The 72,089-nt window shown below is 46.4% G+C and overlaps 1 protein-coding gene across 1 annotated transcript; it reads left to right on the top strand.

Moving 5' to 3' along the window:
- Positions 1-28,693: 28,693 nt before the first annotated feature.
- Positions 28,694-48,131, top strand: MEX3C (mex-3 RNA binding family member C; the record flags this gene model as incomplete). The annotated part of the gene is made up of 2 exons (XM_081097592.1): positions 28,694-29,408; positions 45,119-48,131. The coding sequence occupies 2 exons, from the start codon at positions 28,694-28,696 to the stop codon at positions 46,339-46,341; spliced, it is 1,938 nt and encodes a 645-aa protein (XP_080953718.1). The 3' UTR covers positions 46,342-48,131.
- Between the last annotated feature and the right edge of the window lie 23,958 nt (positions 48,132-72,089).

The following is a 72,089-nucleotide window of genomic DNA, read 5'->3' as shown; positions in this document are numbered from 1 at the left end:
GAGCAGAACAGGGACACACACACGCACACACACACACACACACACACACACGCGCGCGCGCGCACACACACACACGCCCACACAGGCAGAGCCAACTGCGGGCAGCTGCCGCGCGTGATGCAAAGGCCGCCAGAGACCAGGGCCCTGACTCCCACTCTCCAGTGAAAATGAGCATAGGCAGCACACAAGAACTTCCTGGGTGTCGTTCTGTCAGCTACAAAACAAGGTATTTATAGCTTTCGGATTGTGTAAGCACTCAAGAAAGAAAAGGCATAGTTCAGGAGTCGTTGTTGTTGTTGTTGTTGTGTTCAATGTGGCAACATAAAAAACATTAAGCTGAAACTCCAGCAAATGAAATTGACTATTTCAAAGGAAGTGAGAGGGGAATCGCAGTGATGTTCTCTGAATTTTCCAGTTCATGGAAACTTGGTTAAAAAGAATGAATGGTGTCAGATGACTTGTTCTTGATAATTTCCTGAAATAATTAACTCAAGCTTAATTTTGAATGCGTAAATGAAGGACAATAGAACTGCATTTACAAAATAGTAAGCATAGCAAAATAAAAAATGTGATTACACTCATGAGAATGCATGAGCAACTGTACTTCAAAGAAAAAATAGTCAGTACTACTCGCAGAGCATTTAAAAAAGTAGGCAAGGGAATTCTAAATTATTTCTTGAAGCTAGCACAATGTCATAACAAAGCCAAACAAAGATGTCATGACAAACTTCGCACCAATCTCACTTTCAGTATCAATTCAAAAACCAAAATATAATAGCAAACAAAATCAGGCAACTCAGAAAAGAATAATACACCATGATTAAGTGAGTTTAATTTCAGAAATGCAAGAATTTTTCACTATTAGGAAATTTAATATATAACTTACCTTGTCTGGTAATAAAAAGAGAAAATAGTTATATGATTACTTCCATGGATGCTGAAAATATATTTGATAAAAATGTAATTTCTACTCTTTTTTTTTAATATATTTTATTGATTTTTTACAGAGAGGAAGGGAGAGAGATAGAGAGTTAGAAACATTGATAAGAGAGAAACATCGATCAGCTGCCTCCTGCACATCTCCCACTGGGGATGTGCCCGCAACCCAGGTACATGCCCTTGACCGGAATCGAACCTGGGACCCTTGAGTCCGCAGGCCGACGCTCTATCCACTGAGCCAAACCGGTTTTGGCGTAATTTCTACTCTTAATAAAATCTCTTACTAGATAAATACTTCCTTTAATTTAAATCCAGTTAAACAAATATTTATTGAACAATTACTATATGCTAGGCACAGTTCTAGGCACTTGGGATATGGCAGTGAATAAAATAGACAGTAATCTCTGCCCTCTTGAAGCTTACATATTAGTGGTGGAGACAGACAATAAATAATAAATGTAATGATTAATGATTAAGTAAATGTAATGAGTAATGATTAAGTAAATTACCTAGTATGTTAGAAGGCGGTAAGTGGTATGGAAAATAAAGTAGAACAGGATAAGGAAAATTAGGAGCTGGGAGTTGAGGCAATAGCAATTATAAGTAAAGTGGTCAGGACAGACTCAATGAGATGGTGACATTTGTGCAAATTCTTAAAGGAGGTGAGGGAGCAAGTTCTGCAGCTATCTGGGTGGGGGGAGTATTCTGAGCAGAGAGAACCTGCCAGGTGAATTGAAAAAACAGCAAGGAGTCCAGTGTGCTGGAATACAGGTGTGAGGTTAGGTGTGGTATTGGAAGGTGTGACCACGACACGCTAACAGAATCACATCCAAAAGGAGGAAAGGATAGTGTCTCCTACCATATTTCTTTTTTTTTCCTTTTTCATTAATTTCAGAGAGGAAGGGAGAGGGAGCGATAGATAAAACATCAATGATGAGGGAGAATCAGTGATCAGCTGCCTCCTTCAGGCCCCACACCCAGGCATGTGCCCTGACCTGGAATCAAACTGTGACTTCCTGGTTCATGGATCGATGCTCAACCACTGAGCCACACTGGCTGGGCATACCATGTTTCTTTTTATCAAGGAGGAACTTATGTCCTGAAGTTCTATAGCATACTTCATGAACACTGTTAAATCTCCCTTAGATAATATGTCAATGTAACACAATCCCATTTTTAAAAACCAACATAATTTTTTAATGTGCAAGCTGATTCTCAAGTTCATACAGAAAGTAAAAAAAAAGCAAGAATAAATACAAAAATTCTAAAAGATAAGCACAAATAAGGAAAATATACCTTACTAGCCAGTAAAATAAAGTCCAGATTGATCAAAGAGGGAGGAAGCTAAGTGATTAGAGACAGTAATAGAGGGGAGACTGAATTTTCACTGTAAATAACTTTGTCTTTACATTTTGTAGTGCATACACTGCATATTTAAAATTAATTCATGGTATTCCAAATATACTCCGGTTCTTACATAAGCGATGTAGTACAGTAGCAAGACCACAGGCCTAAGAATATGGCAGTCCTGATTTTGAGTCCTGATTTTGCATTAATTAACTTGTAACTTTGGGCAACTCCTTTTTTGGGGGGGGCGGGGGGGTGGGGGAGCAACTCCTTTTATTTACACTTCATCTCTAAAGTGTAGATATTAGATCCTTCTTATTTACTCTTACCCTTTGAAACAGCATAGAGGGACCTGGAGAGTATTATGTTGTGAAATAAGCCAGTCAGAGAAAGGCAAGTATCCCATGATCACTCATGTGTGGAATCTAATGAACAAAACAAACTGATGAACAAAATAGATCCAGAGACATAGAAGCAAGGAACAGACTCCAATCTTAGAGGGAAGACGTGGGTGGGTCGGTGGGTAGGTGGGAAGAGATCAACCAATGGGAAGAGATCAACCAAAGAACTTGCATGCATATATGTATAATCCATTGACACAGACAATAGGATGGTGAAGGCCTGGGGTGGGGGGCAGGGCAGGCTAGAAGAGGTCAATGGGGAAAGGATGGGGGCATATGTAATACTTTCAACAGTAAAGATTTTTTAAAAATAAGTAAATAAAGTGTTAATATTAGATCGGGTGGATTTCAGTCTCTGTTAACTCTAGAACTCTACAAACACTAAGTTTAAGCTTCTAAACTGACCCAAAAGTACTTTTGCCCCTGACACCTACTTCTGACAGCTCCCCTAGTAAACAGCAGGTGGTGTGCTGTGGAATTTAGCATCCGCCATTATTCAGCGCCCACTGCATTCACGCCATTGCAATTGAATGAAGAAGTTATGCAAAGTGCACATTAGGGCTCAGCCAGGAGTTTCCGGGCTGTTAGTCATGGAGGTGGTTGGTTCTCCCACATACCAGACAAATAGATAAGGGAAGGATGGCCCCACGGGATTGGACGCCTGGGATGGCGAGGCCTGTGACTCATACCAGAAGGCACCGAATGGACTCCACAGTCCACAGCCAATCGGTGGCCTCTGATTCACAGGCTGATTGTCCCTTTTGGGGCTTATTTAGATCTTTGACCTTTTCTGTGACCCACCTTTTGGCCATCGTACAAAATACCTCCACCAAAAAAAGAAGGAAAGAAAGGAAGGAAGGAAGGAAGGGAAGAGGGAGGAAGGAGGAAGGAAGGAAGGAAGGAAGGAAAGAAGGAAGGAAGGAAGGAAGAAAGGAAGGAAGGAAGGAAGGAAGGAAGGAAGGAAGGAAGGGAAAAAACATAAATCAGTTTACTTTTAACAACTTTACTCAATAATCTTAACCAATAAGGAAATCATTTTATGTGTTTCAAGGAATTTAATAGCTGAAAGGCATCTTAGCCACCATCTAGTCTAAACCACACATCTTACAGATGAGAAAAGTGAGGCTTAGAGGGATCAAAATGACTTGCTTGGAGTACACAGAGAGCTCCTGACAAACGCGATATAAAACTTCAAGCTTCCAGGCTCTTGGCTTGAAGCTGTTTCTGTCATTTTGTCCTTAAATTATCTCCCAAACTGTGCTGTGATTCACCAGCTGCCACAGTGTGTTTAGTTCTAATAATGGTTTGCCTTTTGCTACTCCGTCTAGACCCTGACACTCTGCAGCCCTGTGACCGCAGGAGTAGAGACTCGGAACAGGACACAGAGGGAGGAGACCAAACAGACATGGAAGTTCCAGTCCAGGTCTGTCCTTGAGAAACTACTTCTTACCCAACCCTCCCTCCACCATCAGTCTCCAATCACTTCCCAGGAACCTTGTCATGTGACACTTGTTAAAAATCTTCTACCCCTTCACTTCCACTTCCACTCCCAGCCAGAATGATTCTTAGAGCTCATCAGCTTCTCTCAGACACATGCCCCATCTCATTCCACCAAGGATACAGCGGTCAGCAAATTTCCTTGGGGGTTTGTATCTCCCTTTCATTTAGTAGGTCATTGCCCTAAAGGAAGTGTAAAGATGGGGTGAATGACTGAAAATAAGTGGGGGCTGGATTTGGCCTGTTGAAATCTAAAAAAAGTGCCGGGAGATGGGCAGTCACAGGGCAGGGCCAGCCACGGAAGTCCCCCTGAGCCTCCCGGTGACTCAGACCTCACAGCATTACTACTCAGACAGGCACGGTGAGCATCCGAGGGCCCTTAATCAGAGAGACGAGAAGTCACTGTCTTGCCTGTGTCTATATGCATTTCTTCTCATAGAGAGAAAGGTTCAACAGAGGACAGGAGCTCAGCAACCTGGGAGGATGCCATTTTCCAAGTTGATAAGAAGTGTTTGGGGTTAAAAAGATGGAGATGTGTGACCTGAGATGCCGATGTCTTATTAACACAAAATCCAGCGATCTGGTTGGATCCAATGTCACTCCAGCCAAGCTGCCCCATCTCCTTGGAAGAGCCCATGCTGGGAAGCAGAGGTCTGCTGTCCACAAAACAAGCATCTCCAGGTGGGTGCAGGGTCTTGGGTGGAGGACAGCCGTGGGGTTAGGCTGGGTGAAACCAGAGGGAAATGGCCAGGAGGACCTTGCTGGGGAAAAGGATGGGCAGGGCGTGGCCCTGGTTTATTCTGACACATGAGGTGCCCGGAGACTTTCTGGCACAGCGAGCACTCACCTTCTTCTCTTGAAACCACCTCACAGCCTGCTTCCTGCCAAGTGCGCCCTACCCCATCACCAGATAAGGCCTGGTTGCTGTTGCTAAGACATGGCCACTACACCTACCAGGCTGGAGGCATCTTAACTTCCAGGAGATAGAAACATACTGGAACCTCATTAAGCTTATAGGCTTTATCATTGTTGCCCCTAAAAGTTTGACTCTTAGTGTATATAGTGAGGCAGAGTAGAAATCTGTGGGCACTCCAGGTGAAGAGCTCCCTACAGCTACTCTGCACTGTTGGAGTACCCACTGTTCCACTGAGTCCCCCATGAATTAAATATTTGTGGAGCATCTACTGAGAAGCCTCAGACAATGTGCCAAGGGATACAAGATTGAGAAAAACTGCCCTCTTGGTGCATAGCTTTAGTATGAAGAACTTACCAAGAGAAATAACAGTGTGAGCTGCACGTGTAATTCTAAATTCTCTAGTAGTCATGTTTACAACAGGTAAAATAAAGGGGGGGGGATTGATTCTAAAAATATATTTTATCTAACTCAATAGATTCAAAACATTATCACTTCAACATGTAATTAACATTCTAAAATTATTAAAAACATATTTTACATTCTTTTTTGTACTGAGTCTTTGCAGTCCCATGCATATTTTACACTTTACAGCCCATTTCTATTCAAACGCTAAATTCATCAGAATGTTTTCTCTGTATTTCATTTTCATAAATTGTACAGTTGATAGATTCACACGCCCAAGGTGTTCCAAACATACTTAAAAGTTCCCTGCTAACTTTATTAGTTCTTCAATGTAAATTAATTAGAATGAAATAAAATTTAAAATACCATTAGCCAGTTAAGCTAGCCACATTGAGAGTGCTCCATAGCCACGTGTGGCTCGTGGCTACTATATAGGATAATGCAGCTCTAGGAGGAAAGATAAACAATAATCAAATGAACTCATACACACTACGAAACTATCATGATCAGGGATGTGAAGTATAGGTATGTAGTGTTATGAGGCTGTGTAATACTTGACTTTGTCTAGGGCAGTGGTCGGCAAACTCATTAGTCAACAGAGCCAAATATCAAGAGTACTTATTCAAAATAGACTCGCCCAGGCCGAAAACCGACTTCTGCGCATGGGCCACAAAGTTTCAATTGCACTGTACGTGCGCGCCCGCCTGTGGTATTTTGTGGAAGAGCCACACTCAGGGGGCCAAAGAGCCACATGTGGCTCGCGAGCCGCAGTTTGCCGACCACGGGTCTAGGGGAAGGAAAGACTTACTTGAGGAAGTGCTATTTAAGAATCTGAGGATTAATATAGGAATGGAGCACAGATCAGAAAAGGGGCTTTCTTGGCAAAGACAGCAGCATGTCCCAAGGCCCTGAGGCAGAAGGAAAATAATGACATCTGTATTAGTCAGCATCCTGTGGGGAAGCAGATGACCCTTTCAATCTGGGTAGTTTTAGGAGTGTTTAATAGAAAGACTGTTTAACAAGATGAGGCCAGGGCATGGAGAAAATAGTACAGAATAGTGCAATACCCTAGGCTAGCAACAGTAGGGAGACATCAACCAACACCACCGCCACTACTGGCACCCCAGCTTCACGAGGCAGGGGAATGAAGCAGTTATTAGAACCCGGAACAGGTAACTGTATGGTAGGACCATCTGACAAGAGCTGTGGTCTTCACTAGAAGGAGTGCAACCAGCCAACAGAGATCCAGGTGGGTGGTAGTAGAGGAAATAAATAGCCCAGCTTCACTTGCCTTCTGCCTTCCAAGCTCCTGTGTGTACCTCCCTTTGACCAAGCTCCATCCAGACCAGAAATAAGAGAGTTCGTTGAAGCAAACACACAGATTAGCCTAGGGCCATAGACAGCATAAAAGGTGGAGAATAAATCTGGACAAATACACTGAATTCAGCTCAATGGTGCATGTATTAGTTTGCTATTGGTGCTGAAACAAATTATCACAAATTTAGTGACTTAAAACAAAACAAAGGTATTATCTTACAGTTCTGAAGTCCTAAAATGGAGGTATTGCTGAGGCTGCATTCCTTTCTGGATGCTCAGAAGAGGCTGTTTCCTTGCCCTTTCCAGCTACTAGTGGTTGCCTGCATAACTCAAAGACCCCTCCTCACCTCACTCTGACCTCCACTTCTATCATCACATCTTCTTCTCTGCCTTTGACACGCTTGCTTTGCTCTTCTTATAAGAATCCTCATGATTATATTGGAATTTCCTGGATAATCCAGGAAAATATCCTCATCTCAAGATCCCTAATTTAATCACATCTGCAAAGGCCGTCTGGCCATGCAAGGTAACACTCAGAGGTTTTGGTGGTTAGGACGGGGATATCGTTGTAGGGATGCATTATTCTTTCTACCATAATGTGTCAAGAAAATGAAAGGAGGCCACTGTGGTGGATGTGAAGGGCAAGAAGGGAAGATAAAGAGTTACAGTGGGGAGCTATATCAGCAAAGTTTTGAAGATTATGGTAGGGATTTTATTCTGTTTTTGTTTTGTGTTTTTTTAAGACCAATGGAGTCACTGAATTTATATTTTGAAAAATTGCACTCTAACTACAAAATTTAAAAAATGGATTGAAAGAAGGCAAAAACAGCCCTAGCCGGTCTGGCTCAGTGGATAGAGCGTTGGCTTTCAGACTGAAGGGTCCCAGGTTAGGTTCGATTCTGGTCAAGGGGACATGCCTAGGTTGCGGGCTTGATCAATGATTCTCTCTCATCATTGATGTTTCTATTTCTCCCTCTCCCTTCCTCTGTGAAATCAATAAAAATATATATTTTTAAAAGCACTTGTATTTAAAATAAAGAAGGCAAAAACATATTGAAAATAAGTTGAGAAGGTGTGTAGTAATTAGATGATTGAAAATAGTGGCTTGTATTTTAGAAAAAAGGTCTGGCTGGTGTGGTTCAGTGGTTGAGTATCGACCTATGAACCAGAAAGTCATGGTTTGATTCCTGGTCAGGGCACAAGTCCGGGTTGTGGGCTCCATCCCCAGTGTGGGCTTGCAGGAGGTAGCTGATCAATGATTCTCTCTCATCATTGATAATTCTATCTATCTCTCCCTCTCCCTTCCTCTCTAAAACCAATACAAATATATACTAAAGAAAATAGTGACCTGCACTAAGAAGGTGGCTGTAAGTTGGAGAGAAATGGAAGGATTTGCGAGATATTGGGGAAGTAAATTTTTTAGAACTTGGCAACATACCAGCTAAGAATGAGGAGGATGAGGGCCATGCTGAAGGTGGCTCTTGGGTTTCCGACTTGCTAAACTAAATAGATAATGGTTCAATTCACTGCAACAGAAATCACTGCTCAGAACAGGTTTATTTGGGGGTAGGGGTTTCTGCAGGGTTACAGAGGAAATTTCAAATCCTGGGATTTTTTTAGGTGGTCATTAAAGCATCACGTGTGAATGGAGGAACCTAGAACAGAGGCCAGTTACAAGAGGGCCTAGGACCTATCCTTGAGAGACTCGAACATTTAAAGACCAAGAAAGGAGGTCATGGCCAGATAAGAGAAGGACCAAGAGCCTGCGGCCAAGAAGATATCTTACCAAAAGAGGATGTAGTCAACATGTTTGGTTACTCCTGAGAGTTCACTCAGTGGATTTCTGAAAGATCAATTCCAATTCACCCACACTTTTAATCCATGAGAGTCTGGTGAGGCCAGACTCCCTACCAGACTTAAGTAAATCATGGCCATGCTGATTGTTTCGGGGTGGGCACAGACCACCAAGAGCCAATGAGATCCGCTGGCTAGGACTTCTAGGAAAGACAGCATCAATCTTGCTTGGTGTCTTGAAACTTAAGAAGAGATGGGGCTGCTCCAGGTGAAGAGCACCCTACAGCTACTCTGCACTGTTAGAGTACACACTGTTCCACTGATTCCCTCATGAATTAAATATTCGTGGAGCATCTACTAAGAAGCATCAGACAATGTGCTAAGGATCCAAGGATGAGATACAGGACTAAAGGCAACAGTTGCCAAAAGAGAAAGATGATGAGAATCTATTTATGACATCTTTTCACCTCTAATCCTAGTTGTGCCTGAAGCTTAATCTAGCTGCACATACACTTTTAACTTAGATGGGCCAATAAATTCCTTTTCTGAATAAATCAAGTAAGTACAAATGTCATTTGCGATGAAAACAATACTAAATTCTATGGGAGGATAAATGAAATGTATCCCATGTCTAAGAACTTTAGAAGAAAAATGCCTTCTATAACGAGATGATCAGGGTGTTGACTAAAATTCTCCTTGTAATCACAAGAGCTTATGAAAACAGATAAAAAGAATCTTGAGAGAGAAAAATTAAAATGGAAATACCAGGAGAATTTCTATGTCCATGAGCTCCAATTTAAGGTGAAATACTAAAAAGTAAATGGAAATATACATAGAGAATTAAAAAGTATAGTCCCAGACTGTTTTAAAGTAACTTCTTTATTGTGACTAGAAATCTGGTTCCAAGGTTTTCTTGTTCTCCTTTGTCTTGAGCTTGTATATTTCATGAGCCCTAAAATGGCAATTTTACAGATGCATGAATTATAATATGCACGATTTCCATGGCATTATAAATGTACTCAGTAATTATAATTTTAATTGACACAAAAGTTACAGGCTCCTGGGACTTACTCAATGGAATTTAAGATTGTTGCTATGCACCTCACAAAAGTGATTATCCCCTTTGTGGGAACTGAGGAATCTGACCTTAAAAAACTTTACAGCCCTAACCGGTTTGGCTCAGTGGATAGAGCATTGGCCTGTGGACTCAAGGGTCCCAGGTTCGATTCCGGTCAAGGGCATGTACCTTAGTTGCGGGCACATCCCCAGTGGGGGGGTGTGCAGAAGACAGCTGATCGATGTTTCTCTCTCATCGATGTTTCTAACTCTCTATCCTTCTCCCTTCCTCTCTGTAAAAAATCAATAAAATACACTAAAAAAATACTTTTACATTAGGAAGTTAAGATGTACTGGCCTTGTCTTCTCTGAACCCGTTTATTAAAAACTCCCAAAAATGTGGGTCTGCCAGGACTCAAGAGAAGAGAATGGGGCCAGTGGAAGAAAACCCACCAACCTCCACTGAATACCCACCATCTACAAGGCAACATGCTGGACACATGCAGAGGCCTGAGGCATCGTCCTTGTCCTCACAGACCTTGGAACTTGTGGTAGAGATAGGACATACTCATGAAGACTCAAATATCGATATAAAGCAGCATGCAATCAGTGATTTAATATAAGAGTTGTTCAAATGATCAGAATTTAGATGCTAGAAGAGCAATAACTCAGTGTGGGGTGGAATGCCTTGAGGGTAAGTACAAGTGAATGGGAAAAAAAATAAGTGAAGGGCTCTGAGGGCAGAGAGATCTGTGTAAAAAACATTCAGTGGGGAAGACATTTGTGGGTAACTGTAGTATGGGATAATCTGGCTGAAACTATGATTCTGACATAATTGTGGGGGGTGAAAAGGTAGGCAGGGCATTAAATGACAACCTACAAAACTTGGGCTTTATCTTGTAGGAAATGAAATGCTGAAGACTGTTGAAGATCAAGTCAATGGAAACAGACCACCTCTCATCCTAAGTATCAAAGCCATCATAACTACCGACACTCAGCCTGGACGTGGTTTGTGTGTGAAATAATAAGCTATTTGTTGATCAATGCAGTGTAAAAATGAAAGGTGTCATGTGCAGAAACTGGAGAGGGTCATGGGAAACATAGGCATTGTATTGGTAAGGCTAGGTTTGCATTATAGCTGCTATGTGGAGGATGGATTTAAGAAGAATGAACCTGGAAGAAACCCAGGTAGAAGAAGGCCATTGCAAAACCCCAGGCAAGCGCTCATGAAGGTCTGTCCTAAGGTAATGATGATAAAAATGGGGAGGAGGAAATGGGTTTAAGGAATATTTAGGGGAACATCATGAAGACTTGCTGATTATCGTGGACTGTCAGGGGTGATGGGAAGGAAGGAGTCTAGAATAACTCCCAGATTTTTGACCTGAGGGGACAAACTGATGAGCAAAGTAGGGTTTACAAAGACTTCATGACTACAGTCTCAAATCATCAGGACTTCCTCTCTGTCCTGCCCCGTCTCTTTCCCCCTTCATGCTCTCCTTTTCCACTGGGCTACTGACTGTCGTTAGGGCTCACTCTCTCAGGGCACTCCAGGAGGCAAAGGACATGTCTGCCAGCAGTTCTGGAATCTAAGAAAAAAGAGCTACACCTTCCTTCTGCTACCACTTTGAAAAATTCCAAAAAAGAGGTCCCAAGGAATAAAATAAAATGAATGAGAGATTCTAAGTCCCTTTCATTATAAAAGCATAAAAACCTGAGGCCATCTCCAGTACCTCCAGCGGGCTGACAATCTAGGCACATAATAAGAGTTCAATAAATATTTGTTAAATCAAAGGATAATTAATGGGCACTTTACATGAGTAAGATCACTTGACATCTAAGATCATTTGAAGCACTTTGGTTGCATACATTTTTGCCCATTATATAGACTAGAGCACGGAAGTCCTCCATCCCCACCCCTAACTCATGCCAAAATGTAACATATTGGCTGAATTTTTTTTTTTTTTAGAAGAGCCAATTTCTGCAGCCACACTCCACTCCCAATGCCTGGGAGGGCTTCTTCTGGCTATAAGAGTCAATGGTTTGTGCCTCTCATCAAAAATTCCTTCCTATCCACCACCACCACCACCACCAATCGCGATCGTCACCATTGAGGTTTTGCCAGCCACTCATCCTCCTCGCTATTCCCCACCACACCCTCAGTGAGGGGAGAAGGCTCAGGTCACTAGCAGGCCACTTTTAAAGGCCACAAAATAAACATCACACGGTCACAGTAAAGGCTGGTTTTTCTTCGTAATTCCATTGAGTTCCTCTGAAGGCAAGGACTGAATGGACACCCTCAACAGTTATAATAATAAACAACAGGGCTAAGCTCAGCTTCCAAATCTTACACAGGGCGTCTCCCATACTGCAGCGCGTGATACTTGCTTGCCTTTTGTCTATACCTCAATATGTTTATTTTGTTTTATTCCATTTTGTTTAACTTTATTTGCTGAGGCTGTCAGTGACATTTATTCAGAGCTCCTTTATTATGCATGATGCTGTAGTAAACGCCAAGGGATGTAAAAAAGCAGCCTCGTTTCCCCAGGACAAAGCAATAATTATTTAATGAATCTAGATCGGACCCCTCCATCACAATCTCTGCAGCCCATTGCCCCAGAACCTCTTTCTCTTCCCATAGGACCCCACACAGATTCATAAATGGCTGTGACCATTCTTTCTCCTACTTCATGGTGGCTTCCAGCCTTTCGTCATTTCAAAAGGGATCTTGCTTTCCCTGCTGCTACTGTCGCGCCTCCTGTTATCACCAGGTCAGTGTGGCCTTGGCGATAGCTACACATTTATTTTGTTCCAACTGAGCAGTGGAATCCCACACACACACACATTGGTGATGTTCTCTATTTTTAGGCCACAAGATAACTCTACCCCTGGCTTCCATTTCATAGAGAACTCGAAATATACAGTTCTTTGTTCCACTTGCTTTTTATCACAGCCCTCCTGCCAACGACTCTGGCACAAGTCTACAGAAACTAGCTTAACAATATAACACCGTTAAAATCTCTAGGGCCTGGGCCAACAGACCTTCTGCAAACCTTCAACCCTACCACCCCTGAGCCCCTCTTTCTGCCCAGGCCACCGTCCTTGCACCCAATTCCTGTGCACTCTCTCCCCGCTCGGTCTGTTATTTCCCTCGTGTGTGCTCACTCTATGGGCGCTCCTGGTTTCTCCAATAGCTCAGAAGTCTGGGGCCTGGAGTTGGTGTATTGTGGGCCGAGCCCTACAAAGGTACCCACACCTTTCTGGATTCTCAGCAAAGAATTTAGACCTATTCCCTGGAGGCTCCCTCCACACAAAGAATGTATGGTTAACTGATGACAACTCGGAGCCATTTTCCTAAGGAAACCATCTTAAAATGAGTAGGTAGGTGCCCCAAAGAACTCACACAAATCCATTGGACTCACCTACCTGACCTGAAGTTCTAAATGTGCTCTAGAACCTGCCTAACAATCCACCGTGGCTTCTACGGTGGGGAAACGAGTTCTGAGTTCCAGCCGCGAGCATACCTCTGCCTCTGCCATCAGCAGGAGCAGCCCGCTTGCACCTCTGAGGCCTGCCAACCCCATGGTAGGGAAACGCCCGAGCCTAGAGTTATATATTTAAGAAAAGGGTGTGGGAGGGGGAAGGGTGTGACTCTGGGAGGTGAAACCAGGCTGACGAGTCAGAGGGGTTGGGGCTGGAAGAGCCCAGTTGCCTCTGGGTTTCAGGGCCTTCCAGAGACACAGACAGGCTGGTCTACACTACAGCTTTGCTGCTGCCAAGAACAATAGAGTTGGGGGTTGCAGTGAAAGAGGGGGTGGGGGTTAAAGAAAAGGTGTTGGTGGGTTTCTATGCGAAGTGAAGTAAGGAGTTAAAAAAAAAAAACTTTCAAAAACTAAACCGTGATCAGTACTGTGCTCAGTACTGGGTTTGCTAATGAGGTCAAATCAAATGCAACGCACTCTATCGTGGCCTTCGGACAAACACCGCTCACAGAACTCTTTCGTGTTTGTCAGTCCCATTGGACATGGTCCTTCTGTAGACGTGAGAGGATGCTTGACCTTTGACTATGTCCAATCTCTCTCATTTGCATTTTAATTCTTGGCTTGTGCGGAGTCAGGGTATTTTTACTTACAAATAAAAAAAATCTGTGACGAAAACAAGTATGAGCCTCTGTTTTATTTCCTGGGATCTGTTCAGAAAGGTCAAGGAAAAAAAAGTGTTCCCAGGTGGTGGGAGTAGGGAGAAGGTTGAAAATGGTTTATTTTTAATAACACTTGTTCGGAAGCTCAAAAGTAATGTTTAAATGACAGAAATGTGGAAGTGTTTCTTTGCATTGCACATTCGATTGGATTTAAATACGGGCTGTTTTCTTTTATCTACATTTTAGATATGATGATGTCAAATTACTGTCATATGACCATATATCATAGGTGAAAAGAGAGAAAAGATTATTTAGAAAGTGTGCCAGAATCCAGAAAGGAACCAATGGCTATTTTAAGTGCCAGAATCCTAGTAGTTTTAGTAATGAATTAACAGACTAAGTAGTTTCATGATAACTACTTAAATTTGACAATATTTTCTGAGACTATTATGTACTAAGCAATGTAGTATGCGGCAATGGGGGTAAACATACAAAAGTACACTGCGTGTGCCATCACTCATGGAGTTTGCAAGTCTGTATTCAATTTACATGTATGAAACAGGAGAGAATTCTGACATGTAACCAACTCCCAAGCCAAGTGCTTCTTTTTATCTGAAATTAGTGAAGGGGCGGGAATCAAGGTGAACTCCAAGAAACGCTTATAGTTTGAAGAGACTGAAAGGTTGCTTTGGATGTTGGAAATTAGCAAGAGCACAAGTAGGGTTCAACTTAGTCCTTTGAAGCCACTGAAGAAACTGGCCTGCTCCAAGCTGGGGCGTTGTTTGGGACAGTTGGGAAGCAATGAAAAGGTCAGGAGAGAACAGATTTGGGGGAGACAATCCTATCAGGGGTGTGGTGGTTCATAGGAGAAAAATATATCAATTATGAGTTCCCTGCAGTCTCCCGTGAGGGAGGTGGCAGGGTCAGCAGTAGTGTGGTGTCATGAAAATGAAAAGGCATTTCAACAGAAATACAAATATACTGTGCAGCTCATTAGACTACATAGGGGATGATTCCTTTTAAATGTTGATCTTGATTCTTTCTCTTGATCCATTCTTTCCTCTCCATCTTTCTTTATTTAAAAAATATTTTTATTGATTTCGGAGAGGAAGAGACAGATAGAAACATCAATGATGAGAGGGAATCATTGATTGGCTGCCTCCTGCATGCCCCCTACTGGGGACTGAGCCTACAACCCAGGCATGTGCCCTTGACTGGAATCGAGCCCAGGACCCTTCAGTCTGTAGACCGATGCTCCATCCACTGAGCCAAACCAGCTAGGGCTCCCCTCCATCTTCCTTTTTTGTCTTTCTAAAACTTTATTTGGAAATTTTGAAAAATACAAATAAATGTAATAAAGAAGACACGAAAAGGCACCACTCAGGGATGACTTCAGATAACATTTGATGTATTTTTCCCCAACACGATCGATGCATTTAGGAGTGACTATGAAACAGGATGGATAGGTAGAATGCAAAGATGAGGCAGCTTGACTTTCCCCCGCCACTGCCTTCAAGCTTCATCAGGTCTCCATTCTCGGCCCTTAGCCATGATCCAGGCAGAACCATGGCTTTCCTGTCCCATTCGGAGAGTGGACCCACTTCAGGAGCAGTCATTAAAAGTCCAGTTTGATCCAGAGCAAGTCAGTGCTTCTCTCTCCCGTAAGCCCAGGCCTTTCTATAACTCAGGGACGTGGGGAGGAGCAGGTGGCAATGGTCTGGTCTTCTATTCTCCTTGCCCCACCCCAATCACTGCAAGGAAAATCCACATACCTTTACCCAAATGGGAAAGTGAGGCCTGTGCCCACTGTTGCCTTTGTCTGCCATTGCACTGTGGACTGCTCCAGCATCAGGCACCAAGGTATAGGCCAGTGGTTCTCAACCTGTGGGTCGCGACCCCTTTGGCGGTTGAACGACTCTTTGACGGGTCGCCTAAGACCATCCTGCATATCAGATATTTACATTATGATTCATAATAGTAGCAACATTACAGTTATGAAGTAGCAACGAAAATAATTTTATGGGTGGGTCCCAACATGAGGAACTGTATTGAAAGGGCCAGAAGGTTGAGAACCACTGGTCTAGGCCAAAAAGCACAGATACCCCTATAAATCCTCTTTACATAATCCTGTCTGAGAAATGTCTTCATAGACTGTTCCTGGTGGTAATGGTGATAACTAGGTTCCTTGTCTATTTTTCTTTTTGCCCCACAGTAAATATTGTGGGACAATGTCTTAAACTCTGCATTGAAAATGGCTGTAAGGATACTTGTTATCAATTATCCTCAGCTTTGGGCTTTGGCCAAAAGTTCAAGGCAATAGAAAAAGTCCCATTTCACATTCTAATGCATATATACATACACACACACACACACACATAAAATAATAATTGGGACCATATCACCAAGCCAGATAAAAGACATGTCATCAAAGAGAGCAGCTAATCCAAAGGAAAGAGTGGGTTACACTGACAGGCGACAAAGCAAAACAAAACAAAACAAAAAACCAATGTTCATTAGAGGATTTTGCTTCGTACTTTCTTCTACTAATTTGACGCTTTTTTCTTCATCCTGAAATCCATAAATTTTTCTTCCAGATTTCATCCCCTACATTTGGCTCTGTGTTCACCAAATCCCTCCGTCCCTCCCTCCTGAATTCATCACTTCTATAGGCTTGGCCATAGCCCCAGTGGTTAACTCAGGCCCCTGCGTCTTTGTGTGTGGTCACCCCCAACACACTCATGCTCTCCTTTCTCGATTCATCCTGTACACCATCACAAATTAATATTCCCGAGACACCATATCCATCCCTTTAAATGATGTCATTTTCCTCTTCACAAGCCCTTCCTGTAGCCTCCGGCACCCGCACATTTACGAGAGAGGAGATGACAGCTAATGGGACAAGGAAAATGTTATTTCGTGCAGCCCTCAAAACTCTGCTTGGTTGATAGAATCTCTGTTGGATAGAAGGGAAACTGAGGCTTAAAGATATTAAATCACTGGACAACATATTGTTCATAGGTGGTAGAGCTGGGATTTAATTTCTGTGTGACCTGAGTCTCTGTACACAAGAAACCAACCTCCCAACAGTAAATAATAGAATCTAAATGGCCTTTTTCGCTTTTCTTCCTCTTATTACCATATATCCATCTTTCACTTTAATCAAACGTATCTGCTCACCTCCAATTCTACCACTACTCCAAAGCCAGCTTCTCTTTTGCCTTGGGGTGTTTCTCACCAATGTACTGCCTTCCCCCTTCTTTTCGCCTCCCCTACATCTTCACCTCATTTCACTTCCTCCATGAAGTCTTTCCTGATTAACTCACAAAATATTTCCTATCAAAACACCGAAAATGAGCATCTTATTTTTATTTTTATTGATTTCAGAGAGGTGGGGAGAGGGAGAGAGAGATGGAAACATCAATGATGTGAGAAACATTAATTGGCTGCCTCCTGCATGCCCCCTACTGAGGATTGAGCCAGGCATGTGCCTTTGACTGAAATCAAACCCAGGGCCCTTCAGTCCACAGGCCAACACCCTATCCACTAAGCCAAACCAGCTAGGGCAGGAGACATAATTCTTAAAGAATTTCCCCCTCTTGGCAAAATGTGAGTTCAATGTTAAGACTTTCAATTCTTTGAACTTTCCTATTATGATCAGTGACTTTCATGAGTGAGATAATATCAATTGCAAAATTTGGAGACTGTAGATAAATACATTGGGAAATTTTCACTAGCATGTATATATCTTACCTTCTAGTAAACATGCAGAGGGAACTTATTACTATATTCCGACATATAGGAAGTGTTATTGATATGCTTTAATAATCGTTCGTAGCATCTAAAGAAACAGGAAATCCATTTTAGAGGGCATTACATTAAACTTTTATCCATTATTGTTCACTGTCTAGTAGATTTTACAATATTATTTGACATAATAAATAGAAGTTACTAGGAGACAAATGTTTGTGGAGAATGTGGAGAAATCATCTAACGACTGTTTTATTTGGGGAGTTTAGAGCATCTGTTTCAATTGACATTGCTTTGAAAATCGCCTGAAACTTTGGAGATGATAAATGTTTACAATTTGCATCCACACTGTTCCTAACACAATAGCCTGGTAGGTCCCTTGCCATGAATATTAACAGACTGCAGGCCATCCACATTATTTATCAAGGGGGAAACAGACATTATTCATGAATTTTAATTGCTCCTGTGGCACCAACAGCCTGAAAATGAAACATAAAAAATGTAGCCTGGGGGAAGTTTTGCTGCGCAATGACTTCAGTGCAAACCCGACCACAGGGACCAGTTCCTCTATCACAATCACGCAGGGACCTGAATACAATAATAGTTTCAACCCAGGTCTTCATGGACAGTTGGCATAGTTCAAACCGCATTCTATCCGCTGTCAACTCAACAATTCCTACACATGACCCAAAATAAAGAAGTCAGAGATTGGACTGACATGGAAAGTATATTTCACCTTTATCCTTAAGAAGAGTTTTTCCCAATCAACATTCAAATATTCTGCTAAAAACTGGAAGAAGAAATGCTCCCATAATCTTGATACCTAGAGCAAGTAACCCTCCAATATTGCAAAGTGAGCATCAAATTTGCTTCTAAAAGTTCAATTGTTGTAAAATATAACAGTAAGAAAGATTTTTAATGAAAAATTAATTTTATGAAAAAAAATGTTAAGAGAAAGAATGAAAGTATTAGGAGGTTTTGTTTTTTCCCAGTAGGAGTGAGTCCTTCATATTCCCTCAAGGACCAGTGTCCTGAGGGAGAATATTTAGCAAAGAGATTTACAAATTATGGTCTAAGTAAGAGAAACCAAGCAATAGGGCACCTGAAAATAATTTTTTTATTTTTTTTACACATATATATCTTTAATATATTTTGATTGATTTCAGAGAGGAAGGGAAAGGAAGAGAGAGAGATAAGAAATATCAATGATGAGAGAGAATCATTGATCAGATGCCCCACACTGGGGATCGAGCTGGCAACCCAGGCATATGCCCTGACCCGGAATCAAATCATGACCTCCGGGTTCCTAGGTCAACACTCACCCACTGAGCTACACTGGCTGGGGTAGGTACCTGAAAAATTAAGCTAAGGACTAAGAGGGTTGCAACACTGAAGAAGACTGGCAGTAAGATCTTGAGAAACATCAAATCAGAGAAGAGGCCTTTGGACTGAAGCCACAACAGAGGCCAGAACAAAGATCATGAAACCCTAGCAATATTCCCCAGACTGGCTCTGCCCACAGCTCTCCTTATTGATGGCATTACCTGGTTGCTCAGGTCAAAACCTTGGAGTCAGTTAGCACTGTCTTCAAAAAATGTCCTGACTCCTCTTTGTATCCTGCCAACCACACACACACACACACACACACACACACACACACACACACACACAATATCCAGACGTTACAGCTCCTTATGACCCTGCTCCTATTCGTGCTTCCTGCAGTAAAAAATCTCAATGCCTTTGAAAATATCACTTCTTTGCTTAAAACCCAGCAATGGGCACTAGCTGGTTTGGCTCAGCGGACAGGGCATCGGCCCATGGACTGAGGGTCCCCGGGTTCAATTTTGGTTGCAGGCTCAATCCCCAGTGCTGGTCTGGGTGCAGGAGGCAACCAATCGATGTGTCTCCTTCACATTGATGTTTCTCTCTCTCTCTGTCTCTCCTCCTTCCTTCCACTCTCTCTAAACATCAATGGAAAAATATCCTCACGCCCTGACCGGTTTGGCTCGGGATAGAGCGTCGGCCTACGGACTCAAGGGTCCCAGGTTCGATTCCGGTCAAGGGCATGTATCTTGGTTTCGGGCACATCCCCAGTAGGGAGTGTGCAGGAGGCAGCTGATCCATGTTTCTCTCTCATCGATGTTTCTAACTCTCTATCCCTCTCCCTTCCTCTCTGTAAAAAATCAATAAAATATATTTTTTTAAAAAATATCCTCAGGTGAGGATTAACAAAAATAAATAAATAAATAAATAGTCTTGTGGTCTTGCCTTTAAAACAAAATAAAACAACAACAAAAAACAGTAATGGCTTCTCATTTCACGCAGAGTAAAACTAAAGTCCTTAAAATGGACTACAAAGCTTTGCATGAGCAGCTCCCAACTTAGACCTTTGCTCTAGATGTAATGCTCTTTCTGGAACATTCTTCCCCCAAATTTCCACTTGGCTAACTCCTTAACCTCCAATTGTTGCTCAGACATTATCTTCTCAGTTAAGCCTACCCTGACCACCGTATTTAAAACTGTATCATGCCCCAGGCTTCTGCAGTCCATACCCTCACCCACTATCTTTTTTTAAATCTTTATTGTTGAAAGTATTACATATGTTCCCTTTTTTCCCCATTGCCGCCCTCCAGGTTATCCCCGCCCCCCTCTCCAGTCCCTTACCACCCTGTTGTCTGTGTCCATGGGTTATGCATATCTGCATACAAGGTCTTTGGTTGATTACCTCCAACCCACCCACCCTCCCCTGCCTTCCCTCTGATATTTTGCTCTCTGTTCCACGCTTCCATGTCTCTGGATCCACTCTGTTCATCAGTTTATTGTGTTACTTAGATTCCACATATGAGTGTGATCATGTGATACTTGTCTTTCTCTGACTGACTTATTTCACTTAGCATGATGCTCTCCAGTCCCTCCATGCTGTCTCAAAGGGTAAGAGATTCTTCTTTCTTACTGCTGTATAGTACTCCATGGTGTAAATGTATCACAGCTTTTTATCCACTCCTCTACTGATGGGCACTTGGGCTGTTTCCAGATCTTCGCTATTGTAAATTGCGCTGCTATGAACACAGGAATGCATACATTCTTTCTGATTAGTGTTTTGGGATTCTTTGGGTATATTCCTAGAAATGGGATTACGGGGTCAAATGGCAGTGTCATATTTAACTTTCTGAGGAAACACCATACTGTTTTCTATAATGGCTGTACCAGTCTGCATTCCCACCAGCAGTGCACAAGGGTTCCCTTTTCTCCACATCCTCGCCAGCACTTGTCATTTGCTGATTTGACCTATTTAAAACTATATCATGCCCCAGGCGTTTTTTACTATGTAGCAGTAAAAATGAAGAATCTCACCGAACCAGTTTGGCTCAGTGGATAGAGCGTCAGCCTGCGGACTGAAGGGTCCCAGGTTCGATTCCAGTCAAGGGCATGTACCTTGGTTGCGGGCACATCCCCAGTGGAGGGCGTGCAGGAGGCAGCTGATCGATCTCTCTCATCGATGTTTCTAACTCTCAATCCCTCTCCCTTCTTCTCTGTAAAAAATCAATAAAATATACTTAAAAAAAAAAATCTCATACCCTCCTTATCCTGTCTTGTTTCCTTTTTTTAAATATCACCTCTAACATACTGTATAATTTAGTTATATTTGTTTATTTGGTGTGTCCCCTTGATAGAATGAGCAAATATATATGACATTTGTCCACCATTACAGTCATATACAGAAGAATTTCACTGCCCTAAAATCCTCTGTGTTCCACCTACTTACCCCTCCCTCCCCCTTAATCCTGGCACCTGCTGATCATTTTATTGTTTTCTTGCAAACCAGAGACTTTTTAAAAAATATTTTTTTATTGATTTCAGAGATGAAGGGAGAGGGAGAGAGAGATTGAAACACTGATGATGAGAGAGAATCATTGATTGGCTGCCGCCTGTATGCCACCGCGCCCCCCACCCCCCCACCCCCCCCCCCGGCGGATTGAGCTTGCATCCTGGGCATGTGCCCTGAACGGAAATCAAATCGTGACCTCCAGGTTCATAGCTCAATGTTCAACCACTGAGCCATGCCGGCAGGGCGTAAACCAGAGACTTTTAATCAAGCATTTTATGTTAGTTAAGATAGGTTAACTGCTGTAATAAACACAAAAATATATACTTCAACTGTATAAAAATATTTTTTTCTCTCACATAAAGTCTAAAGCAAGTACTAGTATATCTGATTGGAGGGTACCTCTCCTCCATGTGATGATTCAGACTCCTTTCGTCTTGTGGCTCTGCCATCTTTATCTTTAACACGTGGCTTCTACAGTCATCATATGCATCTACGTCACAGGAGGGGAAGGAACGTGGAAGAAAATGTGTAAGGGGTTTTTAAAGGTCTGGAATTGGTGTGCACTTGGTAGAGCTCACCGTCTTACGGCTACTCCTGATTGCAATGGGGGCCAGGAAAGGTAGTAGCTGTGTGCTCGGGAAGAAGAGGAGATGGGTAAGCGAACATCTGCCTAGCCAGTCTGTGTCATTGGTCTGTGGAGCCCAAAGGGATGGATGGATAGACTTTAGGGGGTTGATTAAGCATTCAGAAGACGTATTCAAAATGTTGCCTTCCTGTGCATTTTTCTGGGGAGAGAGAGAAGGACTAGCCCTAATTGTATTGATTAAGAAAATAGTATGTTGGAAGAAGTCGAATTTAAACTGAGGCTTAAAAATTGGTAAAGATGGGAAGGGTAGGATTTGAGGGTGAAGGCCATATAGGCAGAAAAACTAACACAAGCAGATGCTCGAAGATGGGAAATTACAATGTGTGTTGGAAAAATGGCCAAAAGCTCAGACAGGCTGGAGAATTGAGTTTATTTGGGAGAACATCTAAGTAGCCAGTCGGTAAGTACATACTGGTCCCTCCTACATGCCAGGGACCATAGCCGGCACTGGCTTTACAAGGATGAAAACAGATGAAGAGGTACAGATAAACAACAAAGTACCAAGAGTGTTTATAGGGCTCGGCCTGCATGGCTCAATGGTTGGGTGCTGACCTATGAACCGGGAGGTCACAGTTCGATTCCTGGTTGGGGCACATGTCCAGGTCGCAGGCTCGATCCCTGCAGTGTGGGACATGCAGGAGGCAGCCGATCAATGATTCTCTCCCTCCATTGCTGTTTCTCTCTCTCTCTCTCTCTCTCTCTCTCTCTCTCTCTCTCTCTCTCCCTCCCCCCTCGCCTTCCCTCTCTGAAACCAATAAAAAATATACACATATATTTTTTAAAAGAGTGTTTCTAGGGAAGCAGGCAGAGGAGAGCCATATTCCAAGCCAGGAAGCATAACAAGAGTCTGCAGAATATATGGATGGCTGCTAGGAGGCCTCTGTGGCTGAGGCCGAGAGTGCAAGAGGAAGAATGGCATGAAATGAGGCTAAAGAGGTAGACAGGCCCCAGATACAGGAAGCCTTACAAGTTTTCTTAAGAAAGTGGGATGTCATCTTAAGGACAACAAAGAGTTTTAAGCAGGGACGTGGAAGGAGTAAACTTGAATTAAAACCATTCCAGCTACAGAATGGAAAATAAATTGGAGGAAAGCAAGACTGGCTGTAAAAATACTGTTTTGCAACCTATTATAATAGTTCATGGTCTAAATAATAGTGGCCTAGACTATGGTAATGGTGTTAAAGATGCAGAAAGGTAGATTTGAGAGTTGAGAGATAGGATTTGGTCTCTACAGGTTATAGAGGTTAAAGTCAAGAATGTCACCTAGGCTTTTGGTGAAAGGAGCCGAGTAGATAGTGGTGCTAGTACTGAGCTGAAAGGCAAATGTTAACTGACATTTCAGTTTGGGAAGCTGACCTTAAATCAAGGTTGAATTTGAATTGCCAGGCGGAGACATCCATAAAACAGCGGGCCTCAAGGGGAAAGATCAGGAATGACGATATAGATCTGGGATTTGACAACAAGGTAGCAGAAATCTTGGGAATACTAGTAGATAAGATTTTGAGGTCGAGAGGATGGAGTAAACAGAAAGCAGACCCAAGACAGAGCCTTGATAAATACACAAAGGGTGATGGAGACGCTGAGTGTGTAAAGGAGAGGGAGGCATGCCTGTGGAAGTCGGAAGAAAAGCGGAGGGAAGGCGAAGCAAGGGAGTGCTTCAAAGAGCAGCCAGTAGTGCCGGGGAAAGGCTACGCTGGTTAAGGGTAAAAAGTGCTCTTGGGATTCAGTGACGAGACGAGGGTGATTCCAGTGAAGAGCAGGAGCCCACCAGCACATGGAAGTGTGCAGTTAAGGACAGCAGATGGCTACTGGAGCAGATGGTTTGGAGCAGAGAAGAGAGAAGTGGTGACAGGGTGGACATGTGCTATCAAGGAAGAGTTTGTTAACACAGGAGAGATTTGGGCATGTTTATGTAACAATTGTGAGCACTTGGAAGAATGAGAGCAGAGTGTGGAAAGCCTGGAATTCTAGGTAGGAGACTTTGTTCTTAGGCAACTGGGAGCCATTTCAAGCAGGAGGATGACATGTTAATGGTCATGCCATAGGAAGACTTATCTTGGAGTTGGGGACTGCTGATCCCAGGGGGCGGCCTACCCCCAAGGAAACTTGTCCTGCCTTGACATAAAGCAGATGTTTAGTTTGGGGTTCTAGGTGAGGCTGTCAGCCAAATCTTTCACCACACTTTTGTGGCAGCCTTTATGGCTCTGCTTCAAAATTGTTGTCTAATTAGCTCAGTTTCTTACTAGGACAAACATTTGTTAAGCTTCGTTTAGTCTGCAATTGTTCCAACCTTAATATCATCACAATTCGATTTAAAAGGCTAGTTCAGCAGTTAGCCTAATAGTTGACAAAATGTAGCCAATTCTGTAGTTTTCTTTTTGTTTTTAATCTTTATTGTTGAAAGTATTACAAATGTCCCCATCCCCCTCCCCCCCAATGAACCCCCTCTGGCCCGCCCCCGCCCCAGGCTTTCACCACCCCACTGTCTGTGACCATGGGTTGATGCATATATGCATACAAGTTCTTTGGTTGATCACCACCCACCCACGCACCCACCCACCCCGAACAATTCTGTAGTCTTCTTTTTCTTTTAAGATCCTTTGAGTCTGTAGGCCGGCGCTCTACCCACTGAGCCAAACCGGTCAGGGCTGTTCTTTTAAGATCCTTAAAGCAACTCTTCTGCCCCAGTATATCAACCTAAGTCATAAACAGCAGCATAGGAATGAGAGAAATCCTATTCAGATGCAAATTAATGTGTTGTGTGACTGGGGGAGGGTAGAAGGGATGGTCTTGTGTAATGAATTTAAATGAAAGAATCCCTGCCATATATTTAGAGCAAAAGCAAATCTTAAATTTGCTTCATAAACAAGATTTAATACAAGACAGTAAGTAGAGACCCAAAGGGAAAGGTGTGTGAGCTTCAATATCTTCTGCCTTGTTCATAAATCACAATATTGATCAAATATAAATTAATGCATGAATGTATACATTTGTATATGGGAACTTATGAAACCTCATTTATTATGTGAGAATGAAGCAGAAAGCAATTTTTATATTATGAACACCCAACCAAAACCATTTAGCATTTTTTAAAAACTTAGCTGAATGGATCTTATCTACATGCATCTATTTTTACATCTCCCCCTCTTAAAGGAAAAATGTACGGTGAACAATCACTCCCACTATAGCTTTTGCTTTGGGTCCTTAGTAGAGAACTTAAGACCAAGGGGGGGGGGGGGGGCATTAAATGACAATTCTCATGAAAAGAGATAAAGAAAGGAACTTCTGAGCGTTTCATTTGTAATTCTATTACCCATTTCCTCCCAATGACCAATACACACTGGGAGGGGCCACTGCGCCTTTAATTAGACTTTCTCCCTCCACGAGATTTGCTTTGCTAGATCTACCCATCGAACAACGGTGATTATTCACTCTGGAATATCAGACAGCAAGTGTGTCTGTATATTCTACAAGTAAATGTCTATACAGGGCAGGGAAAAAGTAGGCTCACAGTTGCATTGTGACATTTTTTTTGAGTTAATAAAGCTATTGTAATAATCATCACCTGCATGTCTTTTTCCACACGAACCTCCATAAACCTACTTCTGCCAACCTCAGTATAGCTATTCGCTGGTATATTGAAAAAGATTAAGCACTTTTCTAAGACGCCATGAAATATTATGTCCTTGGGGCGAAGATATTGCCAAAAAAGGGTGTAGATGTAGTAAAACCAGTGAAACTGTGCCTAGTCTAACGGGGAAGGTAAGGGGAGAAAGAACACTTTTCAGTAGAATTAATAGCACGATTTCTTCTGTAAACCCCAAACTCAACCCCTGGATCAGTGCTCTCAACCCTGACTTAGCGTTCAGAACTTGTGTGGCTTTTTAAAAACATGGGGGGGGGGGGGGGTAGAGTGGAGTGGGTCAATGCGGGGCGGGGGAGGGGGACATATGTAATACTCTCAACAATAAAGAATTATTAAAAAAACAAAAAACATGTCCAGGTCCCCACTCCACATCTACTAAATCCAAATAATCCACTTCCCTCTCCCTGCGGGGCATTTATCTTTTTGAAAAGCCTTCATCTTGTTGTACAGCCAGGGTTGAAATCACTGCTCCAGAGCCTATTGCTACAGATGAGTTCTTAGAGAAGCAACATACAGGGTTATATGAGGACCTGGAAGCCTAGTAATAGGACCGGTTTTAGTGTTAGCTGAAATCCTCTAGGCCAGTGGTCGGCAAACCGCAGCTCAAGAGCCACATGCGGCTCTTTGGCCCCTTGAGTGTGGCTCTTCCACAAAATATCACGTGCGGGCACGCACGCACAGTGCGAATGAAACTTCATGGCCCATGCGCAGAAGTTGGTTTTCGGGAAGGAGAGAGACGAAACAAGTGTGCAAGATGAGTGTGGATGGGAGAGTTGGAAGGGGTCGACCTCAGCGAACGTACCTCAATCAGATTGGGGACGTTTTTAGCAAAGGCCAGCTTAGGAGTACCCTAATTAAGTTAATAACAATGTACCTACCTATATAGTTTAAGTTTTAAAAACTTGGCTCTCAAAAGAAATTTCAATCGTTGTACTGTTGATATTTGGCTCTGTTGACTAATGAGTGTGCCGACCACTGCTCTAGGCCTTGGGAGGAATAAGGTAAATTGTAGGGTTTGGACCACGGCCTTAAGGGCACACAAAAACAAGACATAGTTCAGCCTTCCCTTGGACATCCTAGACAATTCAGAAAATTGGTGCTCAATTAAAATTCACTCTTAAGAAACTATGTTTGGGCAGCAAGACACAATCAGTGCAAAGCAGAAAGGGTCCCAAATTACTACTCAAAAATCAGGAGTTGCTAGAAGTTATTCAGTACTTGATAATATAACGAGTGTGAAGTGGACTGAACCGAGATGTGCTTTAAGTGTATGTAAGTGTAAAATACACACCATTTTCAAAGATTTAGCACGAAAAAAACTTTGATAGTAGTAATTTCATATTGTTAAAATAATACTCTGAATTGTTGCCCCATTTATTAAAACTGTTCCTTCTTACTGTTTTTAATGATGCCACTAGAAACCTTCAAATTTCACTATGCGACTAGGTTGGTGGCATTACAGCTGCAGGACCATGCTAATGATTAACACTAACTTTAGTACCTGGTGCTAAAGGGCCGGGGGTGCGTCATCGTCTACAGTGGAGGAAAGTAATGGCTCTACAAGGCCGTTCACAAATAAACCCCTGGTTGCCCGGCTGGGGTGGCTCAGCGGTTGAGCCTCAACCTAAGAACCAGGAGGTCACGGCTTGATTCCCGGCCAGGGCACATGCTGCGGGGGATGGGGTTGCGGGGTCCATCCCCGGTGCGGGGCGTGCAGGAGGCAGCTGATCAATGGCTCTCATCATTGATGTTTCTCTCCCTTCCTCTCTGAAAACAATAAAACCGTGTGTGTGTGTTTTCTTGTTGGTTTTTTAAAAGTATAAATAACCCCCTGGAAAATAGAACCACGTGTGGGATCACTTGGGCAGTACCCTGGGAAGGGCATCTGGAAGGAGAAAACGATTTCATTTCCTTGAAAAGCCCCAAAGACTATGTAAGCCACGGGCTTCACACTGGAGGCCCCGCCCCGAAGGAGCACCCCGCCCCGAGGGAGCACCCCGCCCCGAGGGAGCACCTCGGGTGAGCAGGGAAGGCCCAGGGCCACGCGGCTCGGGAAGCCACCCCCGCGGCCCCACGGGAGGACACCTCCCCGGCCGGCCCTGGACTCTCCTGAAGCCCTCCTCGCCCTGCAAGAGGGAGATCTCCTCCTTAACCTGGGGCAACAACGCCCTCCGGCCAGGTCTACGATCCGCCTCCAGGCTGCCCCCCCAGTTCGCAGAAAGAACCGACTCAGGTGGGCAAGAGCGACGCCGCGAAAGGAAGACACCTAGGCGTCCGCTCCCACTGTGCGCGCCTGCGCAGCCCCCTACTCCGTCCCCAGCTACAGCCCCGGCTAGCGCTCCTTCGGCCCGCCCCCTCTTCCCCGCCCACCTCGTACGTCACAAAGAGTGACGTGTAACTCGAACAATCACGGTCCCTCTCGTGAGCCAGTAGGAAAAGGAGGGAGGGGTGGGGGGGGAGGGGAGAGGACGAACGGCGAAGGCTTAGGGGGCGGGCTCGTCCCGGCCACCCAATCAGAGAGCTCCGGGCAGGAGCGGGGCGGGACCCGAGGAGAGGGTGGGTGGGTGGGGGGCTCGGGAAAGAACTTGGAAGGCTGCGGGGAGGCGAGGGCCGACTCCCGGAGACTCCGACGCCCAATCAGAGCGCGCCGGCTTCATTCGGAGAGCGGCGTGGGGCGTCGCCGCCGCCGCCGCGCGCGCCGGGGGCTGGTTCAGGCCATGGAACAAAAGAAAGCCTGAGAGCGAGCCGCTGCCACCTCCGCCAGCCCGCCCCGCCGCCGTCCCCACCCACCCACCCACCTAGTTACCTGCCGCTGCCTCTGCCCCGGCCCCCGCCCCAGCCTCCGTCTCCGGGCGGCCAGGCGCTCCCGAGCCCGGGTCGCCAGCCCTGCCGCCTCCCGGGAGGAAAGGTGTTTGCGCGCTGAGCGGGGCCCGGGCCCTGTCCGCCATGGGGCCCGCCGCCCGCCGCGCCTGACCCGGCCGCCGCCGCCGCCGCCATTGACAGCGCGCCGCCGCGATGCCGAGCGGCAGCTCCGCGGCCCTGGCCCTGGCGGCGGCCCCGGCCCCCCTGCCGCCGCCGCCCCCGCCGCCGCCGCTGCCGCCGCCCGCCAGCGGCCCCGACCTGGAGGGGGACGGGCTCCTGCTGCGGGAGCACCTGGCCGCGCTAGGCCTCGACGACCCCAGCCCCGCGGAGCCCGCCCCGGCGCGGAGGGCCTCGGCGGCGCAGGGCCCGGCCAGGCGGGCGGCGGGGCCGTCTCAGGAGGAGCGGACTCCGCCCGGCCGGCCCGGGGCCCCTGAGACGGCCGAGCTGGAGCTGGAGGAGGACGACGAGGGGGAGGACGCGGAGCTGGACGGAGACCTGCTGGAGGAGGAGGAGCTGGAGGAGGCGGAGGAGGCGGATCGGCCGTCGCTGCTGCTGCTGTCGCCGCCCGCGGCCGCCGCCTCCCAGACCCAGCCGATCCCGGGCGGGTCCCTGGGGTCGGTGCTGCTGCCCGCCGCCGGCTTCGATGCCCGGGAGGCGGCCGCGGCGGCGGGGGTGCTGTACGGCGGGGACGATGCCCAGGGCATGATGGCGGCGATGCTGTCCCACGCCTACGGCCCCGGCGGCTGCGGGGCGGCGGCCGGCCTGAACGGGGAGCAGGCGGCCCTGCTGCGGAGGAAGAGCGTCAACACCACCGAGTGCGTCCCGGTGCCCAGCTCCGAGCACGTCGCCGAGATCGTCGGTCGCCAGGGTGAGTGCGGGGAGCGGGGGCTGAGCCGGGCACGGCCCCGGGCGCGGGGGGCAGAGTCCCGAGAAACGGAGTCGGGGCCGAACAGGCGAGCCTGGCGCGTCCGCCCGGTGCCCCGCGAAGGGGTCTGGGAGGAGCCGAGGGTCGACGGGCGGAGACGGGTCGCCCTTCGTCCGGCTCGTTGGGCGTGAACAGTCCCCGAGCGGCGCCGAGTTCCCCGAGCCTCCCGCCCGGCGTGCTCCCTGCGCTCGGGCCGTCCTCGCGGAACCCCGGGCTGGCGAGGCCCCAGGAACCTCGGCGGGTGGTGAAAGGTCGGGTCGATGTCGTGCACGGAAAGCTCCGAGGCGGCAGGTTGGCTCCCCGACCGGCTTGTCAAAGCGCGCAGCTTCCCTGGCAGCAGCGGGTGCAGGGGCGGGAAGGGGCAGGCGTGGAGGCCTGGGGACAGTTCATGCTGCAGGGAAGGGGGTGTCGGAGCGGTGGGTCTCGCCCCCACCCCGCCTCCCCGCCGCCCTGCAGAAACTTGGCTCTGGCAGTGCAGCCTCGCTCTCATCTCAGTCGCTGGAGTCTGTTCCTCCGGTGCGTTTAGCTCGGACTCGGAGAGGCGCATCGCCTGCCGCTCTGCGCACTGAAGCGGACGCGGGGAAGGAAGACGGACCGGCGAGGCCCTGGAGTTCAGGATCAGGAGCTCAGGCATCCGTCCCGTCGGGGCACATTCTCTTTCCCCCTTGCCGGCGCTCCAGCGCGGCACACTGACTCCTCCCACCTTGTGCAGACAAAGGACCCACGTCTCCGGCTCCTGGAGTCGGTCTGTGGAGGTGGGGGAAGGGGACGCCCCGTCCCTCTGTGTCCGACACGTTCAGGGAAGGGAAGGGCCGGGGCCCTGGTGTAGCTTTTCCCCCCGGGTTCGAGGTTGCCTGCAGCGGCCTTGTGACAGGAAGGGTTTGCTGGTTGGTGCACGGATCTTGGCTGCTAGGCGGAGAGCATGGTTGGGGTCACATAAAGAGGAGCGATGGCGCTGCTGCTGAAATGATCTCATCTTCCCCAAGTGGTCTGAAGTGCACGTACATAGGAGGTCTGTGGAAATGGTGGTTTCAGATGGCAGAGCTGGCTCATGTCTTCCCTCCAGGATGTTAGTCAGAAAAACCCATCCGAACTCTGGATGGAGGAGACAGATCGCTTATTTCAGACCCTTGATGATTGGTACGTGCAGGCACTGTGCAAAGCTGATGCCTTTCAACTGCGAGTTTATTACTAGAGTTTGATAAGTAACTTTTGCATGCTCTGGGTTTTTGCAATACTTAAGACACTAATCCGGGAGGGAACTATTTCACCTTACATAGGCTAAAATTATAACATCTCAATTTATGGGTCCAGAATGAGTTGGCCATTCAATTAAGCACATCAAAGAACTGTGCCAGGCAGAGTTTATTTATGGCAGTTGGGAATGTAAGGTTGATTCGAAGTTGCTGGCCTTGAGAAGCTAACAATCTAAGAACAGTGGAAAGTCACTAAACGGATGTGTAGTTAATGGCACTGACTGTAAATGTGTGACAAACAAAAGTCATCCATAAGAGAACATCAACCCTGGAAGGCCTAGGGAATGGACGGGACTTTAACAAACGGAGATGGAAGCCTGAAGAGCAGTGTAAGGAATGGTGCAGTGGAGGAGTCATCTCTAGGGATGACTGGAAAGTTGCATTGTTTGGGGGGTTTTTGTCTTTGTTTGGTTTTTGATGCTTAAGCTCTGTCAGGGGGAGTGGTGAAGAGCTGGGAAGGTGTTAGGCCATACACACTCTTACCCCCATGCGAGGATGCCACTTCTTAGCACAAGTTGAACAGTGTGCTCATGGTGACAGCTTAGGATGTCAAAGGAAAACATTGACATGCTAGTTTCACTAAGGGACAAGGTAATGACATCTTTGTATATTTAGTTTAATACCAACTTTTTTCTTCTCTGAATCAGACCCTTTTAAAGCACGATGAAATGGTCTTTAATTGAACAAACTGTTATCTTTATACAAATCCATTACTTAAAAGTAAACTGAATTCTTTCCAAGTTTCTGTTTTGTACCATCTAATAAACTGCAGCAAACAAGAGAAAGCGTTTAGTTTTTCTTTTTAGGTCTCTGCTTTACTGGTTAATAAGGATATGTGAATCTGTGTCTTAGGACATGGAGACGAATTGCGAACTATTCCTTATTATTTTCCCAGAATTCACAGTACTGTAAAAAGTATGTCATCATCCTCTATCTTATCTTTAGAGCAAAAAGTCTTGCCCTTTTGCTGTTCTGAACCATTCAACATTGACCCCTGTTGCCACTCCCACCCCTCAGCAGCACCATAGTAAAACTTGTACTTTCCTGCAGGAGGAGTGGACAGCTTCTACATCCTTTTACAGTGATCATTTCCCTTTCCCCAAGGCAAGTCATTTCATTCATTTGCCTTGAATGAACTAAATTTTCATCTTGAAGAATTTTCTATTCCTGCCATTTCGTTCATTACCGGAAGTCATAACTTTCTGTTTGACATCTCTTAATTGGGTTTGGAAATAATTATGTTACAGATAAAGACATTTATGACTTCAGCTCCAAAGCAAAGAGCAGGATAAATGGAATTCTGAGTCAGAGAGACTAGCAGCTCATGCAGATGGCCTCTGTCTGGTTCCAGTGTCTTTCAATAAAGCAACCCGCTGCTTTTGCTAGTGATGAAAATTGGCAGAGTATTGGCCTCATATTTATAAGCCCCAATAGTGTGTGGTTGTTTGCAAATGCTAAATTGACCCCATTTTTTAAACCTTGCATTTCATTTTTAAACCAACAATACTGTAAAATAAAGCCAGGAACTAAAGAGGCTTATTGGTAATCAAAGAACTTTTAGAACATAGACATAGAAAATAAACCTAACAGATTTAAGACTTAACTTTTTAAAATGTGGTATTTACAAGACACATTCACAGTGGTTAACAGGTTTCAGTCAACAGACTGTCCTAATTTGCACAATCATTGATACCCAGTTAGACTAAAAAATGAATTAAAGTAGAACAATAGACCCATTCTTAACTATATTATAAATAAATTTTGGTGTCATAAATTCAGTTGGTTTTTAAAAAACTGAACCCAAAATTTTATGTCACTGTTTAAGAAAAGTTTCATTAGTGACTTTGATGAGTGGTATATGTGTTTCCTAGCCTCATAGTCTGGAAAAGTCATCTCCAGCTTTTTAAGAGTGAGGGAGAAAATGAAAATTGGAGTGGTTATTTTTTCTGCCCTCCAGTGGAATTTCTTGCACCCTCCTTTGGCTATCACTGCGCTGGACCCTTTTGGAATGTTTTTCTTTATTGAGCTGCGCTTGGCTCCAGTTTCACAGGGTTGGGACCACGCTCTAACACAGCTGAAATAAGGTATATGCATGTTTAGGCTTAGTCTTCCTATACAAATACTCCCTCGTCAAGAAGAAATATACATCTCATAAGAAGATTATTCAGTTTAAGGATAATGCTAAATAAAGCACAGTGTCTTTTTCTTTTTGGGGGCGGGGGGGGGGTATTGTTAACATACTCATAGAGAAGGCAAGTGCTTTCCTCATGCCACTTAAACTGAAGTTCTGAAAGGTAACTCGCTCAAGTGGTGATGGTACTTGGATTTGACCAGTTTGTTTGATGTCAGAGATACAGGTCTCGCTCTACATTGCTGCCTCAGTACTGAAGCATCCTGCTCCCAAAGATTAATAATATTTTGGGTTAATTTCTGCCATAATCATGAGTTGGGATACTATATTTCTAGTATGCATAACTTAAAATATCATCATTATTCAAATTACCTTAATAAAATTTTGGTATCTCTACTACTCAGAAGGCCGAGTTATCATTCTAATATTCTTAGGTCTATGAGTCTAATTAAATTTCATTGTCATTTTATAGTTTAGAAGGTTAATTTGTGTGTATATACACACTAGCTTTAAAAAATAAATATTGAACTTTTTTTAGGCTTTCAAATTTAAAGTTAGTTGATAATTATATTACCTCAGGGACCCTTGAGAAAGGTTCAGTTATTGTAATTGTTCTGCAGATTGATGGGTAGTCTACTGCCTTTTCTTCCTGCCTTATTCTGCTAATGAACTATTTTGATTCACTAGGGAGAAAATGGAAAATAAAGTAAATCAAGGGTGTATTTTATATCCCGTTACCAACAACCTAAAAATGACCCAGGGAGTCAAGTATTTGAGTATTGTTCCTCTGTTGAGAGATTTTTATTTAGATAAATATTCAACAATGTTTATGGGTTGGAATTCTAGGTAGTTCTTCTTACATATTGTTCTCAAAGAAAGGTAGCATGTAGTTATAGGATGGTGCTTAATGTTTTATGGATTTGGTTTGAATAAATTTGATATTTGTACAAATTAAAGAATCTAATATCTTGCCTTAAAGCTGAATACAAAGTGTTTTAGAGTGTATGTTTTAATAGAAAAATGCATGTTGTAAACTACTTCAAATTGCCCTTAACGGTCTCTGCTCAACTGTGGTATTTTGGAAAGAGCCAGAAATCAGAAATTAAAATTCCTAAATTCTGACTATTATGTGCCAGTAACTCACTTTGTGGCCTTGGACAAGTTAATTAAGCTCCCTGGGCTTCAGATTCCTCTTCGGCTGGGTGTAATCAAAAAAACTCTGAGTGATGCACAAATAAATTGATACATATCCAACTAAGTGATAAGCACATATTACTTTTGTTAAGTTAAATCTGAAATTAATTTGAACCACCCTGTTAATCATGTTCACCTTTCCTTGGCTTGCTTAGCAGTTTCACCCATTTTATTCTTTTCATGTGATAGAACTAGAACCATCTGATGTCTCAGTGCCTGTCAGCTACATGGCACTTCTGTCCAGATAGGTTTAAATTATGCTGTGGTAACAAAGAACCCCAACTTCTCAATATTAAAACAACAAAGGTTTATTTCTATCCACAAGGGCTCTGATCATTTTAGTCATTCAGGGACACAGGCCAGTGAAGCAACCAACATCTCAAGTGTTGGCTGGTCTTCCCCTGGGCCAGAGGGATGAGAGACAGTTAGCATAGCACATGCTGGTCTTTAAATGTCAGACCCAGCAGTAATGATTATCAAAGCAAGCTGTCTGGCCCCACGTAACTTCAGGTGGTCAAGAAAGTTTGTTACAAAAAAGAAAGAAGAAAGTTCATTACAGCCCTGGCCTGTTGCTCAGTGGTTAGAGCTTTGGCCTGCAGACCCAAGGGTCATGGGTTCAATTGTGGGTCAGGGCATGTACCTCAGTTGCAGGTTCCCCAGCAGGTCAGTCTCCCTCTCTTCCCCACCTTCTCTCTCTCTCTCTCTCTCTCTCTCTCTCTCTCTCTCTCTCTTTGTCTCTCTCTCTTTCTGCCCCCTCCCTTCCACTCTAGAAATCAATGGAAAAAAAACACCCTTGGGTGAGGATTAAAAAGTAATATTAAAAGAAAGTGCATTATAACCATGTGCCCACAGGAGAGAGCCAGAACATTAGTGAACAGCCATAATGACTATCATGAGTATTATTTGTTAATCTATGGGATGGTTACAAGATTTTTTAAAATGTCATTTATGCAGTGGAGGATTTGTGATTTAAAATTAAACTCAAGTTGAAAAAAACCATAATGATCATCAGATATTAAATAGGAAAGTCTAAAAACTTTGCAGTTTAAAAACTTCTGTAGGAGACTCTAAATAGATTATGGATAATCAATTTTAGAGCCCCATTGATGTTTAGGTGATTCTAAAGTGATGTTTTTATTAAACTGCATCTTAATGCTTCCCAAATAGTTTAAATCATAATTTGTGGGCTTTTACCTTTTTTTCCCATGCTACCACTAGGTACCATATAGACATTTATAAAAATTAAATCTGATGTTTAAGCCTATATAATAATTTTCTAATGTATTACCACATGCAACTATAAGAAGGAATTATGCACAGCCTGATGTTGTTTGAATAGCATTCAAGTTCAAGCCTATATTTCATGACTGATTTTGAGAATTTTAAGTTACACACCATAACTAGAGCACTTATTTCATGCCAGTGTTTGGGATTTAAGAATAATTCATGTGGGCATGGTTTTTGCCTTTGTCCAATAAGCAGTTACTACAATTCATTGTATGCAGGGAAGCCTGACTTTACCATAAGTAGTTGTATCATGGACTAATAAGACTAGACCTTAAAGTAATGAAATTATTTAATGAAAATTGCAGGTGTAGTTGAAGATAAGCATGAAGTGGTTAGTGTTGAGCATGGTTAGAGGAGAGTAGGGAGGGAATAGTTGCAAACAATTAGAAAATCTTCCCCAAAGGTTACCAGTGTAAAGTGTGTGCTGTGGACTGACCTTATTACTGTCCCCCTTTCTGCACCATTCTCCCCTCCCCTTTGGCTTGTCCCTGCCTTTCCACCTGTACCATTTGGTGACATTGAACTTGGACTTAGAAAAGTTGATGGAAACCGGGTTTCACCATTCGTTGCCTATGACCTTGAACAAATCACTTAACATCGACGGAGTTCAGTTTTTCCTCTTGTGGAAAAAACCCTGTTCCATCCACTTGCTTTCCCTGGCCCCTCCTTGCCTCCCCCCCCCCCCGCCCCCCCAATTTGTTGTGAGGATCAAGTTTGAGAAGATGTCGTTAGTACAAATTTACTATGCAATTTAACATATAAGAAATAGTAAAGTACATATGAAGCATAAGTAAAGTTTATAATTTGTGTTTCTACTGGATTTGAACTCTGAGCACATACTAGTTCAGGGGTGGGCAAACTTTTTGACTCGAGGGCCACAATGGGTTCTTAAACTGGACCGGAGGGCCGGAACAAAAGCATGGATGGAGTGTTTGTGTGAACTAATATAAATTCAAAGTAAACATCATTACAAAAAAGGGTACGGTCTTTTATTTCAATAGTTTTATTCATTTCAAACGGGCCGGATCCGGCCCGCGGGCCATAGTTTGCCCACGGCTGTACTGGTTGAAACCATCCACATGAGAGAGAAACATTGATAAGATGCCTCCTATACAGGCCCTGACTGGGGATCCAACCTGTGACCTCTCTGTCCAGGACTATGCTCCGACCAACTGAGCCACACAGGCCAGGGCAGGAGATGTATTCCTTAAATGTTTTTAACTTTCTATAGAAAATCAGCTTATTATTTTCTTACATTTGCACCTATGCAGCAGTAAAAAAAGAAGGCTCTCTTATCCTCTGAGACAGCATGGAGGGACCTGTAGAGTATTACGCTAAGTGAAATAAGCCAGTCAGAGAAAGACAAGTATCCCATGATCTCACTCATGTGGAAACTAATGAACAGAATAAACTGGTGAACAAAATAGATCCAGAGACATAGAAGCAAGGAACAGACTGTCGAACCTCAGGGAAGGCGGACAGTGAGAAAAGAACAGCCAACGAATATATATATATAAAACCAAACCATGGACACAGACAATAGGGTGGTGGAGGCCTGGGGCGAGAGGGGGCACAGGCTACAAGGGGTCAATGGAAGGAAAAGGGGGATACAATGTAATACTTTCAACAATAAAGATTTTAAGAAATAAATAAGACTGCTTAAAAATAAATAAGTATTTATGTGTGTCAGACAGTGTATTATCTCATTTGATCCATTCTTATTTCCACTGTACAGATAAGGAAACAGATCAACAGAGATAATAAATAACTTACCAGAGTCTCAACCTAATAAAATTGGAGACTTCAGCACTGCTATCTTCAATAAGTGGTAAAAACAAGCAGAAATAAAGTCAGCAAGGATATAGAAGACTTTGACAACATCACCAACCAACAGTATAAACAGAGAAGATGACAGATCAATATCTGTACATGAACATGTATAACACCAAATCCTGTTGGTTCCTGAAGCTGATACAAGTCAGAGGGCAGAACTGAATCTTGTCATCTTTGCATCCTTACTCCTGTTTGTTTTATTGAACTGAATTGCTGGATTAGGGATTTATCATTTCATTATTTGTTTTAATTTGCATATTGTGGTATTAGGGTTTTCTTCCCTCTTGCTTTATCACTAACCCTTTGCCTAAGGAGCCAGTCAACCTCAAGTTGTTTGGAACTGCCTTTTTTTTTTCTTTTTTTTTTTTTTTTAAGGGCAGTGGATGCTAATTGATTTAAGGTGTTAAATGTCTATGAATACTGAAAATAAGCAAAACTGAAATCACATAAATGAAGCTGTTTGGGTTGCTTTCATAGTGATAACTAAAGAGAATGTACAATTCTTTAAAAATTTCAGAAAATTTTGACTAGAAGAGCTACAAGATGCACATTTGACAACTCGAAAGGAAAGCTATTGTGATTTAGGAATACATTGCATTGCTAATCTAAGTAAGTTATTTAAATATTAGATTAAGTTGTATGCATAAGAAACATTCTTACTGGAATTTACTCTGATATTCATCAGTTTTTAAAGATACAGTACTGAAATTGAGTTCCTTGTAAAAGTTCAAGGAGTCTGTCTAGACCAGTGGTTCTCAACCTGTGGGTCGCAACCCCTTTGGCAGTTGAACCGCCCTTTCACAGGGGTCGTCTAAGACCATCCTGCATATCAGATATTTACATTATGATTCATAACAGTAGCAATATTACAGTTATGAAGTAGCAACAAAAATAATTTTATGGTTGGGTCACAACAGGAGGAACTGTATTTAAAGGGCCAGAAGGTTGAGAACCACTGGTCTAGACTCTTCTAGGAGGTAAAGGATCTTTATATATATATATATATATATATATATATAAAGCCAGCGACAGGAACGCTGGAATGATCCATTGCTATGATGCTCACTGGGGCCAGCAAACTGGCCCAATTGGGTGCCGGAGCTGGCCAGCCAACCTCCCACCGTCTCCTCTTCCCAACAGGCCCAGCCCCGATCCACCCCTAATGGGGCTGGGCCGGCCGGACCTCACCCATGCACAAATTTGTGCACTGGGCCTCTAGTCCTATATAATGAAAGGGTGATACGCAAATAGACCAAAGGGCAGAACAACCAAACAACCAATCAAAGTGTGATATGCTAAGGCTGCTCAACTGCTCGCTATGATGTGCACTGACCACCAGGGGGCAGACAGTTGACCAGTTACTATGACGTGCAGTGACTACCAGGGGGTAGATGCTCCGACCTGTCCGTTAGCTTGCTGCTGGGGTTGGGCCAATCACCACTGAGTGAGATGGGTCGGACATGCCCTGGAGCCCTCCTGCAGCCCCTGATCGTGCACTGGTGGGGTCCCTCAGCCTGGCCTGCTCCTCTTGCAATCTGGAACCCCTTGGAGAGCCAGTTTCAGCCCAATCCCACAGGCCACTCCCCTTGGGAGGGCACCAGATGCAGGGCTCATGGCTGGCGAGCCTGCCGCAGGCACAGTGGGGCCGGGATGAGCAGGAGTGGAGGTAGGAGCTGCAGGCGGCATTGGACTGTGGGTGTCGCCCAATCCCTGCAGGCCACCCAGAGGGACCCCACCCACATGAATTCATGCACCCGGCCTCTAGTTTTATATAACTGTTCCCCTTTCTGCACCACTCTCCCCTCCCCTTTGGCTTCCTCCTGCCTTTCCCCCTCTAAACTAGAGGCCCGTTGCACGAAATTCATGCATGAGTAGGGTCCCTAGGCCTGGCTGGTGATCGGGGCCTGCCTTCCGCTGGCTGCCAGCTGGGGCCTCCCTTCGTTCTGCACCGCCTCATGGTGGTCAGCGCACGTCATAGCAAGTGGTCGAACTCCCAAGGGGACAGTTTGCATACTAGCCTTTTATTATATAGGAGGAGCATTCAATAATATGACCCCCTTTCCCCTTTTTCTACTATTTCACAAAACACGCTTTGCCTAGTGAGAGGATAATGGAGTTAAGACATCGTGGGTTTGAGATCTGGCCTTCCAGTTAGATCTTGAGCGATTCACTTAGGCTCTTTCCTGCTCTTCCTAAAGCACTCTGTTATGATTAAATGAGAATGTACACAGGTGAGTTTGGAAAACTGAAAAGTGCGCTACAAATCTTTATTATTTAAAAGTTAGGCCTATTGTCTCATTTACTAATGAAGTACTTTTAAAAATATATATTTTTATTGATTTCCAGAGAGGAATGGCGAGGGAGAGAGAGAGCAGAAACATCAATAATGAGAATCATTGATCAGCTGCCTACTGCACAGTCCCTACTGGGGATCAAGCTCGCAACCCGGCATGTGCCCTTGTCCAGAATCGAACCAGCGACCCTTCAGTGCACAGGCTGACACTTTATCCACTGAGCCAAACCAGCTAGGGCACTAATGAAATACTTTAAGTGGGGTAGGTGGTCTAAAAAGCTACCCTTAACTGAGCACCTACTTGAATAATAGGCATTGTAATAACTATTTTTAATATGTTATTTTATTTAATTCTTGCAAAACCAAGTAAGACAGTATCTTTAATCATAATTTCTCACCCATTATCCAACCTACCTTTTCTTAGGAAAAGAAGAATAGATGTATGTATGACTGTCCCAAATGCTTTTTAGACTTCAAAACAAAGAGGTGACTGTATTTCCTAGGAGTAGAGGGACTTGGTAAAAAAAATATATAAACATTAGAAGGGACCTCGAGGTTGAATGGCCTAACACTTGAAACCACTAGTAACTGGTGAAGATCTGATTGAACCCAGTCCTGTAGATACTCAGTTTTGTGCTCCTGACATTGTTTCCTTTAAACTGGACCTTGAAGATTCCTGTGTAGTAGCTGTGGTCATAAGAGTCCTACCTATGGTTATATTATTCTTGAGCTTATAGAGCAACCGTGGGCAAACTACGGCCCGCGGGTCGGATCCGGCCCGTTTGAAATGAATAAAACTAAAAAAAAAAAGACTGTACCCTTTTATGTAATGATGTTTACTTTGAATTTATATTAGTTCACACAAACACTCCATCCATGCTTTTGTTCCGGCCCTCCGGTCCAGTTTAAGAACCCATTGTGGCCCTCGAGTCAAAAAGTTTGCCCACCCCTGTCAAAGAGCCTTTCACACACACAATCTCATCTTTTCCAAATGGGCATGCTTGTTACTCAGAAGCTGTGAGTGGTGGGGAGTACTAGGAGTGTGTTCTGGATTATGTAGGGAAATACCTGAGCAGAGATAGAAGAGGAACAGGCATAAGGCATGTTTCAGAGATGATACGATCTAGGAGAAGGTAGTTTGACTTCTGAGGCCAACTGAGAAAACCTTAAAGAACTCATGGTTAGGTCAGGCCCGCCCAGATTACTGGTTAATCTTCCGATTTTTAATGTGAATTGATTTGGACTGTAATTACATTTAAGTTGCAGACTAATTCTTCATGGGGTTCTTTTGTTATAAGTACATCCTTCCACACGCCTAATGGAATTTAAAAGTGGCCTTAAAGATGTATCTAGTCTAATGGTTTTACACTTTTTGACCCCCATCCCCCGAACATTTTACATTGAAGCCCATTGTACACACATTTGGGACACATTGAGTCCTTGGTTTTTTGGTTTCGTTTTGCTTTTTGTTTGTTTTTTAATGCTGATCACAACCCATTAAGTTGCTAATGCAAACCCATAGTGGTTTGAGAAACACGGAAGGTGCCATCCTTTCAGTTCTTCCAAGTCCTGGCCCAGCCACAGAGGACCCAGTCTCCCTCTTAACCGCTGAGGCAGCTGGTAGGAGAGGCTCTCTCCCCTGAGAAGCAAGACAGGACCTGCTGTTCGGGGAGTGAGAGGACCAGAATTCTGGCTGCAGCTCCAGGGCTTTAAGGTGAAACACAACCCCAGATACAGTGATAGACAAGGGAGAAGTGGGTTCCTCTTACACCAGGGAGGTAAATTGGAGACTTTTTATTTGGGGAATTTACTTCCAAATCAAAATAAAATTAGAACTCTGAAAGCTGATGTGATTCTAGTTCTTAACCTCTACATAGGCTGGTACACAGCTCGTTTGGTATTTTTCTCTGTAGTTGTAAGAAAATAATTGTTAATCCTTACGTCTTAAAATTAAAAAGCTTTTTCAGCTTTGAGGATATGAAATCATTTACCCTGTTGTTTATACAATTTAAAATATAGTAATCTCAGTACGAGGTATAAGTCTTATTGATATGCTAAGTCTAATAAAATGTAACATTTTATTTATTTATTGATATATTTTTATTGATTTCAGAGAGGAAGGGAGAGGGAGAGAGAGAGAGAAACATCAACGATGAGAGAGAATCATTGATCGGCTGCCTCCTGCACTCCCCCAACTAAGGACTGAGCCCGCAACCCTGGGCACGTGCCCTTGACCGGAATGGAACCTGGGACCCTGCAGTCCCCAGGCCAATTGCTCTATCCACCGAGCCAAACTGGAGAGGCTCATTTAATTACTCTAATCATACCTTTGAGAAGCTAATCGTTCGTATGGCTCAACGTTGATAAAAACTGGTGTAGAAGGGAGGTTGCCTCCTTCCTGTGCTGTCCCCTGTCAGCCAGTTTTATGACTGCACAGTATTCCACTGTGTGGCTGGCCCAGCCTCTCACTAATACAAACCATAGTGCACGATATAATGCAAAGGTCATTTTGCACTTATGCAAGTATTTCCACAGAATCAATTCTATGAGTGGAATTATAGGGGCAAAGGGAGACCTGCAGTTGTAATTTTGATAGACATTGCAAAGTGCCCTTGGGCAGTCTGTTCTCTCAGCAGCTAAACCAGGGGCTTTTTCCCATTTCTTCCTAGCACTGTTTTTGATATTTGACTGTCTTACAGGTGGAAAATGATACCTCAATACATATGAAAATGGGAATTTTTGTGTTCAGAGCCATTTATGTGTTTCCTTCTGTGAGCTGTTTCTTTTACATATTTTTTCTGTTGGGTTTTGGTGTTTTCATATGTAGGGTGGAGTATGTGTGTAAGAGAAAAATTAGCCATTTATAGTATGAGTTGTAAATAATTAATGCTTTAACCTTGTTATGGGTGACTTTTGCCAGGCAACGATTTTTCTTAAAGTGCATTTTATCAGTACTTTTATAGCTCTGAGTTTTGTGCTGTTCTGAGACTATATATTCTTTTATGATTTTTTAGTATCTGAATTTTCAAGTACAAACTCAATCTAAAATACTCAAAAAAAGCTTTTTATCTCCACCTGAAAAATAATAAAATGATTTTTTTTCTCCTTTAGTTTGTGTCACCTACTTAGAAGTCTGCCATTTCTAATTGTCCCCACCTTTAGAATGTATGTGTATTCTAGAAATCGTGTGCTGGTTGTTTAGAACTCTAAATATTTCCTGTAGAAACAAGGTTATGATTGATGAGGTTCACTGTAGAGAGAGAAGAAATACTTCTGTTTTTTTGTTGGCAGTAGCTTAAAATGAGCTGGCTCTGCTATCTTCCTGTTATCGCTTTCCCCTCATCTGAAAAACGTATGCACATGACCCTTTTGGGCAGTATAAGGCCTATCTTACTCCCCCATCTCAGAAGTAGTCCATGCTCAAAATGTTCACCTCCTGTCTTCCTAATGAGCCATGTATTAAACACCCATTTATTAGATCTAACCATAGGCCAGGTAGTGTCCTGTGTGCCTTTAAGCATATTTTCTTAGTTAATAATATGCCTACTAGGTTTTAAACAAAAAGTATTCTAAGCAGCAACTGATGGTTGATTATAGCCTCAGAAGTATTTATTTAGAAAATTTTCTTAAGTGTGGAAAGGGGCTGATCAATTTACAGCAGCACTCTTTATAATAAATGAAAACTTTCCTGTTTTACAGTAACATACTTAACTCCGAGTGTTTTCATGATAGAGACCTAGGACCCAGCAGCGAGAAAGCTGCCGTTGCGGAGTTCTGCAGATGTTGGAAAGAACAGGACCTCCATTTGTGGTTGAGATCTGAAAGTTGCAGGGAGGTTGATTATGTTATAATTGAAGTCAGCAAAATCAACTCCTTTCAAAAGGGTTGGATTAGTAGTTTGAGGCCAGAATATGAAAGTCTTGAAAAGCTCAGCAGAAAATGACTAGCTACAAAGCAGTACATATAAGAAAGGCCCAGTATTGTTATATAGAAAAACTGATCTTTGTTTCAACAAATGTATGGCCACCGATGACATATACTTACAGTGAAACCACTCAGTGCTTTGAGAATGCTTAGGAATGGCACACAAACCTCTTAGAAGGTGAGGCATCGAAAGTAAAATCGGAGTGGCTGGTGGGAGTTCAGCAGTCAGAACTGGGAGGTAAAGAGGCGGGGACGGCAGCATTCTAGTCCGGCAAGCAAGGGCCCATGGACGGGAGAACAGTGTGGTAGCGCACACTGCGGAGCTTAAGAGGGGAACGGGAAAAAGAGTGGTAAAGAGAGAAAGCTGGAGAGAGGTACTCTGGTTCCAGGTCATGAGGGGCCTTGTGTGCCATCTTTAAGGTAAAGGGGAGCCATTAAAACACTTTATGCAAAGAATGATCATACGGTGCGCTTTATTTAGAGAAAGCATCATTTGACTGAAGTGAACATAGACAGTAGATTGAATTGAAGTGAAGCAAACTGGAGGCAAGGACCTATTGGGGAAAACTATTGCAGTTATGTAGTTAAAAATGATGTCGATAAAGACTTTAGTACATCTTGAATATATTTGGGTGGCAAAAAAAATTACAAGGGGGAAATTTAAGAAAAAGACTTGCCCAGATTGTGATGAGTATCTTCAACAGCACCCGACTTCTTTATTTGAGGAACTAGGAATGGCATGAGACGTTCATGGGAATAAATCTATTTCCATGTTAAGAAATCATGTTAAGAAATGCTGTGGTGGTGTATTTGACATGTGAAGGTACAGTTTGAAGCCCTCTAATCTTACACAGTTGGCACTCGAATGGGTGAATACTCCAAAAAGTTGATTAAAGAAACGTGTAGTTAGGCATATTGTCTTAGATGTTTTAACTTAAATATACTTAGGCTTTGGGGCCAAAGCTTTTCGTTTGAGAATGGGTCTGCTAACCAGAACTGTCCCTCTTCAATAAAACCACATCCAATGCCTATGTTCCATACAGTTTCCAATGTTTATTTTGAATTTAGCAAGAATTTTATAATGAGTACAAAGTTATTATTTTATATTACTTTTTTTTTGCCCTTTTGACTTTTTATGCAAATACAGTGTCTTTTCTATTCATATTTCACTGATTTATGTGAAACGTAATAAGCCTAAAAATTCAACCGATGGGAGCAAACGGGAGATGACCTACTAGCCATGAGTACTTTGCTATTGTCATCAATTGAGCTTTACAGAGGAAAGAGTCATGTTAAAATGATAATTAAGTGGAAGTGAAAGTGTCGTATAGTATAGTTGTGTTAAATTTGAAGTTCGTGGACTAACAAAAAGACAGATTTTCAAGTCAGAGTAGGTTTAACTCTGGCTCTGCCACTTCCTAGCTGTGTGAACGTGGACAAGTTATCCAATTTTTTTGTGCTTTATTTTCCTTCTCAGTAAAAGGAGTATAATAATTTAGTTCTTATTGTGTAGATTAAATGAGACAGGCGATATACATGACTGGTTTTTCTTTGCCACCAGTACCCTGCAGGGTCGTAAACTGCTAAAGCTTTGGGGGTCAGCCCACTCTCCGCTTGCTGGAGAGAGTGCTCCAGCTGCCCAGAGCAGATGTTCAGCTGAAAGGAGCACTCTGGTTTGTCTTATCAGTGTTGTTAAGTAGATGCTGATTCTTATGACATATTTTCTTTCTAACAGGTTGTAAAATTAAAGCACTGAGAGCCAAGACAAACACGTACATCAAGACCCCCGTTCGTGGTGAAGAGCCCATTTTTGTTGTCACGGGACGGAAAGAAGATGTCGCCATGGCCAAAAGAGAAATCCTCTCCGCTGCAGAGCACTTCTCCATGATTCGTGCATCTCGAAACAAAAACGGCCCTGCCCTGGGAGGCTTGTCAAGCCCTAATCTGCCCGGCCAAACCACCGTTCAAGTGAGGGTCCCGTATCGTGTGGTAGGATTAGTAGTTGGACCCAAAGGAGCAACTATTAAAAGAATTCAGCAGCAGACCCACACATACATCGTAACTCCGAGCAGAGATAAGGAGCCCGTCTTTGAAGTGACAGGGATGCCTGAAAATGTTGACCGAGCACGAGAAGAAATAGAAATGCATATTGCCATGCGCACAGGAAACTATATTGAGCTCAATGAAGAGAACGATTTCCATTACAATGGTACCGACGTCAGCTTTGAAAGTGGCACTCTGAGCTCTGCGTGGCTCTCCTCCAACCCAGCTCCCCCTAGCCGTGCCAGGATGATCTCCAACTATCGAAATGATAGCTCCAGTTCTCTGGGAAGTGGTTCCACAGATTCCTACTTTGGAAGCAATAGGCTGGCTGACTTCAGTCCGACAAGCCCATTCAGCACAGGGAACTTTTGGTTTGGAGATGCACTACCATCTGTAGGCTCAGAAGATCTCGCAGTTGATTCTCCTGCCTTTGACTCCTTACCGACATCCGCGCAAACTATCTGGACTCCATTTGAACCAGTTAACCCACTCTCCGGCTTCGGGAGTGATCCTGCTGGTAACATGAAGACTCAGCGTAGAGGAAGTCAGCCATCTACTCCTCGTCTGTCTCCTACCTTCCCCGAGAGCATTGAACACCCACTTGCTCGGAGGGTTAGGAGCGACCCACCTAGTACAGGCAACCATGTTGGCCTTCCAATATACATCCCTGCTTTTTCTAATGGTACCAATAGTTACTCCTCTTCCAACGGTGGCTCCACCTCTAGCTCACCTCCAGAATCAAGACGGAAGCACGACTGTGTGATTTGCTTTGAGAATGAAGTTATTGCTGCCCTAGTTCCATGTGGCCACAACCTCTTCTGCATGGAATGTGCCAACAAGATCTGTGAAAAGAGAACGCCATCATGTCCAGTTTGCCAGACAGCTGTTACTCAGGCAATCCAAATTCACTCTTAACTATATATATATACATAAATACTATATCTCTATATGGACTCGTAAAGGCATGGGTATAATGGTACCCCAGTAAACTTCCTAATGAATTCTTATGACTGTTATCAGGCTTTATTGGGATTAGGCTAAAGTTGTTAGTAAACTTATAAAAGGCTGCTATGGTAACACTAAACCTAAGTGGTCTCTTGTCTATTAGTTTGGTTTGAATTATTAATATCCTATAGACCCAGAGACATAGCTTGTATAAGACTTGCTGAAGTTCAACTCGCTTGAGTGAAGATCATCACAGGTTGTGTGAGCCTACGAGAAAAGTGTATACGTCTGAGATTCCAAAACTGGTCCCAAAGCCTAACCACATTAAGAGTTTATGGAGGGTACTTGGCATTACAGATGATTCAGACACTTCCAGGGCTGCCTTCTTTACACTGCCAGTTTTGACAAAACAGGTTTGTTTTTTATTTTACAGCAACTTATGCCTAATTCTGCAGGATTGCAAGTAACTTTCTAGTGCATTGTGACTTAATTACTGGTAATAATAGGGCTGGTGGCAGTTTACTCAATCACTGGTTATAATTTGGGACAAAAACTGCTACATTGACCTTCATCTCGCCCAGCTGGTATATGATCAGTGGATCAGGAACGCGATTGTGGCAATTGTGTGGATTGTGAATTCCTACCCATTGCCTCCCTCGGTGAATGTGGAAATGGCCACCTGGGTATTCCCATTTCAGGAAGGGTTTTGGGATTCACCTATATTGGCTAATTGAGGATACGAACATTCCATTCATTAGTCTAATCAAGCTATTGATTATTTTTAGACTCTAGATCAAAATGTGAAGCATTTTATGTTCAATCCATATTTGTCTTGCACATTATAAATATATTTTTATTTTTTAGTAATTTAGGGAAGGGGGAGGGAGAGAGGGAGAATAATGCCCTTAGTATAATTCACAAAAGCAGCTGTGATGACCTCCAATCAGTTTACTTCATTTCAAAACTATTTCTAATCACAAGGGAAGATTTAAGATACTTTTACATTTCACCTGTGGATGTCTGCAACTTCATCCTCAGTATGTTCCCAAATCTATGCTGGCATTGAAAGGACAAAACATGATACTGGTGGGTTTTTCTACTAATTATTTTTTGAAGCGTTATTTTCCCAACCAAAAAAAAAAGCTTTTTTTTTTTCTCAGTATAACAAAAATTGAAATCCTATGTGTATTGAATAGTACATAGACAAATTTTATTTTTTATTTTCACTTGAAGAGTTACATTTCGTATAAAAGTTTACAAATAACGGTTTTTATTTTGATTTTTTTCAGTATAAAAAAATTGCCTTGATGGCATATTATGATGTAATGCTAATTGCTTGTAGGATAGTTAAATGTCAGTATTGAAACCTAATCCTTAGCGCCGTCTTGTAGATATGAACGAATGTTCGCCAAGCATGTATTTTGTATTTTGTTGCATTGTACACTGCAACTAATAAGCCAAGGAATCGACATATATATTAGGTGCGTGTACTGTTTCTAAAACCACAAACTAAGAATGATAAATTATCAATATAGTTTAGTATTTGCTAATTTTACTACTCTTTTGTTATGTATATGTAGGGAAGTTATAGGGATTATAAATTCAATTTGAGTAAAGTTTAAAACCATATATTTTATGATAAAGGGCCTTTAACTTAAGATGGCCAAAGCACTGATATTATATATTTGCTGTAAAGAGAATTATAAGAGTTTTATTTTTCTGATATTAAAAGTTACTTAATAAAGACTTGTTTCCATTAACTTGAATGTATTCTCCTTGGTGTTTTTCATGTAATCATTAGTTTAGGCTGGAAGATACTATTTACCAAATTGAATATTTCCTTTTACAAAGTTCCCCTCTCCATCTACCTATGTTCTTGGGATTTTTTTAGCGTGTTGTTAGTGTTTAATGTGTCCCTTGTGTTCATATCTAAATTTAGCCTCTAAATGGTGTCACATTATAGTGAAATTAGATTTAGCTAATTTACGGTGTTTTTTTAGTTGCACGTTTATAGCTGACCACAAATCATAACTATCAAGCTTATAATAAAATAATAAATTACTTTTTAAAATATATATTTGTATTGATTTCAGAGAGGAAGGGAAAGGAAGAGAGGAAATAGAAGCATCAGTGAGAGAGAATCATTGATTGGCTGCCTCCTTCACACCCCCTACTGGTGATCTAGCAGCAACCCAGGCATGTGCCCTTGACTGGAATCGAACCTGGGGGACCCTCCAGTCAGCAGGCTGACGCTCTATCCACTGAGCCAAACCAGCTAGGGCAATAAATGACTTCTTATATGTTAACTAAAACCCTGAATCCAACTTAGATGATTTAGTTTCTATCCTTTGTTGAGGATTTTTTTCTTTGAGGGAAACAGCAGTCAGCTGCCTCCTGCACTTAGGGATTGAACCCATAACCATATTCAGTATGTGCCCTGACCGGAATGGAACCTGCCACTTTTCGGTGTACAAGACGACACTCCAGCTAACTGAGCCACGATGGCCACGGCAGAGGATTTTTCTTTTTAATCACCAAATATATAAAATGAACTTTTTTCCTAATAGGAAAGTACATGAATGGGGTGGGCAAAAGTAGGTTTACGTTCCGTATGGAAATGGGACAACACATAATGCAAGAATAAACTCTTTCATGTACTCATAACTGTAAGCCTACATTTCCCATCTCTATATTTAACTTCCATTTGCTAAGGTTTTTTGACTAAAATATTTATTCCATTGATGATGCTGGCTGAGTAAATTGTTACCATTTTTTAACAAGCAAGAATAAAGATCTTTCTATTCATTCTTAATACTTCGAAGTATTTACTACACACCCATAGTAAATCTTTTCATTGTTGGTGTTAGATGGGGCTAGAAGGCTGGAATACATAGATTCGAAGGTGGACATTGCCCTAGAATTATTTTGCCAGAATTATCTTGCTAATTTTAGGATTAGCCTCCACAAGTATGGAAGTTAAATTATTTGGGTGTGTTCTGGAATTTACAATTCCAGCATAAATGAATAACTAGTAAATATGAATTTCTTAACTTTTACACACGATAGAGTCAAGATCTTTCAAAACCGTAAAAATATTCTACTTTGAAGGCTTTCTTTGGCAGAGGAAATTAATGTCTGCCAAGATCAACACTTTAAGCAAGTTCTAAGTCTGGGTCTGCCTTCCTAGTGCCTGAGTGAGTTCTTTGTGGAAGTGTGGAGGGAGAGGCTCCAGGCACCTCGTGGGCCTGTGTTTCCAGGGACTCGAGCGAAGCCCCACACAGGATAATCTGCGATGTGAATAACCTAGAATTAGGCAGATGTACTGAGGACTTGACAATATTCCATCTTATAACCTTGGAGAATAGCTGTGACCCTGAAGAAAACATTTGGTTTGGTTAGCAGCTTAATTATGGTATGGAACGATATGTAATTCTTTCTATGAAGGATTTTAACAAAGGAATCCCCTTGCAAAATAAGTTTTTAGCAAGAGTAAAGGCTAGAATAATTAGGTTTAGGGAACTGGAATAGGTATGTTATTTCACTTCTAATTATTTCTAGTGAATCTATTAGCACAAAAACACTGGTTCACTCTGCTTCCTATTTTCCCCCTCAAATTTCTACTTATTCACAGTTAGCCATAGGTGTAAAGTACTAAAGTATGGAAACTAGTCATTGTACTTTGTTTTTACTTATGTATGTATGTATGTATGTATGTATGTATGTAGTTAATCCTCACCCGAGGATATTTTTTCCATTTTTTTTGGTTTTTGTGTTTTTTTAGAGACAGTAGAGAGGGGAGGGGGATAGAGAGAGAAACATCGATTGGTGCCTCCCGTATGCCCCCAACCCAGGGGCCAGGGATTGAGCCTGCATCCGAGGTATGTGCCCTTGATCTGGAGTTGAACCAGAGACTTCAATCTGCACAGGCTGACCCTCTAACCACTGAGCAAACAGGCTAGAGCTAAGCATTGTACTTTAAAGACAAATCTAAAGCTAGAGATCTAAGGCTTCAAAAAAGATTGAGGGAATACTTGTAGCCTTGGTTTTTGCTAATGCTAAAAACGTAAATTATCTAGGTTTAAAGCCTTTGAGGTTCACTATTAGGTGACAAAAGAATATAATAATAGAATTAACAAATAGCCATGCCTGTTATTGTTAAGAAATTGTTACTGAGTACTGTCGGTATAAATCTCCTGAAAGGAAGACCAAAACTACAGAGAGAAAGGAGAGATGGGCTCGTTAATTTCTTCCACATTGCTGGCGTCTACAACAAGGACTGGTTGGAAGTACTTTTAAGAATGTGTGTGGAGGTAACTGGGTGCCTAAAAGCAGCTCTCAGAGCTACTTGAAACAGTCTCTTCTACCTCAGTCAAGGACTTTGCCCCTGTATCCACCTCTTGGTAAAAACCAAGAATGGACTATGAATGGGCTCTTGGTTGTATTTGGGTTAAATATCAATTTTCCTTTGTTCCTCTATGCAATACAGGATTTGTACTTGGGAACTTTGCACATTTTTTAAGTCATCCAGTGGTATTCCTTAGCATGTTTCTTTTTAATTCTAGAAGTTCCACAGGCTAGACATACGTTAGGTTTGTCTTTTCAGCGTACCCAGGGAGGCTCAGAAAAGTGCTCCTGGGCTAGGCCTACAAAACTCATTCCCAGCTTTGGATTCTGTTTCCATTCAAGTTCCTTTCGCTTCTGGCTGCAGTAGAGGGCATCTAATCCTGTGTTTTGCAGATTATGTACTTTGAGTCTTATTTCCCTTATCTGTAAAATGGCAATAACCACCTATGAGGAAGGACTACATGAAATTGAAGTAAGATGAAGACCTAGAGATGCCAGAAGTAATTTGCTTTCCTAGGTAGCATCCCTCTTCTGGTTCTTTTTTAACCCAGCATGAAGGACCCTAATAACAACATTGAAATGCTGCGGAAGAGCAATGTCAAGTAAAAGTAACAAGCCTTTGGGTTTTAGACCACGACCTCTAGTTGGGTGACCCAGTTAGAACAAAGGACCTCAGGTGCATAATCGTATTTAATCTTTACCACAGCCCCAGTGGTAAGGGACTATTCTCTCCATTTTGCAGAGAAGAAAGAAGGGGAAAAAAAAAAAAAAAGGTTTAAGAGCTTAAGTAATAGACTGAAGGTGAAAATAAAATTCCCTAAATCTAAAAGCGTGTTCAGAAAGATTTCATAAAATGTCTTATTAGTTGCTTACAGCTGAGGTGTGAGCATTTTGTATTAAGCCAGTGGTTCTCTAATTCCTGGGCATGCCAGCCGAAAGATTTCAGTAGCACTTCTTAATGCAATAGGGTTTAATTTGTATTTCAAACTACCATGACCAGGAAGAACTTGGGCTAGATTAAGGCACCAGTTCTTGTTGAAAAATTGGTTTTTTGCCCTGGCCAGTGCTCTCAGTGGTTAGAGCATCAGCCCAACACCAGCCCAACACCAAAGGGTCACCAGTTCGATCCCTGGCCCCAGCCTGCAGGAGGCAACCCATCAATGCATTTCTTACCTCGATGTTTCTCTCCCGCTCCCTCCCACTCTTTATAAAAATCAGTGGAAAAAATATCCTCAGGTGAGGATTAACAACAAAAAAATTTGATTTGTGGACTCATACTGAGCACTCTAAAACGCTTCACCTAGCAAATGAAATGTCAAAATTGGCCAAAACTTATCAAATCAAGATTTTTACTAAGGTTGTAAATTTCATCTTTGAGGTCATAGCATGAGCAGATACTGGCCTGTCCAGATAACTTCGTTGCTTTTCTGAGGAGTAAGTCTCCAGAATCATGGAACTTCCCTTTACTTAGGGCTTACAATCTCAGCGTGCCGTGTGCCTTAGCCTAGGAAATAAAAAAACGGGACCGGCCTCATCTATCTTACTGGTCCACAGGTCAGCCTCCAGCTGCTTTCCCATTCTGACCCTCCAATTTCTACTGCTTTTTCACATCTTCCCCCAAAAAAGCTGTTTAGAACAGTGCACTGACCTATGAGCCTCACGGTGTTGGGGTTTGGGGGTTCCCACACCACCAAGGAGCAATTCTCAGGCATCAGTAGGGTGTCCAAAAATACAGCTCAATTCCAACACTGTTGTCAAACAAACATTGTAACTCCATGGCGGACGGTCTTCTTAAAGCAGTGGTTCTCAACCTTGGCTGCACATCAGAATCACCTGGGAATCTTTTTTAAATCCTGATTTCTGGGCCTCATCCTCCGGAAATTCTGTTTCTTTGGTATGGGGTGGGACCACACATTAGTAACAAAGAAACAGAATTTCCAGATTATGAGGCCCAGAAATCAGGATTTTAAAAAGATTCCCAGGTGATTCTAATGTGCAGCCAAGGTGGAGAACCACTGTCTTAAAGGAAAGGGTTTTTTGGGCCACTGCTAGGAAAATGAGACCAGGTCCTTGGCATGAAGTCTAAACCACCCACCGCAGTGCCAGGTGGAAAAGTCAACATGCCCGCCGTCCTGGAGCTGGCACGCGCTTGTTTGTTTTTATATATTTTTATTGATTTCAGAGGGAGAGAGATAGACACATCAATGATGAGAATCTCTGAGCAGCTGCCTCTTGCTCGCCCCACAGCGGAGATTGAACCTAAAGCCAGGGCCTGTGCCCTGACCAGGAAACGAATTGTGACCTCCTGGTTCATAGGGTGATGCTCAACCGAGGAGCCATGCTGGCTGGGCAAACTTCTCAATATTTAAAAATCATATTAAATGTGCTAACTTGAGTTTTTCTACGTCAAGTACGGGGAGAAAGATGTAAGTTCTGCATGAATTGCATTAACTGTGGACAAAGGGAGTGGGAGAAGGCGAATCCAGGCCCGTAGCTCTGGGAAGGGAACAGGGCCCTTAAGAGAGAAGTCCGCTCCTGGGAATTGGCTGTAGACAGCAATCCGGAAAAGGTGGATAAACAAGAAGCGGGGCTCCCGGCTCCCATGGCACCCTTTATCCTCTTAGATAATCTCGGAAAGAGCCCCCTGGAAATTAATTCAGAGTTCCCACATCCACTCGGGGACGTGAGCAGTCACGGCTTGTTAGCTGGTTCGCAGCAGTTATGAACAGGCTGTCTCCCCTTCAAGCCCACTATACTTTAATTGAGAGCATTAATTTTCTCAGGAATTTCCTCTGGTCACTATCTACCTGGCGACAGCATCAGGTTCCACAGGTTCAGGGTTCAGTCCTGCTGCCCCCTCTTCCACGTCAGATGCCAGCTGCAAGCCCAGGCTCACCTGGCTGGAATTCAGGCTCCCACAACCCCCTCCTCGGGTTTGATTAACTTGCGAGAGTGGCTCACAGAACTCGGGGGACGTTTTGCTTACTACTAGGCCAGTGGTTTATTATCGAAGGATGTAACAGGAACAGCCAAATGTTAGAGAGGCATCGCGCCAGCTGTGGGGCGAGGGCACACCGCTTCCCAGCTGTCTCCAGGCACCTCACTCCACATCTGCAGGCATTCACCAGCCGGAAGCTCTCTGAACCCCGACCTCAGTCCATTACAGAGTCATGACTCATTGAATACCTGGCACTGGCACTGGGTTCTACCTCCAGCCCCCAGCCTTAGGGGAAGTCCAAAAGTCAGCTCCTTAACATAACAAAAGGCAGGGCAGGGCAGCTTGGCCACCCTCCACAGGGAATTCTGGTTCGGGTTCTTCACCCCTGCTCTACCCCTGCTCTACCGCATCCTTGCCCTTAAGCAGCTTACATTCTACTGGAGATGCCAATCAAGACCCCGGAGGCGGAGTCTCCGCCCCCTTTCTAACAAAGCTGTCTCTTACCCTTTCCAGGGACTCCAGAGATCTCTGTTGCCAGACCCAGACCACTGTGCCCCGGGGGCTGGCTTACAGCTCCCAGGCCTCCCGTCTGCTGCACTTGCCACCTGGGGCAGACTGTCCGCGGGCCGGGCAGCCCCGTCACGTTTCCTTAGACTCTATAGGGGAAAGGCACTGTGCTTGCGGAACAAGGACCTGGCCGCCTGAGCCCACGTTCTGGGTGCCGAGGCCCCACCTGAGACCTGCCCCTTTCTGGGAAGTCTCCTTGCCCAGCGGTTTTCCCATTGGACCCTGGGTGCCTGAAGGAACGGAAAGTCACCTGGAGCATCTCCTCCAGGGAGACGCTGGGGAATGCTGTCTTCCTTTACAAACTTTGAGAGATACCCCAATATCGGTTACTCCCCATTATCAAAAGATGGGGGATGGGAAAAGCCACCTAGGAGTAGGTCCTCACACCTGTATCCAGTGTCCCCACTGGGCAGCGCCAAAGCCATCAGGCTGCTGGATTCCATCCCCCGGGGCTGATGTTAGCCTGACCGGGCCCAGCAAAGCTCCGGGTGGATGAGTCACCCTCTGCTCAGATCCTGAAGAGTCACTGGCTCACCTACAAAGGGACCGCCACCCCTCCAGACCTTCCCACCTACCCTGAGTGTCAAGAACAAACACACCCTTGAGCCAGAGCTGCTTAACCTCACCTGAGCATTCCTCACTCCTCACCCGCAAGTCTTTTGGGAAGCTCTGATGCTGGACCTGCCCCTTGAGGTCCTGGCACAGTGGGTGCCCCTGGGCTGAGGCCAGGAGGAGCTGGGGGAGGTGTTAACTCTCAAAGCCAGGCCTGGGGACTAAGCTGCACACCTGAGGCTGCTTTCCAGCCGCTTCATCTGGGTCCATGAACAGTTGGGATTTCCTGAGCAACGTGAGGGTGAGCTGTCGAATGTGAGGGTGAGCTGTCGAATGTGAGGGTGAGCTGTTACATGACTGCAGCCCCGCACCCTCCCGACGGGGCTAGCGCCTGTCGTGGGCCTCTGGTGTGATGGCTCGTCCGAGGCGTGGGATCCAGATCCTTAGGAACCCTTCACGCTCCCGTCTGTGAAGCCTCGTCGGCAGGAAACCCTCCAGCTGCACAGCAGCCGACTCCCTGGGCGTCTGGGGACGTCTTTCCCGTGTGACTGGCGCCTGGGTTTCCCCAGGGCCCGGCTCTTCAGGGGCCTCCGAGGCTGCCTTTGCGTCTAAACATGTGAAAGAGGAACGAAACGCTCTCTGCTTGCGTGACAGTCTGGGTGTCCAGGAAAGAGGCGCAGCGGGAGGCACCTGCCGGGGGCACGGAGGCCCAGGCCGGGGAGAGGGCACCCCCGCCCGAGCCCTCAGACTTCGGGGCTCTGCTGTGCTCACTTTCTTGTTACTCCTCCATTCCGGAAACAGTGTCTGATGGGGTCAGGTCTGACCCGGCCTGGGAGACAGTGCAGTCCGCAGCCTGCAGATGAGGAGGTGGCCAGAACTGGCAACCAGGAGGCTCTGATGCCAGGACAAGGCCTGGGGTGGCTGAGCGCCGGCCACCTGGTTGGAACCACCTCCCACAGGGCCAGCCTCTGAGTTAACAGGTTAAATGAACGCTCGCCGAATGCACAGCGTTTATGGCCCGAGGGAAAGCAAAGTCCCCTGGGTGCGAAATATTTCATCCGTAAGAACTACCTGTCTGTCCTGGGTGTTCACAGCAATCACTCTGGACCTCGCGTATCTGCTCTCCAGTTCTGCCCGAGCCCATGCGGGCACTCTTCCCGGGGTGACACACACGTCCTGCTGTCTGCACGGCCTGCCCGGGCATAGGCAGATAGGGAGCAGTGAGGGGCTTCTCTTAGGGTGGCCCTGACCTCACATCTCTGCCTCCTCTCCCACCATCCCCGCAACACACCCCGGAGGCCTCACAAGGGACATGGGCCTGCAGAGGCGCCTGTGCTGACTGACATCAGTACGAACCCGAGAAACGGGCATGGTTGAGTTGGGGTGCAGGCTGGCGGTGTGGTCAGCTTCCGAAGTGAAGCCACGGGGGGAGGAGGGGATGGCTGTGTGGGGGTGTCGGATGCAGGGCCTCCAGCAAGAGTGTAGCCTGGGGTCCCCAGGCCATTTAGAAAGGGGAGGGGACGAGGAGAGGAGGGAGAAGGGCGAGATAAGGTAAAGGTGGCCTCCTGTCACCAGAACAGATCCTTGACTGGAAGATCCAAGAAAGGAAGCAGCGGGCTGGAGAAGGTTCTGCCCCGGGTGGGAGTTCTGGTGGGGACAGGGCCCCGCCTGGGCCCGCCTGCAGCCCTTTCTGCCGGGGAGAGTTGGATCTGGCCAGACAGAGGGACGGGCCCTAGGGTGGCCGCTGGAAACCTGGAAACGCTGCCAGATGAGCCCTCAGGTCCTGCTTCCAACCCCTGCTGCCCCCAGGCCGCCTTGCCACTCAGCCACTGGTCCCTGTTCCCTCCCACCAACATTGGTCAGGGCCCGGGGCCCAGCATGCAGCCTGAGGACACAGACACAAGAAAAAGGCCCGCCCTCAGCCAGCTGGGTCCTCCTTCCCTCTCATTCTCCCCTGGGGCCTAGGAAGCAGGCCTTCAGGACAGTCTTCTGACGCTCATTGAATTCCCTCCTTCTGGGAAGCTTTGTGGGCCCTTGGTGTAAATGAGGAAAGGAGCAGCCGGGATTAAAATCCACACAACTGGCCAATTTGCACAGCCAATGGAGCTGGCTATTACAAACAAAAAAGTCCAGGTGATGCAATTTGTTGCAACTGTCTTTGATGTGAGCTGGTGCGGCTTGGCATTTTTATTTTTGTTAATCTCCCCTGAGGATATTTTTCTATTGGTTTTTTAGAAAGAGTGGGAAGAAGGGAGGTAGGGAGGAAGGAAGTGAGGGAGAAAGAGGGGGGTGGGGGGGGGAGAGAGAAAGAGAGGAGAGAGAGAGAGAGAGAAAGAGAGAGAGAGAAGACTGGGAATCAAACCCATGGCCCTTTGGTGTGCAGGCGGATGCTCTGACTGCTGAGCCACACCAGCCAGGGCTGGCTTTGCGTTTTTAGGAGCACTCATGTTCGCCCGACGAACCGTTAGTGGAATGGGAATAGACACATCAAGCGGAAGCCCTGCTGCCTGCTCTGGGACCACTGCAGGGCATGGCTGCATGCGACTGCAATGTGCTTTGACATCCAAATAAAATGAGCTGTCACCCATCCATGGCCTCGGCCCCCTCAGGTAGCTGTGCCATCGGATGCTGTTGCCGGCAGCTGTTCTGGGAACCCGTAGGGAGGCTGCCACAAAAGGAAGCCACTTTTCGGGGTGGTTCTCAAAGGCATGGATGTCAGCTCCTAGAAATGGCTGCACAGGCCAGTCTTCTGACTGCAAATATATAATTCACTGCGGATTTCGAGAGGGCCAACGTCGTGAGTACAGAGCATTTGTTTACAAAGGAAGCTTTTCGGCACTTCATTTGTCACTACACCTGCTAGGACAGGGAGAGAACCTCGAGCTGTCCTGGGACCAGGGTGCTGTCTGGGCCACCCACCAGTTTGACTAGCAGTTAGCCTGGGAGGAACTCAGGTGTGTGCCTCTGACAGATACACCACTCGGGCGACTTGGGGTTGAGGACAATGTCACCTGCACAAATGCCAAGGATCGAGCATAGTTTTCTTGTCGAACCAAAGATCTTGCCTCGGGCCACCTTCGTTTTCCTTGCCTTTAAAGGAAGAAACCGACCGTACCAGGATCCTCTACCAGTAGAATCGGCCCATCTTTGCATTTAAGATCCTTTAGGTCTTTTTTTTTAATGTGGTTTTATTGATTTCAGAGAGAGAGGAAGGGGAGAGGGAGAGAGACAGAGAAACATCAATGATGAGAGAGACTCATTAATTGGCTGGCTGCAAACCGGTGACCTCCTGGTTCATGGGTTGAGCCACACTGACTGGGCGACTCGTTAGGTCTTAAAACATTTCACAGCTACTGCCTTCCTGTATGAAGTCGAGGGCAGATCTTGGACGGGTGAGAAAAGCACTATATGATTTTGAGAGAAAAAGAAGGTTCTTTGCTCAAAATCACATAACTATTAGCTAGTGGTAGTTGAAATTAGAAACGCCAGTCTTCTATTTTGCATTCTGCTGCCTCGTTGTTGCCTGGCCCTAATTTTCTCCACACACACCCCTGCCCCTGGAAAGTTTGGCCAGAAGCCGTCTGCCATACATCGATGCCTAAATTCCTCCCTTAGAGCTTCATCTCTCTTGCTTAAGACATGAGTGAATTAAAGTGCAAATGCTCCTAGAAGAAAGGTGGCTCAGAGTCAGGGACCAGCAAATGTTTCTGCAAAGGGCCAGAGAACATCTTAGGTTTCGCCGGGCCCGCGATCTCTGTCGCTACTACGCACTCTGAGTTGTAGCACAAAAGTAGCCGCAGGCACTTAACAAATGAACAGACCACTATGCGTGGGTACTGACCTTTCCATGGCATGTGATTCTCACAGGTCACAAAACATTACGCTTCTTCCGAGAGGACTTTCACACCATGTAAGAGTGTGAAAACCATTCTTAGTTCATGTTGTACAAGACAGAGGGCCTTGCTGTGGGGTGTCCGTGGTCAGCGGCTGAGCTTCGGGGGTAAGGGCTTTGAGGGAAGGATTGGGTGGGGAAACTGAGTGAGCAGGAGACCACCAGGCAGGGAGGTGGAGGATGCAGACAGGTCGCTGAGCCTGCAGTGTGGCCGCTGCTGTCACGGTGCGTCCCCCAGGCCCGCCCAGAAGGGGGGCTGCCCACTGGGCTGTTTGTGCAGCCACCGCCTCTGGGGCCCAACTCGAGCTGTCCAGACCTCACCCAGCTGTGGCTGTAACGCTGGCTCCCCCGGCTGAGGGTGAGCAGCTGCTCCCTGGGCTGGCTCCCAGCTGCACCCACATTCAGCTCCTTTTGCTCTCCCACAGCCAGCGGTGAGGCTCCTTGCCTCACCAGAATGAGGCTGGAAGGTCCGTGGCTCCATGTTGCTGATCCATGGAAGGGGTTTTGTTACTGCTTCCTTGTCTTTTAAAATATGAGAGCCGTCAGAGGAGGAGGTCGCCCCGTCGACTGCCACCATGACCGGCCACATGCTGGACACTGGGGGTGAGGTGCTGTGAACGGAAAGCACTTCCTCCATCTCATTTATTCCTGAGCAGCGTGAATAAGGAGATGTAATTGTGACCACTTCACAGATGGCTCAGAGCACTGACCTGGCTTTCCCAAGGCACAGCAAGGGGGCTTTGCATCCAGTCTGTCTCCAAAGGCCTAACTCTGAAGCCTTCAGCGCAGCAGGAAGACTCTCGGGGATACGTGTGCAGAGAAGAAAAGGCCTCCGTAGGGACCAAGCAGGCCAACGCCCACCCAGAGCGAAGTGAGGAGGGGGCCAGGCCAGCCCCTCCAGCCGCAGCCTCCCCTCTATCTCACGTGGGCCCTTAGGCCTGGCAGCAGCTCTGGTTCTTCTGCTACTTTGCCCGGGGGAGGAGGGGGAGGGGGTCGGGAGGAGCGGGAGGAAGAGGGAAATGTGCTTCAATCCACTGGTGGTGCCAGCTGCCTGACCCCCTGTCCTCCCAGCAGCTCTGTCCCCAGGGGCCCACCAGAGCCCCGAGAGCCTTCTGCATGAATAGCCCTCCTGGCTTTTATCTCTGTTTTTACGTATTTATCAGTTTCTTGTGTGACATGCAGTCAGCACTCAATATTTATTTGCATGGATGAATGAAGGAGTTCATTCTCTTACCTTCAGATGCCCCAGGAATACCTGCCTATGATTCTCCAAGTTTAACTTTCCATGGAGGAGCCCACAGGCGTTTGGAGTTTCCTGACATGGGCTCAGCATACAATGAGGGGACAAGGGAGCCCGTGACGGGCACTTCCCACACATTCCTTCACTCTCACAACCATGCACAGCTGGCTCCCTCACCAACCCATTTTACAGAACAAGGAACTGAGGCTCAATGGTGGGACGAGGATGGGACCCAGGTCTCCCAGACTCCGCAGCCTGTCTCCACAGTGCCCACCAGCCCTCTCTGGGCTCTTGGTCATGGCGGTAAAGGAGGCCCCATAACTAACCCTAAAGACAGAGCTTGAGCCACAGGCGAAGGAGTGCGGAGAGAGGCGGGAGCCCAGGGCCCAGGCCGCCCCACCCCGCCAGCCCCGGCCCAGGCTGCGCTGGGGCCCGGCAGGGCCTGTGCAGGCCTGTTCCCTCCCGCGGGCTGCGAGCCTGGGGCTGGGATTCTAGAATTTGTCACTGGGAGCCAAAGGAGGCAGGTGCAGAGACTGGCACACAGCTGCCTCCCTCAGAAGCAGGCGTGGCTACAGGGTGTGACGGGGCCCAGTAGAAGGAGCTGACTGACATCCCACCGCAACTCCATCCTCCATGTGTCACGACTCCTGGCTCTCAGGTGTCCCCTAAACAATGCGTCTAAGGAAGACGGGGTGTGACTGTGGTGGGAGGAGCTGCGGGCAGAGGGCCCCTCCTGTGCCGGCCGAGACCTGTGTTAGGCCTTTGCCCCCAGAGTGAGCGCCCCGTCCCTGCCCTGGATGACGGGGTGCAGGGCCCCGAGGAGCAGAGTGTGACCCACTCCCCGCTGCTCACTGCTTCCCTCTCGCAGCCTCCAACCCGACCGCCAGCGCCTCCTCCCCTGGGACCCGGGACCGCCGGCGCCTCCAGGCTCATGTACCCACCACCTCCCTGAGCCCAGCGCCCAGGAGCCGCAGCTGCCAAGACCTGCCTTCTTAGACGGCAGCAAGGCAACAAGGCACAGACGCTGTCTTTCCTGTGATACACGATTTCCCGTTGCACGTATGTTGTGGAAGATTTGAGGTCACAAGCTAGTGAGCGGCCCAGGGGTTCATCAGGTCTCTGCCATCCCGGCCTGAGGGTCCCCAGCCCTGTGTCGGGGGTTGGGGGGCGGGGCTGGGGGTTGGGAGGCCAGCAGGGGGACCACAGCCCCTGCCCCATCCCACCCTGCCCCAACCCTTAGCACTGTTTCCAGTACCTCCTTTTCCAGAGGTGATTGCAAAGCCAGGCCCAAGAGCAAGGAATCACCGCTGAGGGCGACTTCCAGGCAGGTGGCTGGCTGGGTGGGGGTGTCACTGGCCTCAGGGGACCCTGTCTTCACAGAGAGGAAGGCTGAGACCCCAGAGCAGGGCTTGCTCCCCCCAGCCTGCTTCCCCTGTGCCCTGGTCACACCTGTCGCCCAGCAGGCTGGTCCCCGGCCCAGCAGCGGCAGCATCACCCGGGGACCTGTTGGCAGTGCCCGTTCTCACGCCCCATCCGGGCCTCCTGAAGCTGAACCTGTGTTTACACACATGCACACGCACACACGCACGCACACGCACACGCGCATATGCACACACGCACGCACACGCACACACACGTCCATGCACACATGCACACGCGCACACACACACGCACACGCACATGCACACGCACACACACACGCACATGCACACACACATACGCACACGCGCATACACACGTACATGCACACACGCGCGCGCCCGCGCGCCCCGGGACCACGGCACTGAAACCACACGCCAGTCAGCCGTCCACGCCGACCGGGCTGCTCCCACAGCCACACATGTTCCGATTGTTTATCTTACTTCATAAATGCTATCTGTGCGCCAGGATCTGATATGTACAATGCAAAACATGCAAAAAAGCAAGATTTAAAAGGATGAGGCGAACGATACTTCTAAATGCCTAGTTCCCCTCTTGTGGCGCCATTCATGGGTGGCTGTATTTTACGTCGTCTTCTGGTTCATTTCAGCTTTGCCCAGTCTGTCAGGTGTGCAAAGCACCAGCTGTTGTTTTACCTCGCAGCGCGGCTGACAGCGAGCCCACACCAGGCCCGGGAGGGCCCTTGGGCCTATCTCACCGCCTCCCCCCCACGTCCACATTAGCGCCACCTCCAGCCCAGGGTTCCTTCTCGGCAAGGCTTTAAAGCCACTCGTTTATGTACATAAAGACATGATCCCCTTCAGTGGCACGGCAAGCTGCAGTGAGCCCCCCGCCACCCCCCCGCCAGTCCCCACGACACCCGGGTGCCCGAGGGTGTCAGCATCCAACAGTGATGATGTGTGGCTTTCTCTCTCCTGTTGGAAGTAAAACATTAAATAGATGGACTATTATCTCTTTCCTCGACCCCGTGGATCATGTTCCACGCCCTCTGGGAGGTGTGTGCCTCTTAGGAGACCCCCTGCCCCGCGCGGAACCCAGCAAGCCCTCCCCCCTCTCCCCTTGGAGGCCCCTAAAGAGACGCCATCCATCAAGGATCTGCCAGCAGCCCCCCAGCCCATCAGAGGAAGACAGCGCCCTTCCCTGTGCCCAGCACCTGCCCTTCCCTGTGCCCAGCGCCTGCCCTTCCCTGTGCCCAGCGCCTGCCCTTCCCTGTGCCCAGCGCCTGCCCTTCCCTGTGCCCAGCCGCCTGCCCTTCCCTGTGCCCAGCGCCTGCCCTTCCCTGTGCCCAGCGCCTGCCCTTCCCTGTGCCCAGCCGCCTGCCCTTCCCTGTGCCCAGCGCCTGCCCTTCCCTGTGCCCAGCCGCCTGCCCTTCCCTGTGCCCAGCGCCTGCCCTTCCCTGTGCCCAGCCGCCTGCCCTTCCCTGTGCCCAGCGCCTGCCCTTCCCTGTGCCCAGCGCCTGCCCTTCCCTGTGCCCAGCCGCCTGCCCTTCCCTGTGCCCAGCGCCTGCCCTTCCCTGTGCCCAGCGCCTGCCCTTCCCTGTGCCCAGCGCCTGCCCTTCCCTGTGCCCAGCCGCCTGCCCTTCCCTGTGCCCAGCGCCTGCGTCTCAGTCACCACCCAGGAGGCTGGGCCGGGGAGCCTGGGTCTCACGGAGGCCTGTCTGGCAGGACCCGCCGCTGGACAGCGCCAGGCTGGCCACCGCAGCCCTGGCCGAGCCGCCCATCCTGTCGGCACGTCCCTGGGCGGCCTGGGCCGGGCTTTCCCCGGGCAGCGGAAAGGGGGAGGCAGGGAGAGCCGCTGCTCACAGCTTCACTGTGGCCTTTCTGAAATTTCATTTCCTGCCACAATTCCGAGAGGCAGGTGTTTCTGTTTTTAAATGTCTGCAGTTGCTATTCCGGTCGTGTGAGTCGCTGCTGTTTCCAAGGCCCGAACTATTTTTTCTCTGGTGGAGGCACGGTTGGCAGCCAGGCCGCCCGCCACGATCTGATCCGCGAGGTGGCCGGGCCCTCCCTGCACCAGCCCAGCCCAGGGGCCTGGGGACACCCGACAGCTGGGGCCGGGAGCGGGGAGCATTCTCCTGGGCAGTTCAGCAGCCCCTGTGTTTGGGTTGCTTTGCACAAAAAAACATGCAAAAAAATCTTCAAAGGTGTTTTTGCACAAGTGCCCCTGGCCCCACGCAGGAGAGCAGAACAGAGCAAGGCTAGGCCCTGCACCTGAGGGGCGACCTGGGCCCAGCGGCCACGGGAGGAGCTGGAGGTGGACTCGGGGCAAGAGAAGCAGCCAGAGAGCCGCTCCCGTGACAGCCAGACCCTCCAAGCCAGGACTCTCTCTCTTTTTTTAAGCAAATCCTTTATTTACTTCTTTGTTTATTTGTTAATCCTCACCCGAGGATATTTTTCTATTGGTTTTTTAGAGAGAGTGGAAGGGAGAGGGAGAGACAGAGAGAAGCATCGATGGGTTGGTTGTCTCCTGCATGCACCCCCACCAGAGCCGGGAACCTGCAACCGAGGTACATGCCCTTGACCGGAATCGAACCTGGGACCCTGCGGGCCGACACTCTGTCCACTGAGACAGACCGAGGAGCCCTGGCCACTCCAGAGGGCCATGACCCTCGGCGAGCATCCTAATCTCCATTTAAACAGAAATCCTGAAAGTTTATTTAAACGTGTTCCACAGCATGTGTAAGATCACTTTGTAATGGTTCCTAGAGATTTGGGGGCTGCCAATAACCAGGATTAGTTATTAAGGGAATGGAGAAGCTTCCATCCGTAAACATCATGGCGCCCGCACACCGGAAGGCTTGCGGGATCCCCAGGAGAGGAAGGAAGGGAAAGAAGCTGTCATCACCCTGGAGGGCTGTGGCACTGAGCACGCCGGTCCCCGCGTGTGGGTTCACAGAAATGCCGTGGCAGGTGCGCCGAAGTGAGTGGGATTCAAACAATCCCTGTGTGGCCCTCGGTTGGGGGCTCAGCTGGCTGGAGTGTCCTCCCAGGCACCAAACGGTTTCGGGTTCAATCCTGGGTCAGGGCCTGACAGGAGGCCACTTATCTCCGACTCTCTCTCTCTCTCTCTCAAATTAATTAACATATCCTTGTTTGGAGTAAAAACTAAATAAATAAATCACTGTTAAAAAAAAAAAACTTTTGCAATATGTCAATTAGAGCTCTGTTTGAAAAAATCATATTAAATGTGCTAACCTGAGTTCCAACAGTTTTGTAGGGACTTTTTGCATTTCATTTGAACATTGGTTTCGGTTGGGGAGTTATGTAACTGTTCTTAAGCATACAGAGTGGAAGTAATTTTGTGTTCATCCTTATTTAAATAATATGATAAGCAAAATAATTTAAGTCAACCCTGGGGGTAGCATACAGCTTTTGGTTTCCTTTCTAAAAATCATCCCTTTGGTGTGGGAGTCGGCTATCCAGAAGTTTCTAGAATGGGGGCTTCTGCCGGAAGGATGAGGGAACGGTCCTTCGGGGTTCAGGTCCAGCAAAGAGAGAGCTGGGGAGGAAGGTCTCCATCACTGGACACCAGCGAGGAGGTGAGTTCAGCTGTCACGTGGGCCTGGAATCTGGTCTAGCATTCTGTGGTCAATAAGTAAAAAGTGAATTTCAGCCCTAGCTGGTTTGGCTCAGTGGATAGAGCGACCACCTGCAAACTGAAGGGTCCCAGGTTCGATTCTGGTCAAGGGCACATGCCCGGGTTACAGGCTCGATCCCCTGTAGCGGGTGTGCAGGAGGCAGCCGATCAATGATTCTCTCTCATCATTGATGTTTCTCTCCTTCTCCTTTCCTCTCTGGAATCAATAAAAAAATATATATATATATTTTAAAAAGTGAATTTCATGTATGTGCTGTTGCCTAACGAACCAAATACAGTACGCCGCGAACATGGGAGCAGCTGCGGGCAGATGACGTCATCGCACAGGAGGGAAGCGGGCACCTCGCCTGCTCCCGCCTCCTCTCTGGGCACGGAAGCTCTGAGCACTCGCTGGCCTCCCCCAGGTGGGCTGGGTCACCCCCCTCACTGGTGGGTTAGGTCTGGGTTGTCATGGCTGGGAAGACAGGGCCGCAGCTGGTTTGGGTTGTACCTCAGACTTCCCAAGAGCCCCACAGTCACAGGAGCAAACAAAAACCACAGCGTGCAAGCGGTTTAGAGTTGGAAACAGTGAGCTCATGTGAGTCGTGAACAAGCCTGTGATGTGGCGAGGTGTCCCCACTCTCTGCAGACCCAGGAGTAGTAGGTCATCAACAGTCCTCCCGGGGCTGCCAGCAGAGCCGGGAACCTGGGTGTCAGGTCCCCCTGGAACAGAAATCCCAGAGATCTGGGCTGTCTGCCTTCTGAGACAGGAACCTGCTAGAACATTCCTCTCGGGAAGGGGATGTTTGGTAAAGAAAGATAAAAGAAGGGTGCTAACAGGCCCAGACACAAATGGAGCAAAGGGAATACTGGGAACTCAAATCCCAAAGCCAGACACCTCAGGACCAGGTGGGGGAACCAGGGAGGGTGGGGGTGTTTCCGGGGAAGACAGAGCTTCTTACCATCACCTCCCTTGAGAGGGTTTGACGGTCCCCCCCCCCACCCCCACACCCCCGGGAGGGGATTTGTTTGCTAGTACAGAGTACTACAGACTGGGGGGCTTAACCAACAGGGATTTATCTCCTCACAGTCCTAGAGGCGAGAAGTCCAAGATCAAGGTGGCTTGCTTCTCCTGAGGCCTCTCTCCTTGGCTGCAGGTGGCCGTCTTCTTGTGCCTTCATACAGCCTTCTCTCTGGTCTCTCTTTCCTCTTACCAGCATGCCAGTCCTGCTAGATTAGGGACCCCCACATGACCTCATTTAACCTTAATGACTTCTTTAAAGACCCTATCTTCAAATGTCACATTCTGACGGGGTGTTTAGGCATTAGGACTTCAGCATATGAACTGTGGGGAAACACGATTCAGTCCGTAACACCAAGAAAATAGCATTGCGGGCGGTGTGCAAGTCCCAGACCCGAGCTGTATCCTCGGCGGGGAAGGTCATGCTGGGTCCCCACCTGCAGTGGCAGCTTCATTCATGCTCACACAAAGGCGACGCAGTAACTCCAGGAGTGGCCTGTCCCTCACCTTCCTTTTCAGCCTCAGGCAAGGATGGGCTGACTCTGACCATTGGCCCAGACTCCTGTCCTTGAACTACAGGCTGTTGAACCAGCACCAAGCACTTGTTGTATTCCTCACTGTGAAGGTGGAACAAAGAGGCTATTTTCATATTGACCGTGGAGGCTAGGGAGGCCCCAGCGGCCCTGGGCTCTGGGCACGGATCCAGCATCTGCTCGGGACATCACAGGTCACCTCAGGTGCCCTTCTGGATTATGTTTACGCAGACAGCTAAGCGGTATGTGCAGCTCCCAGGACTGGCTGCCACACACCCCCGCCCCCGGACATCACATGCCTGGCCTGTGAGTCAGCTCTCCCAGGCACGGAGAGGCTGAGAGGCTCCGGCTTTCGCCTCTGTTAGCACCAGCACCTGCCTCCGTTCCTGCTCAATGGGTCTTCATCTAATAGAGCAGACGTAAAAGTACAAGACCTCCACTTCCGTTTGTGACGGAATAGGTAAATTAGACCAATTGTTTTACCGCGGACAATTGGAAAAAATTGCGCCAAATATAAAAATGATTGAAGGCATCAGAGAGCTAACGTAAGAGTTAAGAATTACTGGACCAAGATCTGACAGAGAGCAGAAACTCAGGGGGACAGGCAGGTGTCCAGAGCCCGGATGCATTTGCTGATCACCCAGAGCAGAGATGAGAGGCTGAACACGCCAGTGAAAGTTTCATCGGCTGCTGGGCAAGGCCACACGGCCACAGCACAGACACCGGAAGTGGAGTCAATGGAATTAAAGACTCTCTAAGGTGCTCATCTTATCTAAGAAGAGGTAAGAGTACTCATTTCTTTTAGAATTTGATAACTCAAAAAGGTATTGTAATATCCATGTTTGGCCACTAAAAATATATGTTTTAAGATATAGATACAATTGCCAAACTAAGAAAGGAAAAGATGAAACAATCTAAAAAGGCAAGAAAGAAAAGAAAAGGAAACAGACTAATTGGGACAAAAAGAGAGCAAAAAATAACATTTAAGGCCAAGTAATTCTATTAAATATAAATGGACTAAATGCTCCAATTAAAAGATAAAGATTGTCTTTATCTGATAATAAATAAACCCAATTATAAACTGCTTACAGGAAGCACACCTAAAATAAAAAGATACAGAAAGGTTAAAAGTTACAGTATGGAAAAAAGGTACAACCATCATAAACCTAAAGAAAGTGAGGTAGCCATATTAATATTAGAAAAAACAGATTTAAAAACAAGAAGCATTATTAGAGGTAAAGAGGTATTTCATGATAATAAAATGTTTGACCAGAAAGATCTAGCAAATCTAAATTTGTATGTGCATAATAAAATAGTCTCAACAATGTAGGAAGCCAAATATTGACAACCAAAAGAAAAATTAGGCAAATCCAAGTTAGGAGATAGTAACATATTTCTTCCAGAAACTTGGGGGAAAACCAACAAAAAGTCTGGCAGGAATTGAAAGGGCACACCACTTAACTACAGAAATTCACCCACAATGACCAATACCAAGACATTTTCTAGTAAAATACTAAACTCTAAATATAAAAAAGGAGAAAAATCCTTTGAACAAAAAGACCAAGTAATTTATAAGGAAAATAAAATTCAATTACCAAAAACCATCTTGATAGCAACATTTTATGTCACAAGATACTCAGAAAGGAAATCTTATATAATAAAATCGACTGACTGGTGAAATGACTGGTTGCTATGACACACACTGACCACCAGGGGCAGACGCTCAACTCAGGAGCTGCCCACTGGTGGTCAATGCGCTCCCACAGGGGAAGCACCGCTCAGCCAGAACTGGGTGGATGGCTGGTGAGCGCAGCAGCCCACCTCCGTGGCTTAGGCCCGACATCCTCCAAGGGCTCCTGGACTGCGAAAGGGTGCAGTCCGGGCTGAGGGACCACGCCCCCCCCCCCCCCCCCCCCCGCCGCCCGTGCACGAATGTCGTGCACCAGGACTCTATTACAAGTATAAGAGTCAAGAACTTCGACCTCGCCAAACTGACTTTTGAATATGAATATTATAGACAACATGCAAAAATTCAGGGAATATTGATTCTATAGCCCTGGCTTAGGAAACTAGTAGAGGATAAAGTTTACACAGCCCAAATGACGAGTGTGTGTGTGTACAATCGTACACCATTTTCCACTAAAAGAAGTCAGGGCTTCAAGGAGAAATGTCTGGGACAGGAATGGTACAAGATGGAGTATCTTGTCACAGGGCATGGAAAAGAAGCTATCAGAGACACAGGAGCTTATGCAGCAGTAAAAAAAAAAACAACAAAAAAACAAACAAACAAACAAAAAAACCCAGAATCTCTTACCCTTTGAGAGAGCATGGAGGGACCTGTAGAGCATCATGCTAAGTGAAATATGCCAGTCAGAGAAAGACAAGTATCACATGATCGCGCTCATATGTGGAATCTAATGAACAAAATAAACTGATGAACAGAGTGGACCCAGAGACATGGAAGCATGGAACAGAGTGCAGAACCTCAGAGGGAAGGCAGGGGAGGGTGGGTGGTGGGAGGTAATCAATCAAAGACCTTGAATGCAGATATGCATGACCCATGGACACAGACAATAGGGTGCTGACGGCCTGGGGTCAGGGGAGTGTGGGGGCTGCAAGGGGTCAATGGAGGAAAAAGGGGACATATGTAATACTTTCAACAATATTAAAAAAAACAACAACACAAAATCTTTTAAAAATTACCAAAAAAAGAAAAAAGACACAGGGCCAAGCAGAACTCCACTGGCCGAACAGGACAGTTTGAGTAGCAAGGACAATTACTGAAATGGATGAAACACACCAACCAGAGTCTGTTCTCGAGCATAAGTAACACATACACAGGGTGGGCAAAAGTAGGTTTACAGTTGTGAGTACACAAGACACAGAGTTTATTCTTGTATTATTTATTCTTGTATCATTTATTCTTGTATCATATATTTTCCCATATGAACAGCTGTAAACCTACTTTTGCACACCCCTGTATATTTTTTTCTTTTCTTTTTTTTTATCCCCTCACAAGAAACAAGTGAGCTCAGATGATGTGGCTCAGTGGTTGAGCGTGGACCTATGAACCAGGCGATCACGGTCTCCCCACCCAGGCCTTCCTCAGCCTTTGGCAGGGAGGATGCAATGGACTGTGTCCGTATGCTGACCTAACTGTCCAACGACAACTCAAGTTTCATGAACCCTCACTGTCCAATGACAACTCAAGTTTCATGAACCCTCACTGGCCATCCTGCCTGGCAGGGTCTCCCTACTGAACCCTGGACGGGGGAAGCCTGCGCCTCCAAACTTACTGGCATGGCTGATGGGTCCACCACCCCATGGCCTTCACTTCCCAGGTGAGCGGCCTGTGGGCCTTGTCTCCTCATCAGCAGGGAGGCTGGGGGAACGGAGGGAAGGGGGTGAGACAAGAAATCCCGAAGACACACAGGGTGGTGGTTCTAAAATCCAGTCAGCTTGGCCCCTTTTCTCTTCCCATTTTTTTTAATTGGAAAATTCGATTTTGAATGTATGGTTTGAGCCCTGGCTGAGCTGCCAATAATGGGTCTGGCCACCGTCAGCCTCTGCTGCCTACTCTGTAAAGCAGCGGCTCCCAACCTGTGGGTCGTGACCCCTTTTGGGGTCGAACGACCCTTTCACAGGGGTGGCCTGAGACCATCCTGCATATCAGATATTTACATTATGGTTCATAACAGTAGCAACATGTCAGTTATGAAGTAGCAACGAAAATAATTTTATGGTTGGGGGTCACCACAACATGAGGAACTGTGTTTAAAGGGCCAGAAGGTGGAGAACCACTGCTGTAATGGGTCCAGCACGCCTGCTGCTGGGTTAGGGCGAGAGCAGCAACCCGTGTGAGGAAAGCACTCGGTGAACTCAGAAGTGTCCCACGTGATCAGACGGCTCGCGTGGAGGTCCACTGAGGAAAGGACCCGCTAAACAAGTAAAGGGCGTGGGCACCTGCGCAGAGGGAAGGTCAGGGCCTCAAAACTACTCTCAACATTCGACGATCTCATCACAAATTATCCTTTTCTTTTTTTTATTTCAGAGAGGAAGGGAGAGGGCGAGAGATAGAAACATCAATGATGAGAGAGAATCATTGACCGGCTGCCTCCTGCACGGCCCCCACTGAGGATCCAGCCGCAACCCAGGCCTGTGCCCTTGACCGGAATGGAAGCAGGGACCCCTCGGTCCGCAGGCTGATGCTCTATTCACTGAGCCAAACCGGCCAGGCCACAAATTATTCCCCATCAGTCATTCTCCCAGGTCCCCCGGAACCCCTGCGGCCAAGGGCTGCACTTCAGCGCGAACTGGAAGGTCGCAGAGCCCAGTGGCGGTAGGAGTGGGAGCAGCTGGGCCTTCCCAGCCTCAGTGGGCGCCCTGCCCAGCCCTCCACGCGTGTTTGGACTGGTGTCCTTCGCCAGCCTGGGTGGCTGGGAGCCGGGTCTCAGTGGCTGCTGGGCTGAGTCTGTGACAGCCCGCGGGCCCTGGCTTGGGCCAGTCACTCCGCAGCCACCTCTGCCAGCCTGGGCTCTGGTCTCGTGGGGGGAGGGGGGGAGGGGGGCGGGGGGGGGCATGGACTGACACTCCTCCTGCTGGGCCGGGTGAGGGTTACACAGTTCACACTCAGGGTGGACAATGCCTGGCGCTCAGAAGTCTCCCAAGAGTCTTGGCTAATTCTCGCAGCTAAAACGCCAGAGCTCTAAGCTGAGGGAAAGGCGTGTCCCAGCTGACGGAGGAGCTTTGGGCCAGGGCAGCTCCACACCAACGACAGCCTTTCTCTCCTGAGCAGCGGCCGTGCCTGGGAGAGGGCTGCCAGACGCCCCTGGCCCAGGCCTCGCTCCTGGGGTGCGGTCATCCAGCCACTCAGCCGGGGCGCCCGGGTCTGTGGCCCCAAACAGAGGGGCCTCCAGGCGGCCAGGGAGGCCCCGGCACATACGTGCTGTTTGCTGTATACACTGTGAAATGCTAACCCAGCCCCACAGCCCCCCGCCCCCCCCACCCTCCACCCCCCCCCCCCCCGTCCCCTGCCCCCCGCAGCTGCCTGCAGGAGGTGGCCCCAGGCCTGGGCACAGCCGCCCAGCCCCAGTACACTCCGCTCCAGGTTCTGCTTGCTCAGGACCCAGGACGCATCCAGGTGCAGTGGACCTGGCATCCAGCGTGCAGTGGGCCTGGCATCCAGGTGCAGTGGGCCTGGCATCCAGAGTGCAGTGGGCCTGGCATCCAGGTGCAGTGGGCCTGGCATCCAGCGTGCAGTGGGCCTGGCATCCAGCATGCAGTGGGCCTGGCATCCAGCGTGCAGTGGGCCTGGCATCCAGCGTGCAGTGGGCCTGGCATCCAGCATGCAGTGGGCCTGGCATCCAGCATGCAGTGGGCCTGGCATCCAGCATGCAGTGGGCCTGGCATCCAGAGTGCAGTGGGCCTGGCATCCAGCATGCAGTGGGCCTGGCATCCAGCGTTCAGTGGGCCTGGCATCCAGCGTGCAGTGGGCCTGGCATCCAGCGTGCAGTGGGCCTGGCATCCAGCGTGCAGTGGGCCTGGCATCCAGCGTGCAGTGGGCCTGGCGGGGCTCGGGGCTCTGGGGCGTGGCCCACACTCGAGAGGTGTGGGTG

Source organism: Myotis nattereri (genome assembly GCF_964212035.1).
Source record: "Myotis nattereri genome assembly, chromosome: 8".
Lineage (NCBI taxonomy): Eukaryota > Metazoa > Chordata > Mammalia > Chiroptera > Vespertilionidae > Myotis > Myotis nattereri.
The sequence above is the reverse complement of the archived record's forward strand: the minus strand, read 5'-3'. Positions and strand labels throughout refer to the sequence as shown.